Here is a 65,271-nt window from a genome sequence, read left to right on the forward strand (position 1 = left end):
GTTAGTTCCTACTCCCTGTATATAGCCATGTTAGTTTCTACTCCCTATATATAGCCATGTTAGTTTCTACTCCCTGTATATAGCCATGTTAGTTTCTACTCCCTGTATATAGCCATGTTAGTTTCTACTCCCTGTATATAGCCATGTTAGTTTCTACTCTCTGTATATAGCCATGTTAGTTTCTACTCCCTGTATATAGCCATGTTAGTTTCTACTCCCTGTATATAGCCATGTTAGTTTCTACTCTCTGTATATAGCCATGTTAGTTTCTACTCCCTGTATATAGCCATGTTAGTTTCTACTCCCTGTATATAGCCATGTTAGTTTCTACTCTCTGTATATAGCCATGTTAGTTTCTACTCCCTGTATATAGCCATGTTAGTTTCTACTCCCTGTATATAGCCATGTTAGTTTCTACTCCCTGTATATAGCCATGTTAGTTTCTACTCTCTGTATATAGCCATGTTAGTTTCTACTCCCTGTATATAGCCATGTTAGTTTCTACTCCCTGTATATAGCCATGTTAGTTTCTACTCCCTGTATATAGCCATGTTAGTTTCTACTCCCTGTATATAGCCATGTTAGTTTCTACTCCCTGTATATAGCCATGTAGTTTCTACTCCCTGTATATAGCCATGTTAGTTTCTACTCCCTGTATATAGCCATGTTAGTTTCTACTCCCTGTATATAGCCATGTTAGTTTCTACTCCCTGTATATAGCCATGTTAGTTTCTACTCCCTGTATATAGCCATGTTAGTTTCTACTCCCTGTATATAGCCATGTTAGTTTCTACTCCCTGTATATAGCCATGTTAGTTTCTACTCCCTGTATATAGCCATGTTAGTTTCTACTCCCTGTATATAGCCATGTTAGTTTCTACTCCCTGTATATAGCCATGTTAGTTTCTACTCCCTGTATATAGCCATGTTAGTTTCTACTCCCTGTATATAGCCATGTTAGTTTCTACTCCCTGTATATAGCCATGTTAGTTTCTACTCCCTGTATATAGCCATGTTAGTTTCTACTCCCTGTATATAGCCATGTTAGTTTCTACTCCCTGTATATAGCCATGTTAGTTTCTACTCCCTGTATATAGCCATGTTAGTTTCTACTCCCTGTATATAGCCATGTTAGTTTCTACTCCCTGTATATAGCCATGTTAGTTTCTACTCCCTGTATATAGCCATGTTAGTTTCTACTCCCTGTATATAGCCATGTTAGTTTCTACTCCCTGTATATAGCCATGTTAGTTTCTACTCCCTGTATATAGCCATGTTAGTTTCTACTCCCTGTATATAGCCATGTTAGTTTCTACTCCCTGTATATAGCCATGTTAGTTTCTACTCCCTGTATATAGCCATGTTAGTTTCTACTCCCTGTATATAGCCATGTTAGTTTCTACTCCCTGTATATAGCCATGTTAGTTTCTACTCCCTGTATATAGCCATGTTAGTTTCTACTCCCTGTATATAGCCATGTTAGTTTCTACTCCCTGTATATAGCCATGTTAGTTTCTACTCCCTGTATATAGCCATGTTAGTTTCTACTCCCTGTATATAGCCATGTTAGTTTCTACTCCCTGTATATAGCCCATGTTAGTTTCTACTTCCTGTATATAGCCATGTTAGTTTCTACTCCCTGTATATAGCCATGTTAGTTTCTACTCCCTGTATATAGCCATGTTAGTTTCTACTTCCTGTATATAGCCATGTTAGTTTCTACTCCCTGTATATAGCCATGTTAGTTTCTACTCCCTGTATATAGCCATGTTAGTTTCTACTCCCTGTATATAGCCATGTTAGTTTCTACTCCCTGTATATAGCCATGTTAGTTTCTACTCCCTGTATATAGCCATGTTAGTTTCTACTCCCTGTATATAGCCATGTTAGTTTCTACTCCCTGTATATAGCCATGTTATTTTCTACTCCCTGTATATAGCCATGTTAGTTTCTACTCCCTGTATATAGCCATGTTAGTTTCTACTCCCTGTATATAGCCATGTTAGTTTCTACTCCTGTATATAGCCATGTTAGTTTCTACTCCCTGTATATAGCCATGTTAGTTTCTACTCCCTGTATATAGCCATGTTAGTTTCTACTCCCTGTATATAGCCATGTTAGTTTCTACTCCCTGTATATAGCCATGTTAGTTTCTACTCCCTGTATATAGCCATGTTAGTTTCTATGCTCTGTATATAGCCATGTTAGTTTCTACTCCCTGTATATAGCCATGTTAGTTTCTACTCCCTGTATATAGCCATGTTAGTTTCTACTCCCTGTATATAGCCATGTTAGTTTCTACTCCCTATATATAGCCATGTTAGTTTCTACTCTCTGTATATAGCCATGTTAGTTTCTACTCCCTGTATATAGCCATGTTAGTTTCTACTCCCTGTTTATAGCCATGTTAGTTTCTACTCCCTGTATATAGCCATGTTAGTTTCTACTCCCTGTATATAGCCATGTTAGTTTCTACTCCCTGTATATAGCCATGTTAGTTTCTACTCCCTGTATATAGCCATGTTATTTTCTACTCCCTGTATATAGCCATGTTAGTTTCTACTCCCTGTATATAGCCATGTTAGTTTCTGCTTCCTGTATATAGCCATGTTAGTTTCTACTTCCTGTATATAGCCATGTTAGTTTCTACTTCCTGTATATAGCCATGTTAGTTTCTACTCTCTGTATATAGCCATGTTAGTTCCTACTCCCTGTATATAGCCATGTTAGTTTCTACTTCCTGTATATAGCCATGTTAGTTTTACTCGTTATTGTTATTCTTTATTCACAGTGTATTTATTTATTCCTTGTGTCACTATTTATATTTCAACTCTGCATTGTTGGAAAATGACCCGTAAGTAAGCGTTTCACTGTTAGTCGACACCAATTTTTTTACGAAGCATGTGACAAATACAATTTGATTTGATTTGTAACTGGTTATAGTGGTAGTATATATATTATACTGTAGTGATAGGGGTAGTATATATAGTATACTGTAGTGTTTATGGTAGTATATATATAATATACTGTAGTGATAGTGGAAGTATATATAGTATACTGTAGTGGTAGTGGTAGTATATATATTATACTGTAGTGGTAGTGGTAGTATATATATTATACTGTAGTGATAGTGGTAGTATATATATAATATACTGTAGTGGTAGTGGTAGTATATATAGTGTACTGTAGTGATAGTGGTAGTATATATAGTGTACTGTAGTGGTAGTGGTAGTATATATATTATACTGTGGTGATAGTGGTAGTATATATATAATATACTGTAGTGGTAGTATATATAGTGTACTGTAGTGATAGTGGTAGTATATATAGTATACACAACTGTGGGAAGCATTGGAGTCAACATGGGCCAGCCTCCCTGTGGAACGCACCCTGTAGAGTCCCAGACAAGTTGAGGCTGTTCGAGGGCAAAAGGGGTGCAACTCAATATTAGGAAGGTGTTCTTAATGTTTTGTACACTCAGTGTATAGGGAGTGTACTGTAGTGGTAGTGGTTGTGTATAGCACGGTGACCTTTCACAGCTTCTGACTGTCAACTCACATTGGCTGTGTCACCACCTTATCCATCAGACTGAGTGGCACAGAGAGGCTGGCACTTACCTCAGGACCACAGCAGCTGGGGCACGCCATGCCAACACAAGCACATGAAAACATGCACACACACACACACGTATGCACAAACACACACGGCACACATACACAGGCACTCTCACACACGATCGTACACACACACATACTCACACACACACAAACTAATCACTAATCATTGATTCCAGTCTTAATGTGTTCCTATTGATGGGATCCGGTAAGAGAATGATTACTTTTCCAAGTGCCGGTGTGCACACTTCCATATCTCTGTGGAAACTACCTATTGTTGCTCGGCTGCTGAGACAGGAAGCACTTTTCACAACAACTCCTTGACACACATATTCCTGCCTGAACAACTCACGCAAACACTCAAAAATTGCCAAAGACTCCAGCCACCCAAGACACTGTTCTCCATGCTCTTGACTCCTAAAATGCTTATATCCCCTGGCCATAAGACTGGCTACCAACTATAGCTATCCATCTCCCACAGACTATCCACAGTGACTCTGTGCCCATCCACAGGTATCTACCCCCTCAGACACAACCTACACTGCTGCTAAAATGATGATTGATTAGATGTATTATTCCATTACACTGCTGTCCATTGATTATTGATTGCCATTACCATTAGTATCTATATATTTATCCTGCTACTGGTCATTATTACTCCTGTTTAGATGTATATATTATCAATAGTTGTCATAGGCGTCGTAAGGATTGGACCAAGGCGCAGCGGGTAAAGTGCTCATCTCCTTAATTTATTAAAGAACACTCAAAACAAAATAAACAAATGCCGATAACAGTTCCATAAGGCTCCCAGGCTATACAGAAAATAACCACCAACAAAACACAAGTGAAAACAAACCCAACTAAATATGGCCTCCAATAGAGACAACGACAACCAGCTGCCTCTAATTGGAGGTCATTGCCAAAAACCCAACATAGAAATAGAAAACTAGATATACACATAGAAATAGAAAATATAGAACATAAACCAAAAACACCAAAACACACAAAACAAACACCCCCTGCCACACCCTGACCAAACTACAATGACAAATAACCCCTTTTACTGGTCAGGACGTGACAATAGTATATTAACATAAATATGTACATTCCCTTCAGGAAGTATTCACACCCTTTGACTGTTACAAAGTGAGATTAAAATGGATTGAATTGTCATTTTTGTCATCGATCTACACAAAATACTCTGTAATATCAAAGTGGAAGAAAAATTCAAAAAAAGAATATTTAAAGGAAAATGAAAACTATTATATCAGAGGAGGCTGCTGAGGGGAGGACAGTTCATAATAATGTCTGGAACAGAGTGAATGGAATGGTATCAAACACATGGAAACAATGGAAACCATGTGTTTGATATCTTTATAAAGAAATATATAGATATTTTCTTCAAATACCAGCAAGCGCATACGAACAACAACTTACAGACGCACACAAACAACGACTACATCTCCTCTGCTCAGACCCACACGCTCACACCTCCATCCCTAGTGTCTCCACTATTGTTTTCCACATGGCCTTAAATTGTACCAATTAGTTTTTATTGGTCACCCATATTTCAATATTTCAGTAATAAATCATTAGGTTTTCCCAATGATGGCGGATTGAGTGATTCCCACATTTTTAATATAAGTTTTTTCAAGATGAGTAATGAGAAAAGAATTGTCCAGCACATTGGTATCTCACCACACCTACATATGCCATGTCTTGAAATATCAAATCAAATCAAATTGTATTTGTCACATGCACCGAATACAACAGTGAAATGCTCACATATGCAGACATTGCAATACTTCTGACAGCCATCTTTCTAGCTCTGCCCATAACTTTTGGACATTATAATGTACTTGATACTATTCCACTTATTCCGCTACAACCATTGCCACGAGCCCGTCCTCCCCAATTAGGTTTCACCAACCTCCTGTGTAATATATATTGATATAAGTATTCAAATCCCTGAGTCAATACATGGTAAAATCTCATTTGGCAGCAATTACAGCTGTGAGTCTTTCTGGGTCTCTAAGAGCTTTCCACACCTGGATTGTGCAACGTTTGCCCATTATTCTTTTCAAAATTCTTCAAGCTCTGTCAAATTGGTTGTTGATCATTGCTAGGCAACCATTTTCAAGTCTTGCCATAGATTTTCAAGACGATTTAAGTCAAAACTGTAACTAGGCCACTCAGGAACATTCAATGTCGTCTTGGTAAGCAACTCCAGTGTATATTTGGCCTTGTGTTTTAGGTTATTGTCCTGCTGAAAGGTGAATTTGTCTCCCAGTGTCTGTTGGAAAGCAGACTGAACCAAGGTTTCATCTAGGATTTTGCCTGTGCTTAGCTCTATTCCATTTCTATTTATCCCAAAAAAACTCCATAGTCCTTGCTGATGACAAGCATACCCATAACATCATGCAGCCACCAACATGCTTGAACATATGAAGAGTGGTACTCAGTAATGTGTTATGCTGGATTTGCCCCAAACATAACACTTTGTATTCAGGACATTTTTTTTTTAGCAGTTTTACTTTAGTGCCTTATTGCAAACAGGATGCATGTTTTAGATTTGTTTTCCTGTACAATGTACAATTTCCTTCTTTTAATTTTGTAAATTATGTTAGTATTGTGGAGTAACTACAATGTTGTTGATCCATCCTCAGTTTTCCCCTATCACAGCCATTCAACTCTGTAAATGTTTTAAAGTCACAATTAGCTTCATGGTGAAATCCTTGAGTAGTTTCCTTCCTCTTAATTAGGAAGGGCGCCTCTATTTTTGTTGTGACTGGGTGTATTGATACACCATCCAAAGTGTAATTAATAACTGCACCATGCTCAAAGGGATATTCAGTGTCTGCTTTTTTTTTATATTTACCCCTCTACCAATAGGTGCCCTTCTTTGCGAACCATTGGAAAGCCTCCCTGGTATTTGTTGTTGAATCCACTAATCGACTGAGGAACCTTAGATAATTGTATGTGTGGGGTACAGAGATGGCGTAGTCATTTAAAAATCATGTTGAACACTATTATTGCACGCAGAGTGAGTCCATGCACGTTATTATGTGACTTGTTAAGCACATTTTTACTCCTAAACTTATTTAGGCTTGCGATAGCAAAGGGGTTGAATACTTATTGACTCATGACATTTCAGCTTCTCATTTTTTATTCATTTATAAACACTTCTAAAAACATAATTCCACTTTGACATTATGGGGTATTGTGTGTAGATCAGTGAAGAAAAAACTAGATTTTATACATTTCAAATTCAGGCTGTAACACAACAAAATGTGTCAAGGGTGTGAATACTTTCTGAAGGCACTGAACATATGTCCTGCTACCTGTCACTTTTCAGCCATGTTCACATGTATGTCCTGCTACCTGTCACTTTTCAGCCATGTTCACATGTATGTCCTGCTACCTGTCACTTTTCAGCCATGTTCACATGTATGTCCTGCTACCTGTCACTTTTCAGCCATGTTCACATGTATGTCCTGCTACCTGTCACTTTTCAGCCATGTTCACATGTATGTCCTGCTACCTGTCACTTTTCAGCCATGTTCACATGTATGTCCTGCTACCTGTCACTTTTCAGCCATGTTCACATGTATGTCCTGCTACCTGTCACTTTTCAGCCATGTTCACATGTTCACATGTATGTCCTGCTACCTGTCACTTTTCAGCCATGTTCACATGTTCACATGTATGTCCTGCTACCTGTCACTTTTCAGCCATGTTCACATGTTCACATGTATGTCCTGCTACCTGTCACTTTTCAGCCATGTTCACATGTTCACATGTATGTCCTGCTACCTGTCACTTTTCAGCCATGTTCACATGTATGTCCTGCTACCTGTCACTTTTCAGCCATGTTCACATGTATGTCCTGCTACCTGTCACTTTTCAGCCATGTTCACATGTATGTCCTGCTACCTGTCACTTTTCAGCCATGTTCACATGTATGTCCTGCTACCTGTCACTTTTCAGCCATGTTCACATGTATGTCCTGCTACCTGTCACTTTTCAGCCATGTTCACATGTATGTCCTGCTACCTGTCACTTTTCAGCCATGTTCACATGTATGTCCTGCTACCTGTCACTTTTCAGCCATGTTCACATGTATGTCCTGCTACCTGTCACTTTTCAGCCATGTTTACATGTATGTCCTGCTACCTGTCACTTTTCAGCCCTGTTTACACTCAGCAAAAAAAGAAATTTCCCTTTTTCAGGACCCTGTCTTTCAAAGATAATTCGTAAAAATCAAAATAACTTCACAGATCTTCATTATAAAGGGTTTAAACACTGTTTCCCATGCTTGTTTATTGAACCATACACAATTAATGAACATGCACCTGTGGAATGGTCATTAAGACACTAACAGCTTACAGACGGTAGGCAATTAAGGTCACAGTTATGAAAACTAAAGACACTGAAGAGGCCTTTCTACTGACTCTGAAAAACACCAAAAGAAAGATGCCCAGGGTCCCTGCTCATCTGCGTGAATGTGCCTTAGGCATGCTGCAAGGAGGCATGAGGACTGCAGATGTGGCCAGGGCAATAAATTGCAATGTCCGTACTGTGAGACGCCTAAGACAGCGCTACAGGGAGACAGGACGGATAGCTGATCATCCTCGCAGTGGCAGATCACGTGTAACAACACCTGTTACTTTTGATTTTGACCCCTCCCCCTTTTTCAGGGACACATTATTCAATTTCTGTTACTCACATGTCTGTGGAACTTGTTCAGTTTATCTCAGTTGTTGAATCTTGTTATGTTCATACAAATATTTACACATGTTAAGTTTGCTGAAAATAAACGCAGTTAACAGTGAGAGGATGTTTCTTTTTTTTGCTGAGTTTACATCCTTCTACCAGTGACCTTTCAGCCCTGTTTACATGTATATCCTTCTACCAGTCACTTTTTATATATTAACCCACCTAAACCACTCCAGTACCCCTACACATTGAATAAGGTACTGGCACTGACCTGCATATACTTGCATTCTCGCGTTTCTTTAACTATCATCGTAGTTCTTGTGTGGTTTTTACTTAAATGTTTTAATCTTTTTTTCTATTATCTATATTATTATTATAATTGCATTGTATCCTGTGGTGAATTAACTTTTAAACTTGAAACTTACATTTACATTTTAACATTCTAGTAATTTAGAAGACAAACTTATCCAGAGCAACTTACAAGAGCAATTAGGGTTAAATGCCTTGCAGAAGGGCACATCGACAGATTTTTCACCTAGTCGGCTCGGGGATTGGGTTACTGGCCCAACACTCTTAACCGCTAGTCTACCCAACTTGAAACACACACACACTCACACACACAATAATTGCCTGAACCCGATTAATCAACCACATTTGCTTGCTTAGTAACATAGTAATTTCAACAGGACTGTGACTGTGGCTAAGACTGACCAAGATGACATAGGACTAGGAGGTTTGGAATGTGCACCACAGAGTGATGTGGCTGGATTCTCCCGTAATTAGATCCTACCGAGTGGCTAGCGGTCTAAGACACTGCATCGCAGTGCTAGCTGCGTCACTACAGACCCTGGTTCAGCGGTCTAAGACACTGCATCGCAGTGCTAGCTGCGTCACTACAGACCCTGGTTCAGCGGTCTAAGACACTGCATCGCAGTGCTAGCTGCGTCACTATAGACCCTGGTTCAGCGGTCTAAGACACTGCATCGCAGTGCTAGCGGCGTCACTACAGATCCCGGATTGATACCAGGCTGTGTCGCAGCCGGCTGCGACCAGTAGACCCATGGGCGGCGCACAATTGGCCCAGCGTCGTCCGGGTTAGGGGAGGATTTGGCCGGCCAGGATGTCGCTGTCCCATTGCGCTCTATTGACTCCTGTGGCGGGCCGAGCGCATACACGATGCGGTTGGCTTCCAGGTTAAGCGAGCAGTGTGTCAAAAAGCAGTGCGGCTTGGTGGGGTCGTGTTTCGGAGGACGTATGGCTCTCGACCTTCGCCTCTCCCGAGTCCGTACGGGAGTTGCAGCGATGGGACAAGACTGTAACTACCAATTGGGGAGAAAAAAGGCTACATTTTTTAAATAAACATATAGATTCTCCTGTAATTTGTCTGAGAAACCGTATCAGAACCCTCATAAACAAGGGTAGTTGTGGGAACATTAGCGGTTGTAGCCTGTTTGTGTGTCACCATACTAACGCACCTGATTCAACTGCAGGTGGAGAAACATCATTAGTTCAGGACTAGACAACCCATGTGTTACGTCATGACGTTCACTCACCACCGTTCTGAGACATAGAGAAGCCGTAGTTCTGTCTCTGGGAGCCTGTCTCTCCTGCCTGCCTGTATGTCAGTCCCTGGAATAGCATAGCTGCTAGCTATGTGACCATGACTACACTCAACTATTTCTGTGAGGACAGGCTTATGGGAGGCTCCACTACTGAATACGACAACACACACACACACGCACACACACACATGCTGAGAAATCACTGTACTACTCAGCAATAGCTTGACTAAAATCTGTCAAAGCCATTTACAGCATAATAACAACAGCAGACTTTACAGTACAAATCAATGATAGCCTTGTATATACAGCACTACGTCCATCTTAGAAGGGGTTGTTCCAGTTTCCAATGCTGCATTGACTCCAAATGGCCCCAGCACTCTCCCTATTGCTCAACATATGGTTTAAGCAGAGCACTCTTGGCCTGATTCCATGAGACACGCCTTGCATATTGCAGCTGAATTTCTGACTGATATCAAAATTAAAAAAAATCTGAAGAAAAACAATCATCTGAATCTTTAACTAGACCTTTAACTAGACCTTTAACTAGACCTTTAACTAGATCTTTAACTAGACCTTTAACTAGATATTTAACTAGACCTTTAACTAGATCTTTAACTAGACCTTTAACTAGATCATTAACTAGATCTTTAACTAGACCTTTAACTAGACCTTTAACTAGATCTTTCTTAACTAGACCTTTAACTAGACCTTTAACTAGACCTTTAACTAGATCTTTCTTAACTAGACCTTTAACTAGACCTTTAACTAGACCTTTATTAACTAGATCTTTAACTAGACCTTTAACTAGACCTTTAACTAGATCTTTCTTAACTAGACCTTTAACTAGACCTTTATTAACTAGATCTTTAACTAGACCTTTAACTAGACCTTTAACTAGATCTTTCTTAACTAGACCTTTAACTAGACCTTTAACTAGACCTTTATTAACTAGATCTTTAACTAGACCTTTAACTAGACCTTTAACAAGACCTTTAACTAGATCTTTAACTAGACCTTTAACTAGACCTTTATTAACTAGACCTTTAACTAGACCTTTAACTAGACCTTTAACAAGACCTTTAACTAGATCTTTAACTAGACCTTTAACTAGACCTTTATTAACTAGATCTTTAACTAGACCTTTAACTAGACCTTTAACAAGACCTTTAACTAGATCTTTAACTAGACCTTTAACTAGACCTTTATTAACTAGACCTTTAACTAGACCTTTAACTAGACCTTTAACTAGATCTTTAACAAGACCTTTAACTAGATCTTTAACTAGACCTTTAACTAGACCTTTATTAACTAGATCTTTAACTAGACCTTTAACTAGACCTTTAACAAGACCTTTAACTAGATCTTTAACTAGACCTTTAACTAGACCTTTATTAACTAGACCTTTAACTAGACCTTTAACTAGACCTTTAACTAGACCTTTAACTAGATCTTTAACTAGACCTTTAACTAGATATTTAACTAGACCTTTAACTAGATCTTTAACTAGACCTTTAACTAGATCATTAACTAGATCTTTAACTAGACCTTTAACTAGACCTTTAACTAGATCTTTCTTAACTAGACCTTTAACTAGACCTTTAACTAGACCTTTAACTAGATCTTTCTTAACTAGACCTTTAACTAGACCTTTAACTAGACCTTTATTAACTAGATCTTTAACTAGACCTTTAACTAGACCTTTAACAAGACCTTTAACTAGATCTTTAACTAGACCTTTAACTAGACCTTTATTAACTAGACCTTTAACTAGACCTTTAACTAGACCTTTAACTAGATCTTTAACTAGACCTTTAACTAGACCTTTATTAACTAGACCTTTAACTAGACCTTTAACTAGACCTTTAACTAGATCTTTAACTAGACCTTTAACTAGACCTTTAACAAGACCTTTAACTAGATCTTTAACTAGACCTTTAACTAGACCTTTATTAACTAGATCTTTAACTAGACCTTTAACTAGACCTTTAACAAGACCTTTAACTAGAACTTTAACTAGACCTTTAACTAGACCTTTAACTAGACCTTTAACTAGACCTTTAACTAGACCTTTAACTAGACCTTTAACTAGATCTTTAACTAGACCTTTAACTAGATCATTAACTAGACCTTTAGCTAGACCTTTAACTAGACCTTTAACTAGACCTTTAACTAGATCTTTAACTAGACCTTTAACTAGACCTTTAACTAGACCTTTAACTAGATCTTTAACTAGACCTTTAACTAGACCTTTAACTAGATCTTTAACTAGACCTTTAACTAGACCTTTATTAACTAGACCTTTAACTAGACCTTTAACTAGACCTTTAACTAGATCTTTAACTAGACCTTTAACTAGACCTTTAACTAGACCTTTAACTAGATCTTTAACTAGACCTTTAACTAGACCTTTAACTAGACCTTTAACTAGACCTTTAACTAGAACTTTAACAAGACCTTTAACTAAACCTTTATTAACGAAACCTTTAACTAGACCTTTAACTAGACCATTAACTAGACCTTTAACTAGACCTTTAACTAGACCTTTAGCTAGACCTTTAACTAGACCTTTAACTAGACATTTAACTAGACATTTAACTAGACCTTTAACTAGACCTTTAGCTAGATCTTTAACTAGACATTTAACTAGACCTTTATTAACTAGACCTTTAACTAGATCTTTAACTAGACCTTTATTAACTAGACCTTTAACTAGACCTTTAACTAGACCATTAACTAGACCTTTAACTAGACCTTTATTAACTAGACCTTTAACTAGATCTTTAACTAGACCTTTAACTAGATCTTTAACTAGACCTTTAACTAGACCATTAACTAGACCTTTAACTAGACCTTTAGCTAGACCTTTAGCTAGACATTTAACTAGACCTTTAACTAGACATTTAACTAGACCTTTAACTAGACCTTCAGATATACCTCCAGAGGGCTTCATCTCTCCTACCCGCTCACCCTCACTGCATTCAAGAGGGGGTTCTAAACCAACAAAGATACCACATCAAACAGCCAGGCTCATGTCCGGGGGAAGCAGGTCACCCACACACATACACACACACCACCAGCATCAGCATCCGGACAGAAGGTGATTTCACTGTGTGAGTAACAGTTGGTTGAGTCTCAAGTCTGTCTCTGTTTATCAGTCCTGATTCTTAGCCTGTCTCTGTCTATGACTCCCGCTGAGTCTCAACCTGTCTCTGTCTATGAGTCCTTCTGAGTTTCATCCTGTCTCTATCAATGAGTCCTGCTGAGTCTCAGCCTGTCTCTGTCTATGAGTCCTTCTGTCTCAGCCTGTCTCTGTCTATGTGTGCCGCATAAACCAGACCATGTTATGTTACATAGCACCACAGCATTGTTGTTTAGCCACAGGGTATTTACTGTAAGGGGCTGGTGTGAGCTCTACATCACCTCTGTGGGGTGTTGGTATTCAGGGGTGCTCAGTGGTGGAAGGATTACGTGTTATAGTATAGTTGCACGTGTGTGTGTGTGTGTGCGTGCGTGCGTGTGTGTGTGTGTGTGTGTGTGTGTGTGTGTGTGTGTGTGTGTGTGTGTGTGTGTGTGTGTGTGTGTGTGTGTGTGCGTGCGTGCGTGTGCGTGCGTGTATTCAGGAGTGGTAGTAGAGTTACTCATATGTTACATTAGTAGGCAGCGTCTCTGAGCATGCCATCTGTTGGCTGTGTGACTAATATTGTGGTGGTGTAGTGGAATGATGCGGTGTACTCTCAGATCAGGTGTCCCAACTTCATCTGCTCCACCAAAGGCTTCCTGTTCCTGTTCCTGGCTAGAGTGCAGCAGGTTCATGTCCCCCACCACCCACTGTAACCAGCCACTTTGTAATGTCAGATTTATCTGTCAGGGATTCTGATGCGGTTCTGTCATCACAACTACGTAGTCTTATATCTTCAGATTACTGTAGATCAAAGGAGAACAGCTGTGGATATACTAGATTACTGTAGGTCGAAGGAGAACAGCTGTGGATATACCGGATTACTGTAGATCGAAGGAGAACAGCTGTGGATATACTAGCTTACTGTAGATCGAAGGAGAACAGCCGTGGATATACTAGATTACTGTAGATTGAAGCAGAACAGCTGTGGATATACTAGATTACTGTAGGTCGAAGGAGAACAGCTGTGGATATACTAGATTACTGTAGTTCGAAGGAGAACAGCTGTGGATATACTAGATTACTGTAGATTGAAGGAGAACAGCTGTGGATATACCACATTACTGTAGATCGAAGGAGAACAGCTGTGGATATACTGGATTACTGTAGGTCGAAGGAGAACAGCTATGGATATACTAGATTACTGTAGGTCGAAGTAGAAAAAGCTATGGCTATACTAGCTTACTGTAGGTTGAAGGAGAACAGCTGTGGATGTACTAGATTACTGTAGGTCGAAGGAGAACAGCTGTGGATATACTAGATTACTGTAGGTTGAAGGAGAACAGCTGTGGATATACTAGAGTACTGTAGGTCGAAGGAGAACAGCTGTGGATATACTAGATTACTGTAGGTCGAAAGAGAACAGCTGTGGATATACTGGATTACTGTAGGTCGAAGGAGAACAGCTATGGATATACTAGATTACTGTAGGTCGAAGGAGAACAGCTATGGATATACTAGCTTACTGTATGTTGAAGGAGAACAGCTGTGGATGTACTAGATTACTGTAGGTCGAAGGAGAACAGCTGTGGATATACTAGATTACTGTAGGTCGAAGGAGAACAGCTGTGGATATACTAGAGTACTGTAGGTCGAAGGAGAACAGCTGTGGATATGCTAGATTACTGTAGGTCGAAGGAGAACAGCTGTGGATATACTAGATTACTGTAGGTCGAAGGAGAACAGCTGTGGATATACTAGATTACTGTAGGTCGAAGGAGAACAGCTGTGGATATACTAGCTTACTGTAAATTGAAGGAGAACAGCTATGGATATACTAGATTACTGTAGATTGAAGCAGAACAGCTGTGGATATACTAGCTAACTGTAGATCGAAGGAGAACAGCTGTGGATACACTAGATTACTGTAGATCAAAGGAGAACAGCTGTGGATATACTAGATTACTGTAGATCGAAGGAGAACAGCTGTGGATATACTAGATTACTGTAGATCGAAGGAGAACAGCTGTGGATATACTAGATTACTGTAGATCGAAGGAGAACAGCTGTGGATATACTAGATTACTGTAGGTCGAAACAGAACAGCTGTGGATACACTATCCTTGTAGCTGGCAGGCAAGGTTTGCTTATGATTTTGCCAGCCCTTCTGTCATTGGCATGAACACATGTCGAGATGATTTATGGAAAGAGAAAATGTTCTTCCGAAGTTAAGAGTAAACTTAAGTTACTTAGGAAATGACATAAGAGGGAACTCTTCAGAACGCTTGCAAGGGCTGGCTGCACATCCTGAAGGTGACCCTTGGCCAGGATACAGGTGCTCTGGTTGAAAGGAGTAGCTGAAGCACGGGCGGGAAGGAGGGAGGAGAGGAGGGGTAAAAGGGAGGGGGTGAGAACGGAACATAAATATTATCCTTTCTATAATTACAGCCAGTGACTGAAAGACCAAAAGGACACAGTAGTGTTGTCGTCCCAGACCTGGTCTCTCTTAAGTATCACTACAATATGAGGCCATAGTGACACACTCAGTACAGGAAGTTAACCAGACAGCTATAATAATGGTGACCTTAACTATCAAGTTGAAGCCTAGACCATTAGTATAGAAATGTTATTAACTTACAATAACAGATAGGAGCAACTTGAGGTAAAAAGAATATCTATATTTTAACCACCTCAGATCTTGAATCTTGATTAAGATGCCTTTCTTCCAATCCAAAACAACAGGCCCTAAACTGACATTAGATCAGTGTCTAGAGTTTTAAACACTCATTAGTGTCTTAGCAACAGGATATGAGCTATTACAGCTTTTACATATGCAGCCCAATTATTGGCAAAACATCTAATCTGATTGGTCAAAGGACCAAGTAGTGGAAAAAATACCAGAATTGTTCTGCCTGTGTAAATGCAGCGTTCGTAAAACAGATAACACATAATACAATGACTTCGGGGATTCAGAGAAAAAAATACTTTATTTTCTGAGAAGAAAAACATTTTTTTTGACTAGAAATCACTTCAAAACTGCAGGTTGTGTCCAGGATGTTTTTCTAGAGGAGGGTTATTCGTTTTTAAAAAGGCTGAACACTTGAATGAATTCACATTTCATCATGATCTTAGCATGGATCTCAGTGTATATTACAGTACAGTAAATAACCATATTATAGTAACTATAGTATATCCCTAACCACACCCACCATGCTAAAACAAGACAACACAACTGGCATGGTAACAGAAATAAATAACAGAAATTGGAGATAACATTTTTGGAGATTTATGTCCTACTCATTTCTCAAAGACAATACAAACTACACCATTTGTGTAGGTTTCTATCTTCCAACACTCACTACAATGACTGGACTCGACAAGGCACCGGAGTTTACGTTGGATCTATTCCACATCCTGATTGTAATACAGAAAACATTTAACTGGATTCTAGATTATTAACATTTTAGAATATTTCCTATATTCTATATTTTGGGATTCTAGAGTAGAGTAAGTTCTATTCAATTCACTTCTATGTCTGGATGTTTTGTATGTCTTCTTCACAGAGTCAAACACAGAAGACCAATGCAACCACGTCATAATGGTACACACAGAGAGACCTGTCAGTGGTACATTGGTATAGTACACCACACTGTTGTTTATTGAATCAATCAACCAACCAACCAATCAGTGGTGTGTGTTCTCAGCAGCCTGTACACAGAGTGCTGATATCAAAGTCAGCAATCAGGTATCTCTATGAGACCAAGAGGACACTTACGTTGAAATGTCTATTTCTCCAAATATACTGTACATTTCTTATTCATTTTATCTTCATTTTCATCAATAAATATGATTTAACATTTAAATATAAAAACACAATGATGACCTTATAGATAACCTTTACAAACTGGAAGTGCATCTTTGGGTGGAAGAAGGAGTTCAATATCTGCATAAATATAGCAACATCACATCAATAAATAAATTAAAAGACAAATATATGGTATAAATAAAGGTTTTACAGTACACTAGAAAACGACAAAGAATGAGCATGTGCAGGAAAATAGAAAATGCTGAGTGGTAAAAACACTCCTGTTGAAGAGAGACCATGGTTCTCTGTTTCTGGCAGATGAAGAGAAGATGGTGTCCTTTTAGGCTGAGACTCCTGGTAGTCTTTCTAACATAGCCAAGAAGCAGCACTGAATCCAGGGACGTTTCCACAAAGCATCTCTGATAGGAGTGTGCTGATATAGGGCCTGTCAATATAATGTTATTCACAATGATCTAAAGGCAACACTGATCCAAGATCAGCTCTCCTTCCTCGAGACACTTTGTGGATACGGGCCCAGAAATGTTCCTTCTCTTCCTCTCAGCTTCCATATCGTCATCACCACTCCAGTCTTTTCTTCCAGCCAATCAGAGTTCCAGTTTTAGCAAGGCTCTCTCCTTATAGGTGGCAGGGCTTACCGCAGAATTGAGCTACCCAATCACATCTGTTCATCAGTGAGATGGGGTGGGGCTATGTGTCCAGGTCACGCCCATCCAGTTGCCCTCTCTGCCATACCTTCCAAGTCTCTCTGGGTAATCTCTAGGCTTTTTTTCACTTCTTCTTTTCTGTTTTGAGGTAGAATTTCCCTATCCTGTCCTGAAATAAAAGGAGACACAATAAGCAATCAAGTTTCCTTCAACACTCAGACCGTGTGAAAACAAAACCCAGACTAATCTTTCACAATCAATGTAATGTTATGATGACATTTTACTTTCTGTCTAACTCCTATCAATTTAGGAGGGGAACTAACATTTCAGTTCAGGACTTGAAAGAGAGGAGTTTGGGGTTCCCTGGTAACTCACCCTTCTCTCCAGCTCTTCAGTAGTTGGGCGCTGATCCCAGTTTCACCTTCTCATGCTCTACGTCGTACGCTCCTCGCTTGTGAAACCTGGAGAAAAACAACAACAGGGTTAAGACCTGTGGATCCCGGGACTGTTTTGGAACAACAACACCTGTGGTTACAGTAATTATTGTTGTCAGGTGAGAACAATAGAGCTAAACTATAGCCATGCTGATCTATCCTGTCATGTTTGTTCTAGTCTCATTTCCCATTCCTCTACATTCAATTAGGTTGTGTACTATTCATTTCCTATTGGCCCATTTCCACAATACAGTGCCAATACTGACTTTATCAATCTCCAGCTGCTGCATAATGCATTGTGTAATGTGTCATACAGCTGTGCTGGTGGTAAAAAAAAAGTTGGGTAAAGTGGTGTGTGTGTGTGTGTGTGTGTAGGCTGTAGTACTGACCTGAGCACCAGCAGCAGGCCTATGATGGTGAGACAGACAGAGGACAACACCACTGCCACCACAGCCAGAGCTGTGGTCCTGCTATATCCTCCCACGTCCCTCCCCTCTGAAGCCAGCGTGAACAGGTGACACCGCTCCCCAGAGTAACTGGGATGACATCTGCACAAGGAGGAAGAGAGAGAGAGGGAGAGGGGTGAGATGGTATTCATGCAACATACAGTACAACAGGCATTTTGTTCCTCTGGAGAGAGAGAGACAGACAGACAGACAGACAGACAGACAGACAGACAGACAGACAGACAGACAGACAGACAGACAGACAGACAGACAGACAGACAGACAGACAGACAGACAGACAGACAGACAGACAGACAGACAGACAGACAGACAGACAGACAGACAGACAGACAGACAGACAGACAGACAGACAGACAGACAGACAGACAGACAGACAGACAGACAGACAGACAGACAGACAGACAGACAGACAGACAGACATGGAGAGATGGAGAGATGGAGAGATGGAGAGATGGAGAGATGGAGAGATGGAGAGATGGAGAGATGGAGAGATGGAGAGATGGAGAGATGGAGAGATGGAGAGATGGAGAGATGGAGAGATGGAGAGATAGAGAGAGAGAGAGAGAGAGAGAGTGAGGGAGTGAGGGAGAGATAGAGAGGTGTTTCTTACATGCATGACGGAGCTTTGATGTCCCTCAGGTAATGACAGCTGCCATGGATACAGAAGTCCTTATACTTCTTCAGACAAGGGTTCCTCTTCTTTCCCTTTCCCTTCTTCCTCCCCTTTCCTCTTCTCCTCTTCCCCTCACTCCTCTCAGCTTCCAAGATGGCCGATGGGTCTTTAGGTTTAGTCGACAATGCAACTAAAAAAAGAAAAGAACACAGACAACTGAATCCACGGATGTAGCCAACACACCTCATAGAACACAGACAACTGAATCCACGGATGTAGCCAACACACCTCATAGAACACAGACAACTGAATCCACGGATGTAGCCAACACACCTCATAGAACACAGACAACTGAATCCACAGATGTAGCCAACACACCTCATAGAACACAGACAACTGAATCCACGGATGTAGCCAACACACCTCATAGAACACAGACAACTGAATCCACGGATGTAGCCAACACACCTTATAGAACAAATGTTTTACTGTCACATACACCGGATAGGTGAAATGTGTTGTTTTACAGGGTCAGCCATAGTAGTATGGCACCCCTGGAGCAAATTAGGCTTAAGGGCCTTGCTCAAGGGCACGCCGGCAGATTTTTCACCTTGTTGGCTCAGATATTCAAACCAGCGACCTTTCGGTTACTGGCCCAATGCTCTAACCACTAGGCTACCTGGTCCATATAGTCAATTTAACTAGGGGTTACATAGCAACAGGTGTTAAAATGGAACTGACTGACATCCTGCCAGATAAACTCATGAATAATAGTGTAATAAATCATAAAGGTTATTCTAATACATGTGTCAGTCAGGATTCCAGAACATATAAACAACAAGATGATGATTTACAACAGAGCAATAAACAAACAATAATCCCAGCGAGTTACTAAATACCTCGAGGTAATTCCACCCCATAGTCCCCTGAGGCATCTTCTTCATCTTCATGGTAGTAATCATAGTACTCCTCATCCTCCAACACTGGACCCTCCATGCCGTGATTACTCTTCTCCATCCCTCCCTCCATCCTTCTGTCGCTCAGGACATCCAACAGGTTGATAAATGCTGTGTGCTGCGGTGGTCTCTCACTCTCATACCTGTCCACCACAGCTCCGCTCACCAACCTCGAGACCACTGGAAAACACAAGGAAACACAAGATTAACATTTTATCATTATTGATGCTACACCATTCAGTAGTCTGTGGTGTAGACTAGATTCTGACTGACACTGTGAGGAGTTAACCAAGTGAACAACACTGGTTGAAAATACATCATTTCAAAGGCAAAACTGGTTGAAATGATGTCTTTTCAAGCAGTTTTGCTCACTGAGAACACAAGCTTTACTTTCCAACACAGTAATTAATTCAGGTGCCAAGAAAATGGAGGGGTTTGAGTGGGTAAGTTGAAACATGTCTCTAAGGGCCCTGCATGAGGCCCCGTGGCCCCTCCAGGTGACCCTATACAACTGGATAGTTGCATTTCAGCTCCAAGAACTGTGAGGCACCCAAAAACATCATGCATGTACAGTATTCTGTACAGGGGAGACTATAATCCTGCTTGGCTATGGTACACAAAATGTTGCATAGACAGACAGTTAGCTAATGTACAAGAATATGCGTTAAAAATAAGTATATCCAGTTTCATAAAGCATGTTTTAAAATAGAAAGATGACCACACTTCGTTCTTGAATAGCATAGGCTAGCCTACACCTTATGAAAATCATTAACTCTTTTAAAAGTTTATGAGACATGCTCAGAAGGTCATGCTTGAGAAGTTCACACTCTTGTACAGTCAACAAGTGTAACTCCAAGACCTGTCTCTTATGAATACGTAATAGACCACTTAGGAGGAATCAAGTCTAGGATAAACTATTACCACCAATAGTTAATCCAATGTTAAAGTATAAACGCTACAGAAAAGGAACTATATAATCTGATTTGAGATATAAAAGTGTAACTTGATACTTACCAAAGGCATGGACGAGCAGGAGCGCAACTCGTAGAATCCTCATGTCTTCGAACTTCAAATCACCACCAACTGTAATTCTGCAAAAATCACTGTATGTCGTTTTCCTATATCTTATCCACGTACTCGATATTGCTACTCTTAAAAAGTTCCTAGTAGGCCTATGCCTTTTCTCAGTGGGACTTTCTTATTCAAGATGCCGGGCGCGTCTCAGGTAGCGGTTTACGGTGTCGCACACAAACACAGCCTTTGCAGAGTCGGGACGAGAAGAAGGAGCGCCAGACTAAAGGCGTCACGATTTATATAGACTGGCTCGACCACGCCTCTACAGTAGGCTACTGTAAACTACACTGAACAAAAATATAAAACGCAACATGTAAAGTGTTGGTCCCATGATTTATGAGCTGAAATAAAATATCCCAGAAATGTTCCATATGCACACAAATATTATTTCTCTCTAATTTTGTTCACAAATTTGTTTACATCCTTGTTAGTGAGCATTTCTCCTTTGCCAAAAGAATCCATCCACCGGACAGGTGTGGCATATCAAGAACCAGATTGAACAACATAATCATTACACAGGTGCACCTTGTGCTGGGGAGAATAAAAGGCCACTCTAAAATGTGCAGTTTTGTCACACAACACAACTCCACAGATGTCTCAAGTTTTGATGGAGCATGCAATTGGCATGCTGACTGCAGGAATGTCCACAAGAGCTGTTTCCAGAGAATTGAATTTGGCAGTACGTCCAGCAGGCCTCACAACCGCAGCCCAGCACCCCCATATCTGACTTCAAACCTGCGGGATCGTCTGAGACCAGCCACCCAGACAGCTGATGAAACTGTGGGTTTGCACAACTGAATAATTTCTGCACAAACTGTTAGGAACCGTCTCAGGGAAGCTCATCTGTGTGCTCGATGTCCTCACCAGGGTCTTGACCTGACTGCAGTTTGGCATCGTAACTAACTTCAGTGGGAAACTGCTCACCTTCAATGGCCACTGGCATGCTGGAGAAGTGTGCTCTTCACGGGTAAATCCCGGTTTCAACTGTACCGGGCAGATGCCGGCGTGTGGGCGAGCGGTTTGCTGATGTCAACGTTGTGAACAGAGGGCCCCATGGTGAGGGTGGAGTTATGATATGGGCAGGCATATGGTACGGACAACAAACAAAATTGCATTTTATCTATGGCAATTTGAATGCATAGAAATACCGTGACAAGACCCTGATACCCATTGTTGTGCCGTTCATCCTCCGCCATCACCTCATGTTTCAGCATGATAATGCACGGCCCCATGTCGCAAGCATCTGTACACAATTCCTGGAGGCTGACCATGTCCCAGTTCTTCCATGGCCTGCATACTCACCAGACATGTCACCCATTGAGCATGTGTGGGATGCTCTGGATTGATGTGTATGACGGCGTGTTCCAGTTCCCGCCAATATCCAGCAACTTCACACAGCCATTGAAGCTAATGGAACAACATTCCACAGGCCAAAATCAACAGCCTGATCAACTCTATGTGAAGGAGATGTGTCACGCTGCATGAGGCAAATGGAGGTCAATGTTGCATTAATATTTTTGCTCAATGTAATTATCACAACATGTTTATACGCTATACACCTTATTATAATGGTTTATACAGCTGAAGTCGGAAGTTAACGTACACCTTAGCCAACTACATTTAAACTCAGTTTTTCAATTACTGACATTTAATCCTTGTAAAAAATTCCCTGTCTTAGATCAGTTAGGATCACCATTTTATTTTAAGAATGTGAAATGTCAGAATAATAGTAGAGAGAATGATTTACTTCAGCTTTTATTTCTTTCATCACATTCCCAGTGGATCAGAAGTTTACATAGACTCAATTAGTATTTGGTAGCATTGCCTTTAAATTGTTTACCTTGGGTCAAACGTTTCGGGTAGCCTTCCACAATAAGTTGGGTGAATTTTGGCCCATTCCTCCTGACAGAGCTGGTGTAACTGAGTCAGGTTTGTAGGCCTCCTTGCTCGCCTTTTCAGTTCTGCCCACAAATGTTCTATAGGATTGAGGTCAGGGCTTTGTGATGGCCACTCCAATACCTTGACTTTGTTGTCCTTAAGCCATTTTGTCACAACTTTGGAAGTATGCTTGGGATCATTGTCAATTTTGAAGACCCATATTGCGGTTTTGAAGCAGTGGCTTCTTCCTTGCTGAGCGGCCTTTCATGTTATGTCGATATAGGACTCGTTTTACTGTGGATATAGATACTTTTGTACCTGTTTCCTCCAGCATCTTCACAAGGTCCTTTGCTGTTGTTCTGGGATTGTTTTGCAGTTTTCGCACCAAAGTATGTTCATCTCTAGGAGACAGAACTTGTCTCCTTCCTGTATGGTATGACGGCTGCGTGGTCCCATGGTGTTTATACTTGCTTACAATTGTTTGTACAGATGAACATGGTACCTTCAGGCATCTGGAAATTACTCCCAAGGATGAACCAGACTTGTGGAGGTCTACAATTATTTTTCTGAGGTCTTGGCTGATTTCTTTTGATTTTCCCATGATGTCAAGCAAAGAGGCACTGAGTTTGAAGGTAGGCCTTGAAATACATTCACAGGTACACCGCCAATTGACTCAAATGATGTCAATTAGCCTATCAGAAGCTTCCAAAGCCATGACATCATTTTCTGGAATTTTCCAAGCTGTTTAAAGGCACAGTCAACTTAGTGTATGTAAACTTCTGACCCACTGTAACTGTGATACAGTGAATTATAAGTGAAATAATCTGTCTGTAAACAATTGTTGGAATAATTACTTGTGTCATGCACAAAGTAGATGTCCTAACCGACTTGTCAAAACTATAGTTTGTTAACGATAAATTTGTGGAGTGGTTGAAAAACAAGTTTTAATGATTCCAAGCTAAGTGTATGTAAACTTCCCACTTCAAATGTGCTTATAGAGTGGTTTAAGCCATATACAGGGGTTATAAAGTTACAACAAACTAATGTAGGCTAAATAAAAATGTGTCTAATTTTGTTGACTGTTTAGGCATTTCAGTTGAAAGAAATAACATAAAAGTGCATTGTGTCACATCATGTCGCTGATCATATTGTGCCTCTTTCTGTATCATTTGAATGAATGTGAATAAAGGACTTATGAAAAGTTATCGTTAGACCTGTGACTACATTAACAGAAAAATTATGCAAATGATGACATTCAGGGTCAGTTTAATAATAGGGCACAGTTTAATATGCCTGGTCATGGACTAAAAACCATGGAGATTCAATGGAGATTCCCTATTGAAAGATCCACTTAGTCCAGGACTAGACTTAATCTATAACCTGGAAACCAGCTAAACATGTTTTAAACTAGTTTAAATCTATAATAATATGTTGTCAACCAAAAGCCACTGATCTGAATGCAGTTCTAGGTCTGTAACCTCAGTTTCATCATATACCTTCATACGCAATGGATACACACCTGAAGGACACGCGACAATGTCAGTAGGGACATCTAGTGGCTTGAGATGGATACACATCTATAACCTCAAACATTGGCTGTTGTCCCCAATAGTTAGCTTCGCTTAAAAATGTCGTAACATATTATTTTGACTATTTATATGAAAAGAAAACGCTTTAAACGATGATGTGAAACGAATACAACAACCCTTACCGAATCACTGAAAATCATAACTCGATTACTTTGGACTTCTCGCAGGCATCATAGACGATTGCTCTGGCCTGCAGTCACATGTTCTATTATTTGAAAAAATGGCCGACGAGGTAAGGGAAACAAACACAGTTGCTGAAAAAAGCGACGTCAAAGAGGAAACCAAAGTTGTGGAAGTTCTTCCAGACAGCCACCCTGTTGGCATTAGCAGCGATGAAGAGGCGCCAATAGACAAACCGGTGACCGAGAGCAATTGGTCAACACCGATCCTGTCGCTGGCACGGAAGGCGACCGAGACGATCAGCAGTGGGGTCAGCTACGGTGCAGCTTTGAGAAACGCAACATCGTCGGGATCTGCCGCTAGCTCTCCCACCAGTCCGAATAAACAAAACTCTACCGAGAATAACACCAACACTAACCAATACTTACCAGGCACGTAGAAAGGTTCTTGTATTTCACGCCAATATGGAACCATATAAACTTACTAGGGAGTTACGTGCTGAACTACTTCCCTCTTCTGCATCTCTGCTGTCAACACAGCACATGACTCCTGCCTGGCGAGGAAATTAGGATGGCATGCTTAAGCAACACAAATCTAGACTAACAGTCTATATTTATCAGTGGTCATGTTTTAGTGTTTTCTTTTAAATTACTTTTGCACAGGAACTCAGATTTTGATCTCTTCCCACCAGAATTCTGCATGCAGAGTCTCAATTTGGTGTTTGTCCCATTTTTTGTGAATTCTTAGTTGGTGAGCGGACCCCAGACCTCACAAGCATAAAGGGCAATGGGTTCAATAACTGATTCAAGTATTTTTAGCCAGATCCTAATTGGTATGTTAAATTTTATGTTCCTTTTGATGGCATAGAAGGCCCTTCTTGGCTTGTCTCTCAGATCGTTCACAGCTTTGTGGAAGTTACCTGTGGCGCTGATGTTTAGGCCGAGGTATGTATAGTTTTTTGTGTGCTCTAGGGCAATGGTGTCTAGATGGAATTTGTATTTGTGGTCCTGGCGACTGGACCTTTTTTGGAACAACATTATTTTTGTCATACTGAGATTTACTGTCAGGGCCCAGGTCTGGCAGAATCTGTGCAGAATATCTAGGTGCTGCTGTAGGCCCTCCTTGGTAGGGGACAGAAGGACCAGATCATCAGCAAGCAGTAGACATTTGATTTCAGATTCTAGTAGGGTGAGGCCAGGTGCTGCAGACTGTTGTAGTGCCCTCACCAATTCGTTGATATAGATGTTGAAGAGGGTGGGGCTTAAGCTGCATCCCTGTCTCACCCCACGGCCCTATGGAAAGATAATTTTTTTGTTGCCAATTTTAACCGCACACTTGTTGTTTGTTTACATGGATTTTATAACATCGTATGTTTTTCCCCCAACACCACTTTCCATCAATTTGTATAGCAGACCCTTATTCCAAATTGAGTCAAGCTTTTTTTAAATCAACAAAGCGTGAGAAGACTTTGCCTTTGTTTTGGTTTGTTTGGTCTGTCGTACGGTAATTTGGTAAAAAGCCAATTTGACATCTGCTCAGTACATTGTTTTCACTGAGGAAATGTACGAGTCTGCTGGTAATGATAATGCAGAGGATTTTCCCAAGGTTGCTGTTGACGCATATCCCCCGGAAGTTATTGGGGTCAAATTTGTCTCCACTTTTGTGAATTGGGGTGATCAGTCCTTGGTTCCAAATATCGGGGAAGATGCCATAGTTGAGGATGATGTTAATGAGTTCAAGTATAGCCAATTGGAATTTGTGGTCTGTATATTTAATTTAGGACACCATCAACCCCACAGGCCTTTTTGGGTTGGAGGGTTTGTATTTTGTCCTGTAGTTCATTCAATGTAATTGGAGAATCCAGTGGGTTGTTGTAGCCTTTAATAGTTGATTCTAAGATTTGTATTTGATCGTGTTTATTTTTTTGCTGTTTGTTCTTTGGCTCTATAACAAACAGATTGGAGAAGTGGTTTATCCACACATCTCCATTTTGGATAGATAACTCTTCGTGTTGTTTGTTTAGAGTTTTCACATTTTCCCAGAAGGGGTTAGATTCTTCAATTACATTGAGCAATTACACTCTCTCTCTGTCTGTTTGTAGCAGTGAAGGACCATATGGCTGTGGAGCGCTCCAACCTGTTCAGTATGATGAAGCTGAGTATTAAGGGCCTGATCCAGTCTTCTCTAAGTCTGGGCAGAACCCTGGACTCTGACTACCCGCCGCTGCAGCAGTTCTTTGTGGTTCTGGAGCAGTGCCTCAAACACGGACTGAAAGGTGAGACTTGCTCTCGAACAGGGGTGACAGGTCAACCCTCAGTCTGGAGCACTGCTAGATGTGTTGCAGAGTTGATTAGCTCAGTCAGTTTTGTTACTTTAGTGCTGGAGTGAAAACCTGCACAACCAATTGCTCTCCAGTAGCAGAGTTGGAGACTGTAGCATTCTTGCGGTACTGGTTTTCACCCTTTGAACACTACCTAAACATTCTCCTTTCTTCTCTCTTTCTCTCTGTAGTGAAGAAGTCATTCATCAATCAAAATAAGTCTATCTGGGGTCCTCTGGAGCTGGTTCAGAAGCTGTGTCCTGATTCTACTGATATTACCACCAGTGCCAGAGACCTGCCAGGGCTAAAGACTGGGTTGGGTCGGGCTCGGGCCTGGCTGCATCTGGCCCTGATGCAGAAGAAATTGTCTGACTACCTGAAAGCCCTGCTGGACCGAAGGGACATCCTAGGGTGAGTACAGCACAAGGCTCTGTTGCTAGAACTGAATCAGTCTAATAAACATGTAATACCGGTAAGCATGTTGAGTCCTATTCATGTTTACAGTAGTTATTGTATCTATCTTAGGAAATCTCTCTGCCTCCTTCCTCCTACAGTGAGTTCTACGATCCAGGAGCGTTGATGATGGAGGAGGAGGGGACAGTGATAGGAGGGATGCTGGTGGGGCTAAACGTCATTGATGCTAACCTCTGTATCAAAGGAGAGGACCTTGACTCCCAGGTGGGGGTCATAGACTTCTCCTTGTACCTGAAGGACCCTATGACCACCGAGACCACTAAGGAGTAAGTACGGTGTCTTTCCTCCCTCACACCAAACACACTCCTCACTTTGTTTTTTCCTATTTTCCTTTCCTCTCACTCCTCTTCTCTTTCTCAGTGATACAAAGATAAACCATCAACATAAACCACACTCCTCTCTCTCTCTCTGTTATTATCTCCTCTCTGTCAGTGATGCTAAGTTGACGGCCATATTGGACCAAAAGCACTACATCGAGGAGCTGAACAGACACCTGAGCTGCACCGTCACTGACCTGCAGGCCAAGATGGACTCCATAGAGAAGACCAACAGCAAGCTGATTGAGGAGGTAAGATGAGCTTCTGAATGTGTTGTAGTGATTATTAAGTTCGAGATATCTATTTGGGATGTATCTATGTATCCACTGTATAAGACATCCCTAAAATCGGTCATCTCACAAAAATGTCACAAACACGTCTGTAGCGTCCAAATTGTTTTACCTATAAAACCATTACCCCTCTATGGAAAGATGAAACTCTCACGAACACGACGGTGTTCTCCGTTTTGCCCTACGACCCCCACAAGCGTCTTGGGACTCGTCTGAAGTTGGTATAGCCGATCTGCCAACTTCTGTCTGTAGCGTCCCAACAGTTTGGGCTACACACTACTATGAAAAGGTGAGTCTCTCACAAACACGTACGTTTTGCTCTAGGATGCCCACAACCCCCACAAGACTAGTCTGAAGTTAAAAAAATGAATGGAAGTGTGTGTATACGGTATATGGAGATAGTTTAGTGCCTAAAATAAGGGGTTAAATACATGTCCAAAAAGATCTGTTTGTCCATGTATGAAGCTATTATTCGATGTGTTTCTATGGGCTAAAAGCAGTAAGGCCAAATTCAATGTTTTTATCCCAAAAACAATTAATGGCACAGGTGTCAAACTCATTCCACAGAAGGCAGAGTGTCTGCAAATTTTCGCTCCTCCCTTGTCCTTGATTGATGAATTAAGGTCACTAATTAGTAGGGATGGGTACCGAAACCCGGTATTAAACGGGCCCCGGGGCTAAATTATGAAAGACCGTAGTATGGATAAGCTCCGACGTTATCGGTTCTGCTTTCGGTACTGGAGAAATTAAGAAAATACATGTCCTATTTATTATTGCTACATAAACGTTATCTTGTACATTTTCTCACCAACCGTTTCTAATTTGCAATAAAATGAAGACATTCATCTATGATGCATTTTTTCTATTCCCAATCCAGAAGAGAGATCTCTCATGCTACAGCACACACACACACACACACACACACACACACACACACACAAAAGACCCTGCTCTTAATTAGTGACGATGGCGGAGAGATCAAAATGTTTAAAAGGGTGGTTACACTTCACCAGAGTCGATGCTGACGATGCTCATTGCCACAAGTGCATCATTACTTTTTCTTGTAAGGGCGGAAACACGAGCAATCTGTCCAAACATCTATGGAAAGTGCATCATGTACAGGCAGAGAAATGCAGTTTGACTGCCTAGCTCGTAGTTCATCTCTCGTTGCCCGATCTACGTTAGGTATGTTGTCTCTCTTGTTGTGATGTGTGTTGTCCTATATTGTATTTCTTTTTTAATCCCAGCTTGCGTCCCCGCAAGGAGGCCTTTTGCCTTTTGGTAGGCCGTCATTGTAAATAAGAATTTGTTCTTAACTGACTGAATAAAGAATATATGCTAGCAGCCTAGATCCCACACACTGAGTTAACTAGATTATGAGAACATGGGTTCATGATCAAAAGGAACCATTAGCCAGCTGATTTTTTAGCTATGGGTGCGTTCAGAAATTCAATCACCCATTTAAAGAGCTTGAAACTTTTTTGTTAAAGTTGCAGCTACAATGAACCAACCCACTCCTCCCTCTAATACCTCTGTTCCAAGCCAAGGACAAGCCCAAAGCTCCTTCACGCTGGCAGCTAGTGGGAGGATGACTGAGGAGAGGGTGAATGAGTGCCACCTAGCCATGACCAAGTTCATAGTGAAAGGCCTACACCCCTTTGCAACAGTGGAGTCCAAGGGCTTTAGGTAACACTCTGTCAGTATATATTGAGTTGTATTCATTTTTAGGATATAGTAGTATAAAAGGGTTGTCACTGTTACAGTGCACTACACAAGCCAGGGCAGTGTAAAACAGAAGGTCCTCCACACCAGGGCAGTGTAAAACAGAAGGTCCTCCACACCAGGACAGTGTAAAACAGAAGGTCCCCCACACCAGGACAGTGTAAAACAGAAGGTCCTCCACACCAGGACAGTGTAAAACAGAAGGTCCTCCACACCAGGACAGTGTAAAACAGAAGGTCCTCCACACCAGGACAGTGTAAAACAGAAGGTCCTCCACACCAGGACAGTGTAAAACAGAAGGTCCCCCACACCAGGGCAGTGTAAAACAGAATGTCCTCCACACCAGGACAGTGTAAAACAGAAGGTCCTCCACACCAGGGCAGTGTAAAACAGAAGGTCCTCCACACCAGGGCAGTGTAAAACTGAAGGTCCTCCACACCAGGACAGTGTAAAACAGAAGGTCCTCCACACCAGGACAGTGTAAAACAGAAGGTCCTTCACACCAGGGCAGTGTAAAACTGAAGGTCCTCCACACCAGGACAGTGTAAAACAGAAGGTCCTCCACACCAGGGCAGTGTAAAACAGAAGGTCCTCCACACCAGGGCAGAGTACAAATCACAAACTGGCGAAGTAGTGGCAGAGGAGATCTCAGACATTCTGGAAGAGTTTGAGATAGAGCCGAGCAAGATTGTAGCTGTGACTGTTGATAATGCTGGCAATATGGATGTTGCCATCAAGAGGCTACACATCCTAAAAATAGGATGATTGCACACACATTGAATCTGGCAGCACAGAAAATCTACCAAATAACTTCCATTGATAAATGGGCAGCCCAAATCAGAGCAGTGGTCATGTGGTTCAAGAGATCCTCGATGTCCAGCCCCAATCAGAGCTGGTCATGTGGTTCAAGAGATCCTCGATGTCCAGCCCCAATCAGAGTTGGTCGTGTGGTTCAAGAGATCCTCAATGTCCAAAACAGTCTTGAAGGAAAAGCAGCAGCTCCTTGGTAAGAAGCCAGTTCAATCTATTAAAGTGTTATTTAGAAATTCCCACATTTAACAATTTAATTCAATATTCAAGTGTGCAGTAATTAAATGTTGTTTTTTGTTGTTTCAGGCCTTCCGCAACACTCACTCATCCTTGATTTCAAGACCAGATGGAACTTGCTCTGACCAAGGCCAACCTGGACCGTCTGAAGGACGAGGACTTCCATAAAGCTGAGGAGTTTGTCCAGCTCATGAGAATCCTCCATACATCCACACTGTGTGTGTCATGTGAAAAGAATGCCCCCTGTGGACAGATCAAATCCATCCTCCACAAACTGGAAGAGCACTTCACTGTGAAGCATGAAGATACAATGTTTGTGGAAACCATCAAAGAGAAGGTGTGGGAGAACCTCTCCGAGCGCTATCAGGATGAGGATATTCAAGCTTTCCTGCATCGGGGAGGCAGGTAGCCTAGTGGTTAGAGCGTTGGACTAGTAACTGAAAGGTTGCAAGATCGAATCCCCGAGCTGACAAGGTAAAAATCTGTCCTTCTGCCCCTGAACGAGGCAGTTAACCCACTGTTCCTAGGCCGTCATTGAAAATAAGAATTTGTTCTTAACTGACTTGCCTAGTTAAATAAAGGTAAAATACATTTTAAAAAATGAGGCCACAGCAATGGAGGCCGGTGAGTGACGCCATCTGGGACAGGCTGAGGAAGGCAACTGTTGAGGCTGATGTGACAGGAGCAACACCAGGGCTGTCAGAGGAGCCGGAGCGGACAGACACAGAGCACCAGCAACAGGAGGAAGAGTCTGAAGGAGAAGGAGAGGAAATGGAGGAGACAGTCCCTCCATTGTACAAAACAAGGAATGCCTTGATGGAGCTGTTCTCAGAGGAGGACAGCGATTGACGATCCAACAGGACACCTCGTCCCTCAGCGAGCGTGTTGACCTAGAGGTCGAGCTCTACAAAGGCCTGCCTCCCATCCCCATGGCTGAAGATCCTGTGATGTAGTGGTGGGAGAAGAGAGCTACTCTGCCCCTCCTCACAAACATTGCAACAAACTACCTCTGTGCTCAAGCCTCCTCCACCCCTAGCGAGAGGGTATTTTCGACTGCAGGGAACACAATAAGCCAGGAGAGGTCCCGACTTCTGCCAGAGGAGGCAAATATGTTGATCTTTCTCCAGAAGAACTGCTAAGAACTGTTAGTCCTGTTGCAGCCTACCTGCAGGCGCCACCCTACCTGCAGGCCCCACCCTACCTGCAGGCCCCACCCTACCTGCAGGCCCCACCCTACCTGCAGGCCCCACCCTACCTGCAGACCCCACCCTACCTGGCCCCACCCTACCTGCAGGCCCCACCCTACCTGCAGGCCCACCCTACCTGGCCCCACCCTACCTGCAGACCCCACCCTACCTGCAGGCCCAACCCTACCTGCAGGCCCAACCCTACCTGCAGGCCCCACCCTACCTGCAGGCCCACCCTACCTGCAGGCCCACCCTACCTGCAGGCCCACCCTACCTGCAGGCCCCACCCTACCTGCAGGCCCACCCTACCTGCAGACCCCACCCTACCTGCAGGCCCCACCCTACCTGCAGGCCCCACCCTACCTGCAGGCCCACCCTACCTGCAGACCCCACCCTACCTGCAGGCCCCACCCTACCTGCAGGCCCCACCTTACCTGCAGACCCCACCCTACCTGCAGGCCCCACCCTACCTGCAGGCCCACCCTACCTGCAGGCCCCACCCTACCTGCAGGCGCCACACGTGTTGTTCTATACCTCTGTCTTTTCTTTTGCAGAAAAATATTGTTTATTTCATTTGTTTTACATTTCCATCAACACAACATTAGAGTCTATAATAGTGATTTGTTCAAAACATTGCTGTTTCTTTTGCTGTAAATAATAGTTTTTTAAATGTGTTTTACATTTCAGAAAATAAAGTGATGTTGATTATGTTTTTAATTTGTTTTTGTGTTTTTCCGTAAAAAATAACAAAAAGAACTGATAAGAATTACCGTTAAAGTACTGGATGGATAAGCAGTATCGGTAAGAGTAGTAATACCGTTAAAATCTTAACAATACCGATCCCCACTAATTAGTAAGGAGCTCCCCACACCTGGTTGTCTCAGGCTTAATTGAAAGGAAAACAACAAAAAACTGCAGTCACAAGGCCCTCCATGGAATGAGACAGCCCTGCCTTAAAACCCCTACCCTAAAATTCTAAATCAAATGGTTAAATATATGATCATTGGTATGACCATCTTAAAACAATTCCATATGTTAGCTTAGAACCCCCCCCCCCCTCCGGCTTAGACTGTGTTATAATAACCATAGTTCCCGTGGGTGTTTTATAACCTTGTGTAGAGCTAATGTACATGTTATAACTAGAGATGTAACGATTCACTGATGCACATCGGTCCCCAGTTCAAATGTTTAAGACGCCAAACTGATCCAAATGTAACATGCATCAGTCAGAAAATATATTCAAACGTTATGAATCACCAGTTCACTGAAATTTTTCTGAAATTTCGTTACGATTTGGTAATGGAATTTCGAGTTTTAATCACCCAAAAATTCACTAAAACAACTGATATCAGTAAAAACATGAACTAATTGATAGGTCTACCTTTACTTGTTACTTCTCTGAACTGTCATTATCCTCCCTTATGAGGGAGAGAAATGAGAAAATATCAAGATATGTGGGGTTTTGGTAATGGAATTTCAAGCCAATATTTCTCAAACTTACAGAAGGCAGAAAAAAGTATCTTTAACTAAATAGAAGTGTTGATATTAGTTGTCAGGGGTCTTTACTTCTACATTACTGTGTGTTGATGTATGTGTGATACTTTAAGTCTTTTTCTGGTAGATGTTTTCTAAGACCTCTTTCCATCTGTTTGACAACAAATCAAAACCTTTGCTTAATTAAAATCCAAATTTTTAGGATGGAAAATAAAAAAACACAAAAAAACATATATATACACAGTTGAAGTGGGAAGTTTACATACACCTTAACCAAATACATTTAAACTCAGTTTTTCACAATTCCTGACATTTAATCCTCGTAGAAATTCCCTGTCTTAGATCAGTTAGGATCACCACTTTATTTTAAGAATGAGAAATTTCAGAATAATAGTAGAGAGAATTATTTATTTCAGCTTTTATTTCTTTCATCACATTACCAGTGGGTCAGAAGTTTTATATACACTCAATTAGTATTTGGTAGCATTGCCTTTAAATTGTGTAACTTGGGTCAAATGTTTTGGGTAGCCTTCCACAAGCTTTCCACAATAAGTTGGGTGAATTTTGGCCCATTCCTCCTGACAGAGCTGGTGTAACTGAGTCAGGTTTGTAGGCCTCCTTGCGCGCACACGCCTTTTCAGTTCTGCCAACAAATTTTCTATAGGATTGAGGTCAGGGCTTTGCGATGGCCACTCCAATACCTTGACTTTGTTGTCCTTAAGCCATTTTGCTACAACTTTGGAAGTATGCTTGGGGTCATTGTCCATTTGGAAGACCCATTTGCGACCAAGCTTTAACTTCCTGACTGATGTCTTGAGATGTTGCTTCAATATATCCACATCATTTTCCTACCTCATGATGCCATCTATTTTGTGAAGTGCACCAGTCCCTCCTGCAGCAAAGCACCCCCACAACAATTATGTTGCCACCCCCATGCTTCATGGTTGGGACGGTGTTCTTCGGCTTGCAAGCCTCTCCCTTTTTCCTCCAAACATAACGATGGTTATGGCCAAACAGTTCTATTTTTGTTTCATCAGACCAGAGGACATTTCTCCAAAAAGTACGATCTTTGTCCCCATGTGCAGTGGCAAACCGTAGTCTGGCTTTTTTTATGGCGGTTTTGGAGCAGTGGCTTCTCCCTTGCTGAGCGGCCTTTCAGGTTATGTCGATATAGGACTCATTTTACTGTGGATATAGATACTTTTGTACCTGTTTCCTCCAGCATCTTCACAAGGTCCTTTGCTGTTGTTCTGGGATTGATTTTCGAACCAAAGTACGTTCATCTCTAGGAGACTGAACGCATCTCCTTCCTGAGCGGTATGACAGCTGTGTGGTCCCATGGTGTTTATACTTGCGTACAATTGTTTGTACAGATGAACGTGGTACCTTCAGGCGTTTGGGAATTGCTCCCAAGGATGAACCAGACTTGTGGAGGTCTACAATTGTTTTTCTGGGGTCTTGGCTGATTTCTTTTGATTTTCCCATGATGTCAAGCAAAGAGGCACTGAGTTTGAAGGTAGACCTTGAAATACATCCACAGGTACACCTCCAATTGACTGAAATTATGTCAATTAGCCTATCAGAAGCTTCTAAAGCCATGACATCATTTTCTGGAATTTTCCAAGCTGTTTAAAGGCACAGTCATCTTAAGTGAAATAATCTGTCTGTAAACAATTGTTGGAAAAATTACTTGTGTCATGCACAAAGTAGATGTCCTAACCGACTTGCCAAAACTATAGTTTGTTAACAAGACATTTGTGGAGTGGTTGAAAAACACATTTTAATGACTCCAAGTATGTAAACTTCCGACTTCAACTGTATATATTATAATTCTTTGCCTTAATTACTCTAAAATATAGACTCTTACCTTTCATTTGACACCCAATTTTCTTATATGTTCCTATGAGCTTCACGTGTTGGTGCTCATGGAAATGAACTTAAAAAACTACCGGAGACATGACTCATCTGGCCATAGCCTACATGCTGATTGGGGCTTACATTATATTTTGAATTATTATCATCAATAGTTTTGGTAGTTTTGTTTTAAACAATCAGTATATATGGTCATATACAGGGTAACTTTAATAGTTTAATAACTAGGAGAGCAATCACTTTTGCTACCCGCACTGCATGGTCGAAGCGGGAGAAGAAGAGAAGCTCACTTCGAGTTGTCAAAACTTCCAAACGGTCTAAACCATTCGATTATGAGACGGGGGTGAAATCCAAAGTTGTACTATATATTCATTGGGTGCCATAGCTAAATATTGATACATTACTAGCTCTGCAAAAATATTGATGGATGTTTAGGATAGTGGGGTGGTAGATTCACATTTTCCCTAGTGGCTCAGCTGAGGTGCCTACAGACCCCATAGACATATACACTGAACAAAAATATAAACGCAACATGCAACAATTTCAAATATTTTACTGAGTTATAGTTCATATAAAGAAATCAGTTCATTTAAATAAACTCATTAGGCCCTAATCTATGGATTTAACATGACTGCATACTAGCAAAAACTAAAGCAGGAAGTATCAGTGACTCACTCAATACGGAAGTGGTCAGATGATGCGGATGCTACACTACAGGACTGTTTTGATAGCACAAACTGGAATATGTTCTGGGATTCATCCAATGGCATTGAGAAGTATACCACCTCAGTCACTGGCTTCATTAATAAGTGCATTGATGACGTCGTCCCCGCAGTGACTGTACGTACATGTCCCAAACAGAAGCCATGGATTACAGGCAATATCCGCACCGAGCTAAAGGCTAGAGCTGCCGCTTTCAAGGAGCGGAGCACTAATCCGGACACTTATAAGAAACCCTGCTATGCCCTCAGATGAGGCAAAGCGTCAATACAGGACTAAGATTGAATCCTATTACACCGGCTCTGACTCTCGTCGGATGTGGCAGGACTTGCAAACTATTACGGACTACAACGGGAAACCCAGTTGCGAGCTGCCCAGTGACGCGAGCCTACCAGACGAGCTAAATGCCTTTTATGCTCGCTTCGAGGCAAGCAACAATGAAGCATGCATGAGAGCACCACACAGTCGTCCAGAATAGCTGATCACGCTCTCCGTAGCCGATGTGAACAAGACTTTTAAACAGATCAACATTCAGCGGAGCCAGACGGATTACCAGGTAGTGTACTCCGAGCATGCGCGGAACAACTGGCAAGTGTCTTCACTCCGAAGGTGGGGGTGGTGGAGGGGTTAGTACAATTTTTTTATTATTATTTTTTTCAATGTCTTCACTGACATGTTCACTGACCTCTCCCTCACCAAGTATATAATACCTACATGTTTCAATCAGACCACCATAGACCCTTGTGCCCAAGAAAGCGAAGGTAACCTGCCTAAATGACTCACGTCGGTAGCCATGAAGTGCTTTGAAAGGCTGGTCTTGGCTCACATCAACACCATCATCCCGGAAACCCTAGACCCACTCCGCCCCAACAGATCCACAGATATCTCAATCCACACTGCCCTTTCCCACCTGGTCAAAAGAAACACCTATGTGAGAATGCTATTAATTGACTACAGCTCAGCGTTCAACACCATAGTACCCTCAAAGCTCATCACTAAGCTAAGGACCCTGGGACTAAACACAACTGGATCCTGGACTTCCTGACGGGCCGTCCCCAGGTGGTAAGAGTAGGCAACAACACATCTGCCACGCTGATCCTTAGCACGCACCCCTGAGGGGCCCCAGTGCTTAGTCCCCTCCTATGCTCCCTGTTCCCCCTCGACTGCGTGGCCAAGCATGATTCCAACACCCTCATTAAGTTTGCTGACAACACAAGAGTAGCATGCCTGATCACCGACAACAAAGAGACAGCCTTGTAGGACCAAGAGGCTTCTTAACAGCTTCTACCCCCCCAGCCATAAGGCTGCTGAACACAATTAATCAAATGGCTACCTGAACTATTTACATTGACAGCATCTACCCCCCCTCCAACCAACCAGTCAATATCTGGTGTGACCACAATTTGCCTCGTGGAGCGCGACACATCTCCTTCACATAGAGTTGATCAGGCTGATTGTGGCCTGTGGAAAGTTGTCCCACTCCTCTTCAATGGCTGTGTGAAGTTTCTGGATATTGGCCAGAACTGGAACACACTGTCATACACATCAATCCAGAGCATTCCAAAAATGGTGACATGTCTGGTAAGTATGTAGGCCAAGGAAGAACTGGGACATTTTTAGCTTCCAGGAATTGTGTCCAGATTATTGCGACATGGGGCCGTGCATTATCATGCTGAAACATGAGGTAATGGTGATGGATGACTGGCACGACACTGAGACTCAGGATCTCGTCACGGTATCTCTGTGCATTCAAATTGCCATTGATAAAATGCAATTAATTGTGTTTGTTGTCCGTAGTTTATGCCTGCCCATACCATAACCCCACCATGGGGCACTCTGTTCACAACATTGACATCAGCAAACCACTTGCCCACACAACGCCATACACGCCATCTGCCCGGAACAGTTGAAACTGGGATTCATCCGTGAAGAGCACACTTCTCTTCTCCAGTGTGCCAGTGGCCATGGAAGGTGAGCATTTGCACACTGAAGTTGGTTACGACGCCGAACTGCATTTAGGTCAAGACCCTGGTGAGGACGACGAGCACGCAGATGAGCTTCCTTGAGACAGTTTCTGACAGTTTGTGTAGAAATTCTTCTGTTGTGCTAACCCACAGTTTCATCAGCTGTCTGGGTGGCTGGATCCTGCAGGTGAAGAAGCCAGATGTGGAGGTCATGGGCTGGCGTGGTTACACGTGGTCTGCAGTTGTGAGGCCGGTTGGATGTACTGTCAAATTCTCTAAAATTATATTGGAGGCCGCTTATGGTAGAGAAATGAACATTGAATTCTCTGCCAACAGCTCTGGTGGACATTCCTACAGTCAACATGCCAATTGCATGCTCCCTCAAAACTTGAGGCATCTGTGGCACTGAAGGTGCACCTATGTAATGATCATACTGTTTATTCAGCTTCTTGATATGCCACACCAGTCCGGTGGATGGATTATCTTGGCAAAGGAGAAATGATCACTAACAGGGATGTAAACACATTTGTGCACAAGATTTGAGAAATAATCTTTGTGCATATGGAATATTTCTGGGATGTTTTATTTCAACTCATGAAACATGGGACCAATACTTTACATGTTGCGTTTGTTTTTGGTCAGTATCCATCACTTACTTACTTACACCCACAACTCAGCTCAGGCAGATCCAGCTCAGAGCTCATGAGCTCCTTCAGCAGCAGATTCGAATTTCTATGGAAAATTCATGTGTTTTGGCAACAAATGTTAGTGCATCGGATCGCATTGATTCGTTGCTCTAATCAAAACGAATCGCACCGAATCATTTCCAACTAAAACGTATCTGAGCCCATGTATTTAGATACATGGAAAGATTCACATACCTAGTTATAACCCTACATAGTCCTTATGAATATGGTATAACCCTATGTAGTTATGGATGTGTAAATAACCCTATGTTGTTTTTATGGATGTTATAACCCTATTGTCTAGGGTTGTCTAATTTTTTTAATTATTAGTATCAAGTTAATTGCTAAACTTTACAAGAATATTGACGTCTTCATTTTGTCTAAAGTAAGTTAGCAAAATGAGGTAAATTGAGAAAAGCCCACTAACCTCAATGTCAACTTGTTTTTACATGGCATTGTAGATTTTAGCTGTATTGATGATCTATTTAGATGTTTTCATTGTATTTTAACACTTTCAGACAATGTGATTAATCACAAGGGGGAAAAACTAACCCTACATAATGTTTATGGATGTGTTATAACCTATATAGTGCTTATGGATGTGTTATAACCCTACAGTTGACGGCAGCGACAGACAGGATTAACTCTTTACGGGAGGAACAGGAAACACTGAGACATGAGAATGAGACCATCGTCCAGAGCAACCAGAAGAAAGAGGAGGTCAGGATACTCTCACTTCCTATGCATCTGCAACCGTTTTCAGTCTGTTCGATGGTCATCTAAGTCAGACAATATGAAGGATGACATTTCACGTCCTGTGTGATTTCCTAGGCGACTCTGGAGGACAGTGCAGTAGAGCTGGAGACATACAGACAGACACGACAGGGCCTGGATGAGATGTACAGTGTGGTGTGGAAACAGTACCAGGAGGAGAAGCGCATCAGACAGGTGTGTGTGTGTGTGTGTGAGAAACAGCGAGATGAACAACTATCTCTACATTTCTTTGAGATCCTAGCTAACTAACGTGTTATACTGCCTCTACAATAGGTGTGTGTGTTCCTGTACCTTGTATTCCTGTGTGTAGGAGTTGGAGAGGGAGCTGGAGCTGCAGGTGGGACTAAAGCAGGAGATGGAGATGGCCATGAGGCTGCTGGAGAAAGACACACATGAGAAACAGGAAACACTGCAAGCCCTCCGACAACAACTAGACCAGGTCAAAACCCTCAACCTGCAGATGTTCCACAAGACACAGGTAACACACACAGACAGAAATACACAGACACACACAAGCTCAAGCAAACATGAAACACACACATACTCTCTCACTTACGCAGCAACACCTCTTGACAGAGAGTGTGTGTGTGTGTAGGACTGTGAGCGCGAGGCCCAGAGGAAGGAGGAGGAGGAGGGACAACTGGAGGAGAAGATAAACCAGATGGAGACCACCATTAAGGAGATGGAACAGAGGTTTGTCTGGACGTGTTTAACCAGAAGTCCCTACAAGAACACTAAACAAACTCAATTTGACCAACCTGGGGACATTTTGTTAATCCCCACAATGTCAATTGCTCTTTCTAGGGGTTTTAGTGTAAAGGTTAGAATTAGGTTTGGGATAATGAACTAGGGTTAGTTTTAGGGTGAAAGTTAGGGTAAGGGTTAGAGAAAATAGGATTTTGAATGGGACTGAATTGTGTCCCCACAAGGTTAGTTGTACAAGACTGTGTGTGTGTGTGTGTGTGTGTGTGTGTGTGTGTGTGTGTGTGTGTGTGTGTGTGTGTGTGTGTGTGTGTGTGTGTGTGTGTGTGGAGTGATTTCCGTAATGGTTTCTGTGTTTTAACATGATTGAAAACTAATTGTAGCCCATGTATTTTCAGACTGCAGAACTCTGAGCGTGATCGTAGACAGAGTGACCAGACAGAGAGAGACATGAGGACCGAGCTGGAGGGCAGAGTAGACTCCCTACAGAAACAGCTGTCTGACCTGGACACACTGAGGTACGTATGGACAGACACACACCCACACACACACACGTTGTGACCCACTCCCCCCTGTCTCCCTAGGCTGGGTCTGGAGAGTGATCTGCGCAGTGAGAAGGAGCAGAGACAGGCCATTCAGAGAGCTTTACAGAGAGAACAGGACAACAGCACCGAGCTCCGCACCCAACTACAGCAGATACAGGGGCTACACACGGTCAGTGTCTCTCTCACACACTCAGAGAGAGAGAGAAAAGAGAAGTCTACCTCCCGTTTTTCTTCTGAGCTGGTTTGTGTATGTCTCTAGGAGCTGCAGGATGTTCGTCAGGAGAAGAAGCAGCTTCAGCAGACCTGTCAGGATCAGGAGACAGCCTTACAGGAGATGGGTCTACACCTCAGCCAGTGAGTACTGTACTAGACAGCCTTACAGGAGATGGGCTTACACCTCAGCCAGTGAGTACTGTACTAGACGGCCTTACAGGAGATGGGTCTACACCTCAGCCAGTGAGTACTGTACTAGACGGCCTTACAGGAGATGGGGCTACACCTCAGCCAGTGAGTACTGTACTAGACGGCCTTACAGGAGATGGGCTTACACCTCAGCCAGTGAGTGCTGTACTAGACGGCCTTACAGGAGATGGGTCTACACCTCAGCCAGTGAGTGCTGTACTAGACGGCCTTACAGGAGATGGGCCTACACCTCAGCCAGTGAGTACTGTACTAGACGGCCTTACAGGAGATGGGTCTACACCTCAGCCAGTGAGTACTGTACTAGACGGCCTTACAGGAGATGGGCCTACACCTCAGCCAGTGAGTACTGTACTAGACGGCCTTACAGGAGATGGGCCTACACCTCAGCCAGTGAGTACTGTACTAGACGGCCTTACAGGAGATGGGCCTACACCTCAGCCAGTGAGTACTGTACTAGACGGCCTTACAGGAGATGGGCCTACACCTCAGCCAGTGAGTACTGTACTAGACGGCCTTACAGGAGATGGGCCTACACCTCAGCCAGTGAGTACTGTACTAGACGGCCTTACAGGAGATGGGCCTACACCTCAGCCAGTGAGTACTGTACTAGACGGCCTTACAGGAGATGGGTCTACACCTCAGCCAGTGAGTACTGTACTAGACGGCCTTACAGGAGATGGGTCTACACCTCAGCCAGTGAGTACTGTACTAGACGGCCTTACAGGAGATGGGCCTACACCTCAGCCAGTGAGTACTGTACTAGACGGCCTTACAGGAGATGGGCCTACACCTCAGCCAGTGAGTACTGTACTAGACGGCCTTACAGGAGATGGGCCTACACCTCAGCCAGTGAGTACTGTACTAGACGGCCTTACAGGAGATGGGCTTACACCTCAGCCAGTGAGTACTGTACTAGACGGCCTTACAGGAGATGGGCCTACACCTCAGCCAGTGAGTACTGTACTAGACGGCCTTACAGGAGATGGGCCTACACCTCAGCCAGTGAGTACTGTACTAGACGGCCTTACAGGAGATGGGCCTACACCTCAGCCAGTGAGTACTGTACTAGTCGGCCTTACAGGAGATGGGCCTACACCTCAGCCAGTGAGTACTGTACTAGACGGCCTTACAGGAGATGGGCCTACACCTCAGCCAGTGAGTACTGTACTAGACGGCCTTACAGGAGATGGGCCTACACCTCAGCCAGTGAGTACTGTACTAGACGGCCTTACAGGAGATGGGCTTACACCTCAGCCAGTGAGTACTGTACTAGACGGCCTTACAGGAGATGGGTCTACACCTCAGCCAGTGAGTACTGTACTAGACGGCCTTACAGGAGATGGGCCTACACCTCAGCCAGTGAGTACTGTACTAGACGGCCTTACAGGAGATGGGCCTACACCTCAGCCAGTGAGTACTGTACTAGACGGCCTTACAGGAGATGGGCTTACACCTCAGCCAGTGAGTACTGTACTAGACGGCCTTACAGGAGATGGGTCTACACCTCAGCCAGTGAGTACTGTACTAGACGGCCTTACAGGAGATGGGCATACACCTCAGCCAGTGAGTACTGTACTAGACGGCCTTACAGGAGATGGGCCTACACCTCAGCCAGTGAGTACTGTACTAGACGGCCTTACAGGAGATGGGCCTACACCTCAGCCAGTGAGTACTGTACTAGACGGCCTTACAGGAGATGGGTCTACACCTCAGCCAGTGAGTACTGTACTAGACGGCCTTACAGGAGATGGGCCTACACCTCAGCCAGTGAGTACTGTACTAGACGGCCTTACAGGAGATGGGCCTACACCTCAGCCAGTGAGTACTGTACTAGACGGCCTTACAGGAGATGGGCCTACACCTCAGCCAGTGAGTACTGTACTAGACGGCCTTACAGGAGATGGGCCTACACCTCAGCCAGTGAGTACTGTACTAGACGGCCTTACAGGAGATGGGCCTACCCCTCAGCCAGTGAGTACTGTACTAGACGGCCTTACAGGAGATGGGCCTACACCTCAGCCAGTGAGTACTGTACTAGACGGCCTTACAGGAGATGGGCCTACACCTCAGCCAGTGAGTACTGTACTAGACGGCCTTACAGGATATGGGCCTACACCTCAGCCAGTGAGTACTGTACTAGACGGCCTTACAGGATATGGGCCTACACCTCAGCCAGTGAGTACTGTACTAGACGGCCTTACAGGAGATGGGCCTACACCTCAGCCAGTGAGTACTGTACTAGACGGCCTTACAGGAGATGGGCCTACACCTCAGCCAGTGAGTACTGTACTAGACGGCCTTACAGGAGATAGGCTTACACCTCAGCCAGTGAGTACTGTACTAGACGGCCTTACAGGAGATGGGTCTACACCTCAGCCAGTGAGTACTGTACTAGACGGCCTTACAGGAGATGGGCATACACCTCAGCCAGTGAGTACTGTACTAGACGGCCTTACAGGAGATGGGCCTACACCTCAGCCAGTGAGTACTGTACTAGACGGCGTTACAGGAGATGGGTCTACACCTCAGCCAGTGAGTACTGTACTAGACGGCCTTACAGGAGATGGGTCTACACCTCAGCCAGTGAGTACTGTACTAGGCGGCCTTACAGGAGATGGGTCTACACCTCAGCCAGTGAGTACCATACTAGACGGCCTTACAGGAAATGGGCCTAGACCTCAGCCAGTGAATACCGTACTGCCTTACAGGAGATGGGGCTACACCTCAGCCAGTGAGTACTGAACTAGGCCCACTCCTTAATCCTCTTAACATCCCTCTTCAATTACTTCCTGTGTTCCATCTGTTTTATCTTTGTGTGACTCATCTCTCTCGTAGGTCTAAACTGAAGATGGAGGACTTCAAAGAGGTCAACAAAGCCCTGAAGGTAAGGGGTTCCCTGTCCTACATTAACACTTCCCCTAGCCCACCGTTACACCAAGTCTCAATGGAGTTTACTAGTGAAGAACAGATGAGACATAGAAACTCACCGCTGGTCATAGGGTCCTTCAGGTACACGACAGACACACGCTCATTCATTTCTGTAATCATTTGTGATTGAGCATTGTCTGTCTGTGTCCATCAGGGCCAAGCCTGGCTGAAAGACGATGAAGCTACACAGTGTAAACACTGTCAGAAGGAGTTCTCTATCGCTCGCAGAAAGGTAAGGCTCTGTCCATCCATCAGTTGTGGACTATGGTCTGTGGCAGATGTAAAGATTTATACTGAACAAAAATATAAACGCAACATGCAACTGAGTTACAGTTCATAGAAGGAAATCAGTCAATTGAAATAAATAAATGAGGCCCTACGCTATGGATTTCACATGAATGGGCAGGGGTGTAGCCACAGGTGGTCCTGGAGGGAATAGGCCCACCCACTTAGCAGCCAGGCCCAGCCAATCAGAATTAGTTTTACCCCACAAAAGGACTTTGTTACAGACAGAAATACTCCTCAGTTTCATCAGATGTCCAGGTGGCTATTCTCAGACGATCCCACAGGTGAAGAAGCCGGATGTGGAGGTCCTGGGCTGGCGTGGTTACACGTGGTCTGGCGTGGTGATACGTGGTCTGGCGTGGTGACACGTGGTCTGGCGTGGTGACACGTGGTCTGTGGTTGTGAGGCCAGTTGGACGTACTACCAAATTCTCTAAAATGATATTGGAGGCTGCTTATGGTAGAGAAATTAACATTGAATTTTCTGCCAACAACTCTGGTGGACATTCCTGCAGTCAGCATGCCAATTGCACGCTCCCTTAAACCTTTAGACATCTGTGGCATTGTGTTGTGTGACAACTGCACATTTTTGTCGCCTTTTGTTGTCCCCAGTACAAGGTGCACCTGTGTAATGATCATGCAGTTTAATCAGCTTCTTGATATGCCATACCTGTCAGGTGGATGGATTATCTTGGCAAAAGAGAAATGCTCACTAACAGGGATATAAACACATTTGTGCACAGAATTTAAGCGAAATAAGCTATTTGTGCATTTGGAACATTTCTGGGACGTTGTATTTCAGCTCATGAAACCAACACTTTACATGTTGCGTTTTTTTAAATTTTTGTTCAGTGTATAAATGCCTTTCTTTGAAACGCTCTCATTTGCCACAAGTGTTACAAATAGTTATACTTGGACATTTGTGTTTTCTCTCCCTCTCTGCAGCACCACTGTAGGAACTGTGGAGATATCTACTGTAACAGTTGTTCTAGTAATGAGTTGGCCCTGCCCTCCTACCCTCGACCTGTACGGGTCTGTGACATCTGCCACTCCCTACTGCTGCAGAGGAGCACCTCTTCCACCTCCTCTTGACACACACAAGCAGACCCTCATACACACACTCCTTCTCACGCAAACACACTCACCTTCTCCCCCAAGCAGACACACACTCTCCTTCTCAAGCAAGCAGACACACACTCTCCTTCTCAAGCAAGCACACACACTCAATCTTTCTTCTCTCAAGTCATTGCAGTGATCTAGGCTACTGTGCTCAAAGCCCACAGTACTCTTGGTCATTGAGAACACATTTCAATCCAATTTGAGCAGGAGCAGGAGATTTGGTGTGATCTATAAAGTTGTTTCACCACTTACCTGAAATTCAGGATCTTTGGGCACGGTTGACTGTTGAACTATAGAGGGTTCTACCCTCTTCTTGAGCTAATACTGCCATCTCTGTTTTAAACTCATCTGGGGGGATTTCACTAAATAGTGAGTCAGCAGGGCTAATTATCATTGTTACAAGCAAACTCCATTCCCAGTTATACTCCATATATAACTAAGATGCCCAATTTAAAATGGTAGTTGAAGGGGAGCCACGGGGTATTGGATCATCAGTGTTTGTTGTAATATGAATGACCGACTATGCAACAATGTCTCAATTGTGGGAAAATGTTAGACGAACTGACCTTCAATAATAGCATTGAATTGAAATAGTTCAAGAAAAGCAACGTTGATTGACTTTATTATAGTAATTTAGAGCAGAAGTTTTTCATTTAGCTTTGAAAAGGTCTTAGAGCTGATTTATATAGATATAATCATGTGAAAAGTTTCACTTCGTGACGCAAAGGAACAGATTACTACAGAATGTTCTTAACACATCAAGATACTAAGATGTCTATTTTAGAATGTATATCATGAGTTTTGTGCATACTAACAGCCATTTTCTGACCAGACATTGGGGTGTGATTTGAGCAACGTTTTCTATCAAGATATTTAATAAAGACTTACCTGAATGAGTTTCTTCTTGACTGTATGGGAAACTACTCACCTCAAACAAGACAAACAAAGACATGTATACATCTTAAAATTGTATTCACTCTTGTGCACCTTACAAGAAATACAAAGAATTCTGCATAGGCAGTAGAAAGAAACCTTTATAACAGAAAAACGTAAGGTTTGTTTGCCAACTAGGTAAAGCATCCATCCCTCGTGGAGAATTCCCCCCATAACAATCACCTCAATATAAAAGTAACTTAAACGTGCTCTTGGTTCACCATGTAAAATGTCAACTTCACACAACATTATTTCAGACTTCAACAGAAAGGCTAGATATTTTTGCAGCTACTGGAGAAAAGTCCAGGATCATCTAGAAGACTATTTACAGAAGTGTTGGTTCAGAAATGACAGTCAGGCAGGGTCAATACTTTTCAATTATGAAAATGTAGAATTGGAATTTGGTTTACTTTCTGAATTGACTGGAATTTAAATTGAATTTACTCCAACCCTGCAGTCAGTCACTTAATGGTCAAATAAAAGCTCAGGTAAGGTGAACTACGGTGGGTTAAATAAACAGACTGGGTCAATCACAGTTGGTTGTTTTGAATCTTCGTTAAACAACAAAACACACACTTCCTGGTAACGATGACGAAACGACCACGGTCATAGTTTGTTGCTGCAGTCATGTCATTAACAACAGTAGGAGAGAATGGAAACAAAATTGGCTCTAATTTCTACCAACCTAACTTCAAAGGAGCCTCAATCATGAATACAATCAGTCTAAAACAAAACATTTCCCAACCATCACTATAAATTGGCTCAGAACTACAAAACCCATCCAAAAGACCAGGTGAGAACCACAATTCCAGTCCTTCCAGCAGAACACATGCTAGGTTAAAGAACTACATCCCCCATCCTGACCCCAGGCCATTGGAACTCCTGCCTCCTCCACTGCCGCCATAGTAACTGCTGCTCATACCGCCCTGGTTACCTGACAGGAGAGAGATACACACTATAGGACCGAGGAGTTCAGATAGTCCAGGTCATACGTAGATACATACACATCAGTGGTGGAGGTACATGTGAACAGGTGGGTGTGTTTTACAGAGCTGATACTCACTATAATCACTGTAACCTCCCATGCTGCCCTGGCTGCTGTAGCCTCCAGAGTATCCAGAACTCAGCCCTCCACTGTTATAGGAGGACTGGCTCCCCATACCACCCTGCATCGGACTGCCGTACGAGCCATTACTGCCCCCTGCTGTAGAGTTCAGGAATAGCTCCACATAGCGGTGCTCTGCAGGACAGAGACAGCTGGTTAGTACATGCATTTAATCATATTAAGGTAGGAAAATAAGGAGGAAGGCTGGGGAGGAGGAGGAAGAGAGAATGTTTTTAGAGTGCCTTTCATAATGGCGGTGGCCGGCTAAAAAATGTAGAAAAAGATCAGACTCACGCATGTTGGCCTTGTCCTTCGACATGGCTGCCACAGCATCCTCATGTGTAGCAAACTCCACGTCAGCCTCTCCTGTCACTCTGCCGTCAGGACCGATCTCTACATGCACTCTCACTGGGTTCAGAGGAGAGAAGAACTACGGAGAGAGAGAGCAGTGTGTTATACTCACCGTCTCTCACACAGAACATTCTTAGTAGGCGATCCTAGAACTCACATTGTAGATGTCAGTCTCTGTGGCTCTGTAGGGCAGACCCCTCATGTGAACACAGTGACCCGTGGTGCTCTGGAAGGAGGAGCTGCTGTCACCATACCGCCCATCAGACACACCTGAGGTTAGACACATAGACCTTAGTTATGGAGAGACTGGTCTGGGACATGGAGACATCATACCGTCATGATAGAGGGCTAGGAAGAGCATGACTGGAGACATCATACCGTCATGATAGAGGGCTAGGAAGAGCATGACTGGAGACATCATACCGTCATGATAGAGGGCTAGGAAGAGCATGACTGGAGACATCATACCGTCATGATAGAGGGCTAGGATGAGCATGACTGGAGACATCATACCGTCATGATAGAGGGCTAGGATGAGCATGACTGGAGACATCATACCGTCATGATAGAGGGCTAGGAAGAAAGAGCATGACTGGAGACATCATACCGTCATGATAGAGGGCTAGGAAGAGCGAGCATGACTGGAGACATCATACCGTCATGATAGAGGGCTAGGAAGAGCATGACTGGAGACATCATACCGTCATGATAGAGGGCTAGGAAGAAAGAGCATGACTGGAGACATCATACCGCCATGATAGAGGGCTAGGAAGAGCATGACTGGAGACATCATACCGTCATGATAGAGGGCTAGGATGAGCATGACTGGAGACATCATACCGTCATGATAGAAGGCTAGGAAGAGCTTGACTGGAGACATCATACCGTCATGATAGAGGGCTAGGATGAGCATGACTGGAGACATCATACCGTCATGATAGAGGGCTAGGATGAGCATGACTGGAGACATCATACCGTCATGATAGAGGGCTAGGAAGAGCATGACTGGAGACATCATACCGTCATGATAGAGGGCTAGGAAGAGCATGACTGGAGACATCATACCGTCATGATAGAGGGCTAGGAAGAGCATGACTAGAGACATCATACCGTCATGATAGAGGGCTAGGAAGAGCATGACTGGAGACATCATACCGTCATGATAGAGGGCTAGGAAGAAAGAGCATGACTGGAGACATCATACCGCCATGATAGAGGGCTAGGAAGAGCATGACTGGAGACATCATACCGTCATGATAGAGGGCTAGGATGAGCATGACTGGAGACATCATACCGTCATGATAGAAGGCTAGGAAGAGCATGACTGGAGACATCATACCGTCATGATAGAGGGCTAGGATGAGCATGACTGGAGACATCATACCGTCATGATAGAGGGCTAGGAAGAGCATGACTGGAGACATCATACCGTCATGATAGAGGGCTAGGAAGAGCATGACTGGAGACATCATACCGTCATGATAGAGGGCTAGGAAGAGCATGACTGGAGACATCATACCGTCATGATAGAGGGCTAGGAAGAGCATGACTGGAGACATCATACCGTCATGATAGAGGGCTAGGATGAGCATGACTGGAGACATCATACCGTCATGATAGAGGGCTAGGATGAGCATGACTGGAGACATCATACCGTCATGATAGAGGGCTAGGATGAGCATGACTGGAGACATCATACCGTCATGATAGAGGGCTAGGAAGAGCATGACTGGAGACATCATACCGTCATGATAGAGGGCTAGGAAGAGCATGACTGGGAGACCATCATGTTATAATCCATAAACATTTATGACTGATAATGGTTCCCAATTAATCCAGTCGGATGAAACAAAACAAGATATTTTTACACTGTGCAGACATCACACACACACCCTCTCCCCAACACACACCTCCACCATAGCCTCCGCGTCTGGCCCTGTCGTAGGAGCCCCCTCCTCGGCCCCCCATCATGTTGTACCCACGGCCCCCAGACGGTCTGTCATAGGGCCCTGGTCTCTGCATCCCCATAGGTTTCCTCTGGGGTTCGTAGTGGGTCCTCACCTCGGCACGGCTGCTCTTGAAGATCTCAATGTACCTGAGATGCATACAGTACACACCACCATGAAGACCCCACCATACACAGGAGGAGGTGGACTAGAGCTAGCTACTGTACAGCTCCTAAGGCTGAATCAATGTGTCTGTTCAAATGGAAAGGGTACCAATAAAGTTGGGTGTTCAATATGCAGGTGATGAGTTGACATTTTGGTGTATTTGCTTGTCATTGAGGGTACTGATAAAGTTGGGCAATTCAGGACAAGTGCTGCCATGTGCACTACTGCTCCATAGGTAGGTGAGTCTTGAACTATGTGAGACTTGATCTAGTGGGTAACAGTATACTGTCTAGTATAAGAGCCTTGACAGTACAACAGCCACTTTTCTTATGGTCACCTGCAGATACCCGATACAGTTAACACTGATGTTACAGTACAATCTGTGTCCCTGCTATGGTCATTGTCCTGTTGTTATCCATGGAGATCCACTCTCTGAGCATTACCTGTGAGTGACAGTGTGCAGGGTCCGTGTCCTCATGTTGATTGGCCCTCGGTGAGTTAGAACACCTGGGAGAATCCTGTCTGTCTATTGGCTACCTGTAGTGATGTTTAGTGCCCAGGAACCAATCAGCTTCACTCTTAAGAATCAGGGTAAAATGGATATGCCCAAATTCAACTGCAATTTTTACTCTGCACTCTCAACCAAACTTGGTGACAAACCTGAGAGCTTACAAGACACCTCGGCACTAAACTCAGAATATGATCTATCTCCCAATGGTTTAAGAGCAAGAGAATGTGCTTCATTTTCCCAAAGACTGCTGTGAGTGAATGAGTGTTAGTGTGTTCAGATCTAATATTGTAACTATGTGTCTTTACAGTCAATATCTGAGTATGTGTTGTCTTAAATTAACTGTTCTGTTGAGTGTCAGTCAGTTATACCTGTGGTTAATGTTTGTAAGTTGTACACCATAAGAACAGCAACTTTATCCAGCCAACCAACCAACCAACCATCCCCACCTGTGCCCTATTCTTTCCTTGTGTTTCTTTAGAGCCTTTTCAGCTATATCCTGTGAAGCAAACTGCACGAAGGCCTCCCCCGTACTCCTCCCCTGGAAGTCCAGCGGCAATGTTATCCCATTTGGCACGATTTCCAACCCTTCAACCCAAGGACAGATAACCCCAGTGGGGGACACAGTAAATCACATGCCCAGTTACAGAAAGGTAGCTTTCTCTGTTGTTGCTTTATTTATTAATGAAAACTATGCATTACGACATGTACTGTACATACCAGGTGAGTATTTTTAACCAATGAGACTCAGCAACCATTCAGGCTACTTACTTTTACTGCATTTGGGGAAACATAAAGGAGGATGAGAGGAAAGAGAGCGAAAAGGAGAGAGAAAATGAGGGGGGAAATTAGAGAGAGAGAAAATGAGGGAGGAAATTAGAGAGAGAGAAAATGAGAGGGAGAAAATTAGAGAGAGAAAAAATGAGGGAGAAAATTAGAGAGAAAATGAGAGGGAGAAAATTATAGCGAGAGAGAGAAGGATACAGAAGAGGAAGCGACTGTAGGTGTGAAGGAATGAAAATGAGTGGCTCTGGCAGTACTTGTGTTACCTTTAGTACCCACCCATTCTATAATTGTCCCAATGGGATGAATTACATCTTTGTTATGATATAGTGGGTTCATGGGAAAACACCAAAGGACAACTGTCAAAGAAAAGTGACAGACGGGACTAGCATGTCAGGCCAAATTATTGTACAGAATAATTCATTTTAAAAGTGTTCGTTGGGACCAAAGCAGTGGTAGAGAAACTTAGGTGATGGGGGAAATCCTGGACAAACTATAGCTTATATAATGTTAAGTCGCTCTGGATAAGATCGTCTGCTAAATGACTGAAAAATGTAAATGATCCTGGATCATTGATGAGGGCTGAGGACGGTTTACCTCCTCCTACAGGATATTATGGGGGTGTTCATGTGAACCAGTGGGAGCTACATACTGGTACCTGAGAGGAACTGGACAATCTCCTCCTTGCTGCAGCCGAAGGGGAGGCCTCGGAGCCTGACCAGGCCGTCTCCAGTCGTCTCTGGGCTGTTTGGACCAGAATGTTTCATCACCCAGTCCATTTCCACGTTGTTGGATTTGAACACTGTGGACAAACAAGTCAAGTCAAAACAAAGACCAAAGTCACTACTGCTAGTGTTACATAGTGTGAAAGGTTGAGAAATGTAGCCTAAAGTGAAGTCCCAAGGCACATATTATGCTTCAGCTGCGAACACTGAAACTTCAGGAAGACTTGGACAGTGACACACAAACACACACCTTCCACATATCTGTGGCCCATGGTTTCTCTGTCCTTCTTCACAGCGATCTTCAGGTCATCCTCATTCTCCAGCTCAACGAAGGCCTCTCCGCTGGGTCGGCCCTCACGTGTGGAGGTAAAATGGATGCTGGTGCCATTGTTGGCGATTTTACAATCTATATGCCAAGAAGAGGGTAGAGGGACTCACAGTTATCTCAGATGTGAGAGGTGTAGGCTATAAAGGTGTTGTAGTAAGCTATTCAGGTTTTATCGTAAAGGTGTTATTACCTGAGAAGAACCTCCGTACTTCATCCACAGAGCAGGACCATGGTAGGCCTCTCACACGCACCACGTAACCCTCTCCATCAGACATGGTTGGTATTCTCTTAAACCTGAGGAAAGTAAAGAAGCATAAGGGTACAGCATGTTTGCAACGCTTAGATAACGTTAGCTAATTACCTTTACTCCGCCAGCTAGTTACCTAGCTGGCCGTCTACATTGTATTTTACTTTTAGGTAAGTTATGTAGCATTTGCAGCTATTTACAATGTCTAACGTCACAAGACATGATTAGCTATCTAACATTAGGCTAGCGCATTATGAATGTAGCTAGCGCATTGTTGCTACTAGCTAACGTTAGTTATATACATTTAGCTGGCTAGCTAAATCCATTATCACGAAACATACTATTTCATTTACATATAACAAACTAGCTCGATTAAGTCAATGTGTCTAACGTTATTAGATAATAATAATTTCATTATCACCGACAGTCAGACACAAATGTCAGGCCTGGCGTTAGCTAGATAAGTTAGCGCTAACGTTCGCTACCTGGCTTGCTAGTTTGATCAATTTGGCTGACCTAAACAGCAAGCAAGGTCTCACAAGGTAACGGTATTATCACAAATCACATTCGTTGAAAAATAAACATAGATACCTGTTAATTTGAATTCAGTGACAATATTATCACTACCACGATTGCTAGTATAGCTAGCTAGCTGTGTTTCGGGGTGTCAGGTCGGTCTGTTTCTGCTAGCTAGCTCCTAGCTTGCTAACTTGGTCCACGCCCAAAAAGTATGACGTAGCCTATCTGGGCCCTGCCTGTGGCCCCATTTTACTGAGGAACTGTAAAGTGAAAACTGAACTGTACCAATGCTGAAGACTAAAGGACACCTATCTAGGTTCTTGGGAAACTTGCAAGCTATTTCTTGCTGGCAGATTTAACATTTACATAGCTTTCCATTGCTCTTGAGAAAAAAATACACTCATATTACTCTAAGGTACATTCCTAATATAAAACTTAAAAATGTACATTTTAAAATTAAAGGCCCAGTGCAGTCAAAATTCAGTTTTTCTGTATTTTGTATCATATTGTACAACAGCTGATGAAACTAACACTGTAAAAATGTGCAAAAATGTTATCATTGTTATTTCCTGATAGTTGCTGGTTGAAAATACAATCTACATTGGACTTTCTAATCAGCAGGTTTGCATAGGCTGAAATGTAGATTTTTTTCCATGGTGACATCACCATGCAGTAAATTGGTTAATAGACCAGGAAGCACCTTTAGGGGTTCCGCCAGTGTTGCAATCTGAGGAACACCTAAATGTGCCCCCAGAAACATTTTCTTATTAGAGTGTGGAGCAATGGGATTAAGTGCATTTCTCATCTGATCATCTGTGAAGAGTGCCTGGCAATGAAAACAACCTATACTAGAACGTGCCTTAAATCTCCAACTTCAAGTTCACAGAGGAACACAAAATTAAATCAAGTAATTGAGTTAAAGGCCCAATGCAGCAGTTTATTTTAAAATCAATATCAAATCATTTCTGGGTAAAAAATAAGTAGTACCATAGTGTAATAGATTTCCATTAAAATGGGCAACAATAGCTTTTTAGCAAGAAAATATTTCTCAAGAAAGAATTTACCTATGACTGTCTGGGAGTGGTCTGAGTGGGAGGGGAAAACTGAAAACTAGCTGAGGATGAGGGGATTTGATTAATCTGGCCTGGGTATGCGTGTTTTGCACCGGGTGAAAGTTGATTGGATTAGTTTTGAAACCGGGCTTCCTCCCAGGCATGAGCCAGGTGCCCTGTTCAAAGCCCACTGCGAAGTCTGCACAAAACAAAAGCGACCTAGTTAAGCACGAAAGGTAATGAGTAGAATTTTGTGTTTTCACATGCAAAAGTAATTGCTTTTAATAAAAACGCTTTATTTGCCCCCCCCCCAAAAAATGTATTCAAACATGTATTTTGTAGAAAAGAGATGTTGTTTGTTTCTGGACAATGCAACATGCTGCCTTCTTGACAACATGTTACATTTTTACTGTTCCATTTGAGAAGGGCGCTCCTCCCTCACCGCTTTTGCCTGTTCACAGTGTCCGGTCTATAATCGAATTCACCCATTGGCAGAGAGGTTTGGAACTCTCTTTGCTTTCAGGAACCTTTTCCCTGAGGAATCTTTTAAAAGGGTTCCTCAAATAACCTTTTAGGGTGTTAAGGTTCCTGTAGGAAACTTTTATGTTCTGTGTATTCTATTATGAAAAATAACAATAATAATAATATTAACAATAATAATACAAATAACATTGAGTGGTGAAGTTGTAAAGTCACAAATTAATTTTAATGACTTTAAAAGTCCCAGAAATCTCACTTGCAGACATCACAGAAATCTCTGGTCTCCCTTATCCCTCTCTACAGCAAAAAGTTTGCCATTCATACAACATTTGTTGGTAATTTATCTCCCTCATCAATTACCAGAACACATTTCTGAATGAACAGCGTAGTGCTTTTCAATGATGCTGCATACTCAATATTAAAAAGGAAATGGACTCCATTGCCACTCTGTAATGGTTTTCTTAGAGAAGTGGAGGAGTCAGGCGCAGGACACAGGGATAAAGGTAAACAAAACTTGTTTACTAAAATTATCCATCAAAATACATAGTTTGGAGAAACACCTCCAACTACACAAAACAGACAAACAATCACCGACAAGACAAACAGGAAATGCAGAGGTTTAAATAATGAACATAATTAGGGAAAATCAAAACAGGTGTACACAATAAAGACAAAACCAAACGAACAGTGAAACATCGATCGGTGGCAACTAGTAAGCCGGTGACGTCGACCGCCGAACGCCGCCCGAACAAGGAGAGGGGTCGACTTCGGCGGGAGTCGTGACACACTCCCAATCCCATGGAGATGTCCTCCAGCTCTTCAGTGAGTAGCTCCTCCCCATCCAGGAAGAGTTGGATGTGGCTCTCATCCGTAAAGGTATTCCCCTCTATTCTTATGGTAGGTGATGGGAACACACTGTAAAGAAGTAAAACAAAAAAAGTCAAATGAGGGTTACTGAAATCATATTTCAAACAGTAAGTTAACAACTGAGCACAGTACACCTTACACAGTACTACCAACTTTGCATGTATTTATTTGTCTGCTGGGAAATACATACCCTGTGACGTACAGCCCACTTGGATCCTCTTTGAAGAGGTAGGGGAGGAGCAAAATGGCTGCAGTGACCTTCAGGCCTGTGTAATAGGGTGTGTAATAAAATGGCTGCAGTTTTATTTTAATAAAAAATTTCATTTACAACTGCGACCTGGCCAAGATAAAGCAAAGCAGTGCGACAAAAACAACAACACAGAGTTACACATGGGATAAACAAACACACAGTCAATAACACAATAGAAAAGCCTATGTACAGTGTGTGCAAATGTAATAAGATTAGGGAGGTAAGTCAATAAATAGGCCATAGAGGCGAAATAATTACAATTTAGCAATTAACACCGGAGTGATAGATGTGCAGACGATGATGTGCAAGTAGAGATACTTGGGTGTGCTATTTACAGATGGGCTGTGTACAGGTACAGTGATTGGTAAGCTGCTCTGACAGCTGATGTTTAAAGTTAGAGAGGAAGATATAAGTCTCCAGCTTCAGTGATTTTTGCAATTCGTTCCAGTCATTGGCAGCAGAGAACTGGAAGGAAAGACGGCCAAAGGAGGTGTTGGCTTTGGGGATGACCAGCAAAATATACCTGCTAGAGCGTGTGCCACGGGTGGGTGTTGCTATGGTCACCAGTGAGCTGAGATAAGGCAGGGCTTTACCTAGCAAAGACTTATAGATGACCTGGAGCCAGTGGGTTTGGCGACGAATATGTAGCGAGGGCCAGCCAATGAGAGCATACAGGTCGCAGTGGTGGGTAGTATATGGGGCTTTGGTGATAAAACAGATGGCACAGTGATAGACTACATCCAATTTGCTGAGTAGAGTGTTGCAAATGTACATTTTGTAAATGACATCACCAAAGTCAAGGATCAGTTGGATAGTCAGTTTTACGAGGGTATGTTTGGCAGCATGAGTGAAGGAGGCTTTGTTGCGAAATAGGAAGCCGATTCTAGATTTAATTTTGGATTGGAGATGCTTAATGTGAGTCTGGAAGGAGAGTTTACAGTCTAACCAGATACCTAGGTATTTGTAGTTGTCCACATATTCTAAGTCAGAACCGTCCAGAGTAGTGATGCTGGACGGGCAGGCAGGTGCAGGCAGCGATCGGTTAAAGAGTATGCATTTAGTTTTACTAGCATTTAAAAGCATTTGGAGGCCACGGAAGGAGTGTTGTATGGCATTGAAGCTCATTTGGAGGTGTGTTAAGACAGTGTCCAAAGAAGGGCCAGATGTATACAGAATGGTGTCGTCTGCGTAGAGGTGGATCAGAGAATCACCAGCAGCAAGAGCGACATCATTGATATATACAGAGAAAAGAGTCGGCCCAATAATTTAACCCTGTGGCACCCCCATAGAGACTGCCAGAGGTCCGGACAACAGGCCCTCCGATTTGACACACTGAACTCTGTCAGAGAAGTAGTTGGTGAACCAGGCAAGGCAGTCATTTGAGAAACCAAGGCTGTTGAGTCTGCCGATAAGAACGCAGTGATTGACAGAGTCGAAAGCCTTGGCCAGGTCGATGAAGAGAGATGCACAGTGCTGTCTTTTATCAATGGCGGTTATGATATCGTTTAGGACCTTGAGCGTGACCTTCGGACCTGTGTAATAGGGTGTGTAATAAAATGGCTGCAGTGATCTTCAGACCTCGGTAATAGGGTGTGCTATAAAATGGCTGCAGTCACCTTCAGACCTGTGTAATAGGGTGTGCAATAAAATGGCTGCAGTGACCTTCAGACCTCGGTAATAGGGTGTGTAATAAAATGGCTGCAGTCACCTTCAGGCCTGTGTAATAGGGTGTGTAATAAAATAGCTGCAGTGACCTTCAGACCTCGGTAATATGGTGTGTAATAAAATAGCTGCAGTGACCTTCAGGCCTGTGTAATAGGGTGTGTAATAAAATAGCTGCAGTGACCTTCAGGCCTGTGTAATAGGGTGTGTAATAAAATGGCTGCAGTGACCTTCAAACCTGTGTAATAAAATAGCTGCAGTGACCTTCAGGCCTGTGTAATAAGCTGTGTTATAAAATGGCTGGATTAGAATCAATAGAATTAGAACGGCTGCATTATTGTAGAGATTCAGCAACTCCACGGCACACCTCTACTCTGCAATGATTTTGTCAGCCATTGAGTCGAATCCGGACAGAATGTTTCTGTCCACATCCATACCAAATGTGCTTCTCATCTCTGAGAAAATCTGAAAGTCTATTTATTTATAATGCATTATCAATATATCTTAGATTCAGATGACAGTTCTTGGCTATTCTACATAAGTTGTGCTTTTTACCATTTCTTTCTATCGGACTTTTTGTCTACTTACAATGGCTGACAAATGGAGTGCTGGGCACTGTTTTAAGATATCATTGGTGCCTTGTTGTTTCATAAAAACTCTATTTTTCAGTCCTTTTCATTTTGTCTTGTAGGGAACTTATGTTCGGTCTCTTTTCTTGGCACTTCACCTGCATCTTTTCAATATATAACTTCTGACTGAAGGAATCCTCACCAATCTCAATCTGAAAATCAAATATAAATATCATCAAATGTTGATACATACAGCATCAAACACGATCAAAGTCTATAGAAAAAGGCAAAATGTCCTATATTCCCAAAGCATCTCAGAGTGCTGATGTAGGATCAGGTCCACACCTGTCCATACAATCTTATATATGATCTTAAAAACGGATCTGGGATCAGCGGTTCGACTTTGACAAACTGAATATGGGCCATTATTTGTATATAGTTACCTTGGCTATTTTGGTCAGGTCTTCATTTTTGATGTTATCTGGGTTTATTTTTTCCCTTGCCCCCCAAACTTCTTCTGCGTTTCCTGTACTTGTATAGCGTGAGCAAGAGGCTGCCCCTCTTTTTTGTATTTATTCTTTATCATGCGGTGCCATGACTCCTTAAAAAATAAAATGTGGAGAGCAGAAATATCATGACGGATTATTGGGACCGAGGTCAGAGGAGCAGAATAGAGCTGATCTTGGTATGCTGCTGGAAATGTGATGGTTTAACAATGTGAGAAGAAAATATCCAAGCCAGCACATTATGATCTGGGTAGGCACAATAGTGTAAAAAGGTTATTAGCGTGAGTATGAAAACTGAATAATTCGTACATATCCCTTCCCTGTCTGGTCTCTCAACGAGGGGTAGAAACATACAAGAATAGTTAGACTAACAATTATGTTCATAATAAAAATGACATTGCCTGATGGTGTTGATTATCATCATGTAGAAGTTGAGTATGTGCTATGCTATCAGCTGGATTATGAGAAGACAGAGTATGGAGGACAGAGACAGGAGAAGGGTTCAGGCTGACGCACACACGCACACACACACAAGCATAATGTATGAACTTATATCATTAACATTAAGCTAAGATCAGTTTACTACATAACTATACTCACCAAGTATAGGTACACATGAAGGCAAACAACACCTGCACAATCTGAGACCTCCACTTCGAGAGAACCGCAGGGCAACGGAGATCGTCACATTTTTTTTTCAAGTTTTTCTTTTAATACGTCTGGAAATTCTGGAAGTCTAAGCCCAGATGGCCAGATTCTGGCTGAATCATGTTTCCTGTTGCTGGCCAGTTGATATATCATGCTGAAGGTCAATTGGTGGGTCATTTTGCTGGGCAGATCCTGGGTCATTTTGCTGGGCAGATCCTGGGTCATTTTGCTGGGCAGATCCTGGGTGATTTTGCTGGACAGATGCTGGGTCATTTTCCTGGACAGATGGCGGGTCATTTTGCTGGACAGATCCCGGGTCATTTTGCTGGACAGATGCTGGGTCATTTTGCTGGACAGATGCTGGGTCATTTTGCTGGACAGATCCCGGGTGATTTTGCTGGACAGATGCTGGGTCATTTTGCTGGGCAGATCCTGGGTGATTTTGCTGGACAGATGCTGGGTCATTTTCCTGGTCAGATGGCGGGTCATTTTGCTGGACAGATCCCGGGTCATTTTGCTGGACAGATCCCGGGTCATTTTGCTGGACAGATGCTGGGTCATTTTGCTGGACAGATGCTGGGTCATTTTGCTGGACAGATGCTGGGTCATTGTGCTGGACAGATGCTGGGTCATTGTGCTGGACAGATCCCGGGTCATTTTGCTGGACAGATCCCGGGTCATTGTGCTGGACAGATCCCGGGTCATTGTGCTGGACAGATGGCGGGTCATTTTGCTGGACAGATCCCGGGTCATTGTGCTGGACAGATGCTGGGTCATTGTGCTGGACAGATGCTGGGTCATTTTGCTGGACAGATGCTGGGTCATTGTGCTGGACAGATGCTGGGTCATTTTGCTGGACAGATGCTGGGTCATTGTGCTGGACAGATGCTGGGTCATTGTGCTGGACAGATGCTGGGTCATTGTGCTGGGCTGTTTGCTGGGAACGGACAATAATACCGTTTATTGTGCTTTCAGGCTCAGAAAGAAAACAGAAGAGCAGAGAATGTGAATAGGACCACTGTGGTAGAATCAATGATGCAGATGACAGTCATACATTGACTTACATATTTACAGCTTTTGGATTCATTTTGTGAATTTGATTCAAACTTGGATTACTGAAACAAGTTGCTCCACCATTCTTTGGTCCAATGACATCAATGTCTCTCCATTAATTTTGTGTTCTGTGGGGAAAAATACCCCAAATAAAAAGAACATGTCGGTGTTTTGGTCAGTGTGTATCAGAATAGGAAACCCATATGAAAATAAAAGTGTGTTGTGCTTCCTAAATTAATAAATCAATGATTTTAACTAACCGCAAACCAGTGACAGAATGGAATGGACACTCTTCCCTCTGGGTCCCTGTATCCATCTAACCCATGGAAATCCATCTCCTCAACAGGACTTATAGAAACCATTGTTGACTGTGTTGAACCATGTATGCGTGGTGATGGCTGTTGAAACTGTCTGGTAGCAGTACTTTACCACACCAGCACCAAGGAATCTGTATATTATACACACTTCCATGAACATATGCATCTCTTCTGAATGAGCAGTGTCAATGACCAGATAGTTTCCTACATTGTACTGCGCGTTGTTCACTGCAATGGACATTGTCTTGGTGACACATTTTGCTCTGATGGTTTCTCCGAATCTGGCACTTAACACTACACGGGCAGAGTTTGGAAGTGCATGCAGTGGGATGTCTCAGTTGGACATCTCTTGTGTCCGTACAGTGTGTTGTTGTTGCCAAGGCAGTTGTTGTTGGTTTGCTCCCAGCATTGTCTGAGCTAATGTGTTTTAGCCAGGGTCTTCGTTGTATTTTTAAGGTTTTCCACAACTGCTGAGAGCCTCTTGAAATACTGATGTTTCGCTTCAAATCGGACTGGTGCATCAAAGGTCCATAGCAGGCTAGGGTAGTGGACGAGGTAGTACATCTTTGCGATTGTCTTCCCTGGAAACAGCTCCTGGAAGAGAGCTTGAAATTCAGTGATTTTTTTCTGCCAGATATGGGACCTAGGATCTTCTTAAAACGCAGGTCAAGATGACATCAGATACCTCTCGAAGCAGGAGGTAGAGATCCCAAGCACTACCGTTTTGTATTTGACTATCAATCATTTGGGGGAGTAAATGGAAAAGTGCTAATTTTTCTGATGAACTTCCTGATAGATGGCCATTCTTCCTTTGGACTCTCTCGGATAGTGGAGCAGGTTTAGAAGACACATCTCGTTGCCATAAGACAAGTTCTCAACCTCATAGTTGATCTGGACAAGAGTAATTGTTGCAACATCAGTCTGAGCAATGTGGGTATGATGCCCTCATGAAGGTTATGCATGACGTCTGGTGGAAACAGATAGATAATGGGAGATGGCACATGATTCAGCTGAGAGAAGCAACATGCTTTTTTGATGCCAATACATCGATGCAATGTCTGGAAGCGACAAATACGACCAGAGAAAACGTTTTTTCTCAACCCTGCAACCCTGCGTGAGGAGAGATCATCTACTGAGGCTGTTGTGATTGTTATTCGGAAGGTTTTGTTTTCACCATTGCATGTTAACTTCACACCCAGTGCTTCCAATTCCTGGATGTCACGTATCAAATGCTCCAATACTTCTTCATAGGTGGTGACTTGTATTTGAATGAGGCGGTGATTAACCAGTGTGGAGAGGTATATATTCTGGATTTGGGAAGTATCCTTGTGGTCAAGATTTCCTAATCTAAAGTACTCAGTGGTCAATTTGTGCTTGCCTTTTTTAGAACCCAGTGGATTGACAACTTCCAATTCATCTACATAAAACTGCAGACGGAGGCTCTGCTTTGTTAGGTTGGGATTTGAACAATTCACCGTCTGTAAAGTCTTCTAGAATTTCATCATTATGCGGCTTTTGGTCTTGATTCAAGGTGGTCCAGACCTCTTCATTACTTGCTATTTTTTGCAGTATACTGACCAATGGGATGTATTCAAATGACCTTGTTTTATAACCTTCTTTGTTGCTCAGGGGCACTTCAATTGGCCTGACCATGCCCAATTTTTTCACACAGTAATGCTCCAGTATCCACTCAGAGCTTATGCATCTAATGCATTCCTCAAATACTGCAAAATTGTTAAGCTAGTCCCTGAGATTGCCATCTTCATCCACATGTGTTTGCTCATTTGTAAAATGAAGGGCATCATTGTAGTGAGTAATAAATGCATAAAAAAATGTTCTGTGGTCTTCAACAATGCTATTCTGTACCGTTAGCTGGGAGGCAGTGTTCTTCCCTGATTTTCAAAATAAAAATACAGATATTCTTTTTGAGACCTTCAATTAGCTGCTAAGTGTTGATCTCTGGCTTGAACGTGTTCAGCTTCTGACAGACTCTTTACATCGCTCACGTCATCTTCAATGGGATCAGTCCCAGTCTCAAATTCATCATGAGGGCAATTCTCATCTAAGTTGGCGCTTAAAAGCTCTCTGTGGTTTCGGTAGTGTAAGGTTCTACGCTGGTAGACAAGAAGCAGGTACAGGGAGTGAGCATTTAATAACCAACGGACATAAAACAGGACAGCATCTGGACATGAACACATAATGACATTAATGCTGACACAGGGAACAAAAGCGGAAGCAGACACATTTTTTTTTTTTTTAAATCCCCTCATCAATCAACACACAATACCCCATAATGACAAAGCAAAAACAGGTTTTTAGAAATTGTGCAAATGTATTAAAAATAAAAAACGGAAATATCACATTAGCATAAGTATTCAGACCCTTTACTCAGTACTTTGTTGAAGCATCTTTGGCAACAATTACAGCCTCGAGCCTTCTTGGGTATGACGCTACAAGCTTGGTACACCTGTACTTGGGGAGTTTCTCCCATTCTTCTCTGCAGATCCTCTCAAGCTCTTGTCAGGTAGGATGGGGAGCGTCGCTGCACAGCTATTTTCAGGTCTCTCCAGAGATGTTAAATTGGATTCATGTCCGGGCCACTCAAGGACATTCAGAGACTTGTCCCGAAGCTACTCCTGCATTGTCTTGGCTGTGTGCTTAGGGTCGTTGAACATTTCTGGGATGTTTTATTTCAGCTCATGAAACATGGGACCAACACTTTATATCTTGCGAACGGTTGGAAGGTGAACCTACTGTTGGAAGGTGAACCTTCTCCCCAGTCTAAGGTCCTGAGCGCTCTGGAGCAGGTTTTCATCAAGGATCTCTCTGTACTTTGCTCTGTTCATCTTTCCCTTGATCCTGACTAGTCTCCCAGTCCCTGCTGCTGAAACACATCCCCACAGCATGATACTGCCACCACCATGCTTCACCGTAGGGATGGTGCCAGGTTTCCTCCAGACGTGACACTTGGCATTCAGGCCAAAGAGTTTAATCTTGGTTTCATCAGACCAGAGAATCTTGTTTCTCATGATCTGAGAGTCCTTTAGGTGCCTTTTGGCAAACTCCAAGCAGGCTGTCATGTGCCTTTTACTGAGGAGTGGCTTCTGTCTAGCCACTCTACCATAAAGGCCTGATTGGTGGAGTGCTGCAGAGATGGTTTTCCTTCTGGAAGGTTCTCCCATCTCCATAGAGGAATTCTGGAGCTCTGTCAGAGTGACCAAGGGGGTTCTTGGTCAGCTCCCTGAGGTGTTTTTGCTTTGTCATTATGTGTGTAGATTGATGAGGAAAACAATTAATTTAATCAATTTAAGAATAAGGCTGTAACATAACAAAATGTGGAAAAGGGGAAGGGGTCTGAATACTTTCCCAATGCACTGTATATGTTTTCCAGCACCTATTAAATCCACAGGTAATTATGCAATTTGGTTCATGCTGGTGATAGAGGCCAATATGTGTGAGTAGTCTGGACACAGAGAAAGTATGTTTGTTGCAAAGTGGACAATTGAATAGAGTTGGCATTCTTCAGACAGATTGTGAACCTTGGCATGATGGGATGGAATCATGGAGATCATTGCAGACATCATCAAGGAACCAGTCTTCCACAGCCACACTCAAATTCAAGTTGACACTAAAAGCAAAAGTGAAATACATTAGTGTGGAGGATAAAACAAAACCTATACCACTCTTTCTAGAAAACCACCTGTCCTTCTAATTTTTATTTATGGTTGTTCTATAACAAAGCAGAGCTGGTGAAGATGTCTCGTATTTATCTGACGCCATATTTCTAAGTATGGGACATTATGGGATTCTGCAGTTCCATATTTAAGTGTTGACTCAGATAATATGATGCTCCAAATTGTGCATTAAGTTCTTCTTACATGTCAACCAAAATTGGCCTATTAGAGTTGTCAATAAAGAGAGAGGGCCTATTTGGGCAGTTAAAGGCTTCTTGATATATAATGAACAAAAATATAAATGCAACATGCAACAATTTCAACGATTTTCCTGAGTTAAAGTTTATTTAAGGAAGTCAGTCAATTGAAATAAATGTATTAGGCCCTAATCTATGGATTTCACATGACTGGGCAGGGGTGCAGCCATAGGTGGTCCTGGGAGGGCATAGGCCCACCCACTTGGGAGCCAGGTTGAGGGAATCAGAATAAGTTTTTCACCATAAAAGAGCTTTATTACAGACATAAATACTCCTCAGTTTCATCAGATGTCCAGGTGGCTGGTCTCAGATGATCCCACAGGTGAAGAAGCTGGATGTGGAGGTCCTGGGCTTGCGTGGTTATATGTGGTCTGCAGTGTGAGGCAGATTGGATGTACTGTCAAATTCTCTAAAACAGCGTTAGAGGTGGCTTATGGTTGAGAAATTAACATTCAATTATCTGGGAACAGCTCTGGTGGACATCCCTGCAGTCAGCATGCCAATTCCATGCTCCCTCAAAACTTGAGACATCGTGTCATTGTGTTGTGTGACAAAACTTCACGTTTATAGAGTGGCCTTTTACTGTCACCAGCACAAGGTGCACTTGGCTAATGATCATGCTGTTTAATCAGCTTCTTAATATACCAGACCTGTCAGGTGGAATGATTATCTTGGCAAAGGAGAAATGTTCACTAAGAGGGGTATAAGCAAATCCGTGCAAAACATTTTGGAGAACTAAGCTTTTTTTGCATATGGAACATTTCTGGGATTTTTTATTTCAACTCATGAAACATGGGATCAACACTTTACATTGTGTTTATATTTTAGTTAAGTATAAATTACAGTT

At 42.8% G+C, this 65,271-nt stretch overlaps 3 protein-coding genes and 1 long non-coding RNA gene across 6 annotated transcripts; 2 read left to right on the forward strand and 2 right to left on the reverse strand.

Annotated features, from left to right (window-relative positions):
• Positions 1-15,978: 15,978 nt before the first annotated feature.
• LOC115168302 (proheparin-binding EGF-like growth factor) lies at positions 15,979-21,248 on the reverse strand. The gene is made up of 6 exons (XM_029723455.1): positions 20,965-21,248; positions 19,894-20,130; positions 18,992-19,184; positions 18,304-18,462; positions 17,856-17,941; positions 15,979-17,649 (listed from the first exon to the last, which is right to left on the reverse strand). Exons 1-5 carry the CDS (start codon positions 21,005-21,007, stop codon positions 17,872-17,874), a joined length of 702 nt encoding a protein of 233 aa, XP_029579315.1. The 5' UTR covers positions 21,008-21,248; the 3' UTR covers positions 15,979-17,649; positions 17,856-17,871.
• A 3,459-nt stretch (positions 21,249-24,707) lies between these two features.
• LOC115168310 (RUN and FYVE domain-containing protein 1) lies at positions 24,708-46,372 on the forward strand. Of its 2 annotated transcripts, none has more exons than XM_029723465.1 (15): positions 24,708-25,042; positions 26,713-26,886; positions 27,123-27,342; positions 27,486-27,671; positions 27,838-27,973; positions 39,323-39,424; positions 39,536-39,652; positions 39,789-39,956; positions 40,074-40,171; positions 40,579-40,698; positions 40,765-40,894; positions 40,985-41,079; positions 43,984-44,032; positions 44,231-44,308; positions 45,306-46,372. In XM_029723465.1, the coding sequence occupies exons 1-15, from the start codon at positions 24,712-24,714 to the stop codon at positions 45,450-45,452; spliced, it is 2,151 nt and encodes a 716-aa protein (XP_029579325.1). In that variant the 5' UTR covers positions 24,708-24,711; the 3' UTR covers positions 45,453-46,372. The 2 variants fall into 2 exon arrangements, with proteins under 2 accessions (XP_029579325.1, XP_029579332.1); XM_029723472.1 differs by having other exon boundaries at positions 26,716-26,886.
• Positions 33,035-33,691, forward strand: LOC115168339 (uncharacterized). The gene is made up of 2 exons (XR_003870657.1): positions 33,035-33,193; positions 33,229-33,691. It is a non-coding gene; the product is annotated as an uncharacterized LOC115168339 (long non-coding RNA).
• Positions 46,373-46,495: 123 nt separating the features above from the next.
• Positions 46,496-53,299, reverse strand: LOC115168324 (heterogeneous nuclear ribonucleoprotein H-like). 2 transcript variants are annotated; one of them, XM_029723483.1, is made up of 10 exons: positions 53,162-53,299; positions 52,514-52,617; positions 52,246-52,401; positions 51,929-52,072; positions 50,937-51,075; positions 49,779-49,963; positions 48,026-48,138; positions 47,812-47,947; positions 47,476-47,652; positions 46,496-47,346 (listed from the first exon to the last, which is right to left on the reverse strand). In XM_029723483.1, the coding sequence occupies exons 2-10, from the start codon at positions 52,596-52,598 to the stop codon at positions 47,258-47,260; spliced, it is 1,224 nt and encodes a 407-aa protein (XP_029579343.1). In that variant the 5' UTR covers positions 52,599-52,617; positions 53,162-53,299; the 3' UTR covers positions 46,496-47,257. The 2 variants fall into 2 exon arrangements, with proteins under 2 accessions (XP_029579343.1, XP_029579351.1); XM_029723491.1 differs by having other exon boundaries at positions 46,496-47,350.
• Positions 53,300-65,271: the final 11,972 nt, after the last annotated feature.

This window comes from Salmo trutta, chromosome 3 (assembly GCF_901001165.1).
Source record: "Salmo trutta chromosome 3, fSalTru1.1, whole genome shotgun sequence".
NCBI classification, from domain to species: domain Eukaryota; kingdom Metazoa; phylum Chordata; class Actinopteri; order Salmoniformes; family Salmonidae; genus Salmo; species Salmo trutta.

Coding starts and splice junctions, on each gene's coding strand:
- LOC115168302 (XM_029723455.1), bottom strand. CDS start 21,007: ATGAGGATTCTACGAGTTGCGCTCCTGCTCGTCCATGCCTTTG. Junction 19,185..19,893: donor TGGGGTGGAATTACCTCGAG/GTATTTAGTAAC, acceptor TTCTTTTTTTAG/TTGCATTGTCGACTAAACCT. Junction 17,942..18,303: donor GGCCTGCTGCTGGTGCTCAG/GTCAGTACTACA, acceptor GTTTTTCTCCAG/GTTTCACAAGCGAGGAGCGT.
- LOC115168310 (XM_029723465.1), top strand. CDS start 24,712: ATGGCCGACGAGGTAAGGGAAACAAACACAGTTGCTGAAAAAAGCGAC. Junction 27,672..27,837: donor ACCACCGAGACCACTAAGGA/GTAAGTACGGTG, acceptor CCTCTCTGTCAG/TGATGCTAAGTTGACGGCCA. Junction 44,309..45,305: donor TCTCTATCGCTCGCAGAAAG/GTAAGGCTCTGT, acceptor CCCTCTCTGCAG/CACCACTGTAGGAACTGTGG.
- LOC115168324 (XM_029723483.1), bottom strand. CDS start 52,598: ATGTCTGATGGAGAGGGTTACGTGGTGCGTGTGAGAGGCCTACCATGG. Junction 49,964..50,936: donor AAGGAAAGAATAGGGCACAG/GTGGGGATGGTT, acceptor TATGCATCTCAG/GTACATTGAGATCTTCAAGA. Junction 48,139..49,778: donor ACGCGGAGGCTATGGTGGAG/GTGTGTGTTGGG, acceptor GTCTAACCTCAG/GTGTGTCTGATGGGCGGTAT.